At 42.5% G+C, this 71665-nt stretch overlaps 1 protein-coding gene and 1 long non-coding RNA gene across 5 annotated transcripts; both read left to right on the top strand.

The window, feature by feature from the left end:
• Positions 1–14878: 14878 nt before the first annotated feature.
• Positions 14879–34328, top strand: HERPUD2 (HERPUD family member 2). Of its 4 annotated transcripts, none has more exons than XM_042888768.1 (8): positions 14879–15081; positions 21526–21603; positions 24775–24885; positions 26907–27064; positions 31211–31333; positions 31653–31976; positions 32755–32869; positions 33325–34328. In XM_042888768.1, the coding sequence occupies exons 1-8, from the start codon at positions 14935–14937 to the stop codon at positions 33484–33486; spliced, it is 1218 nt and encodes a 405-aa protein (XP_042744702.1). In that variant the 5' UTR covers positions 14879–14934; the 3' UTR covers positions 33487–34328. The 4 variants fall into 4 exon arrangements, with proteins under 4 accessions (XP_042744702.1, XP_042744701.1, XP_042744704.1 ...); XM_042888767.1 differs by having other exon boundaries at positions 14880–15081; positions 24772–24885; XM_042888770.1 differs by lacking the exon at positions 21526–21603 and having other exon boundaries at positions 14880–15081.
• Positions 34329–48112: 13784 nt separating this feature from the next.
• Positions 48113–57848, top strand: LOC122189668. Its single transcript, XR_006181917.1, has 3 exons — positions 48113–48172; positions 48637–48882; positions 57262–57848. It is a non-coding gene; the product is annotated as an uncharacterized LOC122189668 (long non-coding RNA).
• The last annotated feature ends 13817 nt before the right edge of the window (positions 57849–71665 follow it).

Raw genomic sequence — 71665 nt, 5'->3', positions numbered from 1 at the left:
GGGATGGTGAATGTCAGAAGGAGAGAAAAAAATAACTCAAAATAAGTTTGAAAAAAAGATGAGTAGCACTGACAGATGGTACGGCCCTTTTAGGAAATCACGACTTTCCCCTCCTTCTATCAGTTGCTAAATTGAGATTACATATGAGAGGGTTATGAAGAATATCAGCAGTCAGGTAGTACTTCATGCTGACTGGTCTTGGGCACCCTTGAAGACACAACTTCCATCTTACCCAACCTGCTTCTTGGATGGTGGAATTCATCTCTTCAGTTCTTTATTTCTCAGTGGGAAGAGAGGAATACTGTACCTTTTAGACTGACCAGCAGGCTGCTCAGATGCATTACCCGGTCCACCGTGCAGCTGTGTGTCTCTTGAACTGCAAAGGCAAATGGGAACATGTCAGAATACATTTCCCTGCAGCCTAGAAACTGCACATGCAGTAGCTGCTCTCACCCAGAGCAGTTTTTCTCTTTGCTGCTTTCCATGGGATGGGGTTCAGCCCCATTAATGACTGAATAGCCTTCCCAAGCACTCCAGGGATACTGGCCAAGAGACAGTGATGTAATGATCACAGCAGAAATGAAACTCAGATGAGTTGAGGGGAATGAGTACGAAGGACATGCATTTGCTACAGAAATTCATCTGGCAAAGAAATAGAAAGAAAGAAAAAAGAAAAAAAAAAAGCAGTTCACTGCTTGCTTTGAAAAAAAAACATTGCAAAATGCATATTGTTTACTTCAGCCTTCCTTCAGCAGAAGCAGTGACATATTGTCTGCAAAATTACCACCCGCATCCCCGACTTTAACTGTATTATATCCAATCATTCTTCCAAAGAGAAAAGCTGTGGGTACCTTCCAGACATGCAGTTCTCAGACCCGGACAGAGCCACGTTTACAACAGGCTCCTCCCAGTGACACATAGAATGCTACAAAGGGGCAACAGGGGGGCCGTGGTCCCTCTGCTCTCTCATCTGGGATACAACTGGCCCTTGTTTCAGCAAAAGGATGGAGAAAATGTTGCCCTTCATTTGGTAGCCATACACAACAATGACAGTTATGATGGGAAGGGATAGGAATTAGTGATAAGCATTCTGGAGAACTCCCTTACTTAAGAACTGAGAGCTGCCAGCAGAGGTGTTTGCATGTGTAGGATGGAGTCCCTCATCATCACAGAGAGGGATGCAGATACATGCTGCAAACTAATAATTCAAGAAGGGCCTTCTGAGAGGCTAAAAAGGACCAGGCTTCTACATTTCTGTAGTGAAGAGCACAAAAGAGAGCCCAATACACCTCTTAGTGTTACTGGAAGAATCCATTTTGCAGTAGTATAAACAAAGTTTAGGTGATTGGCAGCCAAATGTGCTGCAGATTAACTATACGTCATTATGACACGTGAGATGGAAGGCACAGAAAAAAATGAAGACTGGGAGAGCTGGCAAGGAGGACAGGGCCAGTGATTGCAGCTGGAGAATATCCATAAATCTGATCCTACAGAGCAAGATAATGCAAAGCAAAGGTTCTAAAATGACCAATATGAATGAAGGCCAGTAGAGAGAAGGAGCAGGGTTGGCTGAATGCAGCAGCCACTGAAGACATGCTGTTGGTGCATGCAATAAGCATGTGGCAGACAAACATCACTTAGACTTGTTCCCCAGTCCTTCTTCAGGATGCATGGCCTCTCCTATTTCCTATAACAAAGACTTTCCCATCTAACATTCTCTTTTTTTTTGGCTTGACTCTGACTGTAACGACCTCACTTTCAGGCTGGCACAATATGGTTCTTGCTGTGTGGTCTGCAACTTTCTCAGCCAGGCTGTAAGCTCCATGCTATGCTTGCTGCTCCAGCTGAATTCCTATGCCTGGCCTTCCATACTGTGCTGTGCAAACTGTGATAGCGGTGAAGTATGAAGCCCAGACTCTGACAGTACCTACATGGTACCAAAAGCACACCAAGGGTGTTGTATGTATGGATAATAACCTACACAGCTGTAAAAATGAGATGTATGTGTACATTACAAAGGGGTGGGATTTACAGCTTGTACACACAGAACTATTCTTGCAACAGCATAGCAGTTGTTTAGGGAAAAAGCAGTGATAAAAGAAAGTTAATTTTAATTTTGAGAGGACTTCCTGTGCAAGAAGAACACCATGTTATGTGCATGCAGAAGTGAGTGGTGCCACCACAAGGATAAAATGACCCAGATGCACTTGAGGTCTGGTCAAATTCAGATGCAGTCAAGAATTTTAAGCATCAAAATACACTTTTTTTTTTCCCCTAAAACATTTGTAGCTCACAGAAAACTTCCACTTGGTGAGAAGCCATAATGTATTTCTAAAGCATGAAATATCTCAGGCAGAGCTGTCACCAGTGAAAAACAATTTGGACTCAAGTGAAAGAAATGGTAAAAAGAAGTGTAATAGGAAGCCATTATAGGCACTGGGGGAGGATGAGAAAGCAGAACAGGAAATGTTTGTGCAGATAAAGGAAGCCTGCAAAGCAACTACAAGAGGGATCATAGGAATTTCAATCTGCCTGTCACTGTGTGGAATTGAAATTAGGAAATATCAAATGTGCGTGAAAAACTGAAGATGAAGCTTAGCCCTGAATGACATTCAGACAGTTATTGAGTGTGCAGCTAGAGATACAGCTCAGAAAGCTCGAGCCTGGAGGTCCTTGCTGCTCCCTGAGCTCCAAACGAGTGCAGGTCGGGAAGCATCAGTTCACTGACCTCCTGGTTACAGCACCGCCTGTTTTCTCAGGCCTGCTGCAGATGGCTGGGGGCTGACATGTTCACAGAGGAGGTCGTTCGTTTAGCTTGTGGAAATTGACTCTTGTCGTGTTGGTGGAGTGAATGAAATACAGACTGTTGGGAAGATGGCTTGGTAAAGTGCAAGATGGTCGAGTCTTCGTTCTTCTGGAAGGTATCATGGTTAGGGGGCTTTTATCACTTGAGTTATTCTTAAGCAATGATGAAATATATGGTAAGCAATACCTATCATTTTTGGTAACTACAATATTCACTAAAAAGTTCCTTTTACAGTTAAAAAAAAAAAAAAATCAGATACAACAAAATATTTTGCTGCCACCAACACCATCTTGGCTTTTGTGAGGTGCAAATTCTCCTCTGCAAAAGTGCATTAATGGGTAAGAAGCTTTGGGAAAACTTATTTGTTGCAGTTATAAGAAAGTATTGCAAAGTGAAAATTACTGGATGTTACTCAGGTGATGTTAAAGCTTCAGGTCTGGCATCACTGGTTTTCTGTCTGTCCCCAGCCTCTGCTCAGGCTCTCCGTGTCCTCTGCACTGCTGCAGCTCTTCCTTTTCCCACCTGTTCCTTCCATTGACCACTCAATGCACTTGATGCGTACCTCATCCAAAAAAAGCGTGTTCTGCCACGAGGCCACCATAAATCAAGTGGAAGTCCCCTCTGATGCTGGACTTGAACAGACTGGAAGAACACCAGCCCATGCTAAGATGACTGTTGCCAGGAAATACAAAGTGTTGCAAGAGTAACCACCAAATATTTACGGGCAGCGGTTCAAAGCTCTTCTGAGAAGCTGAAGCTGTAAAATTCACAGTGCTAGGCTTCTTTTTGCAAAGATGCATCTGAACAAGCATCCACTGATTCATAGCACGGGCCTGCTAGTGGATAATTCTGCGCAACAGTAATCACTTCAAGATTTCTCCTGACTATATCCAAGGTTTCTGCTATCAATGCAGATTGTTCCTCAGCACCTGCTGATATGGATAACACCCTTTATTTCTAGCGTTTTACCTTTTCTGGTCTTCATTTGTCCTGGTGAAAGATGATCTAGTTTGATATTTCCCAAGACATAACTGTTGTGTCTGAAGTCGTGCTTGTTTGTGTAACAGGGACTGCACTCGAGAGCTTTGCAGGAATGAGAACGAGCACTGATTTCACAACGAGGCTGAGATTCACTCAGGTTTCAGTGAAACAGTGGGAGAAGAGTGCAGATAGTGAACTCCACTTCCCTCTGCTGCACCCATACATCGGTTTCCAAACGCTCTGCAGACAGGTTTTCAAGAACTAATTGGAGAATCAAACTTTTTCCTCGGAAACTCTCGTTAGCAGTGTGCAGAAATGCCTGTTCTAATTTAATGAGCCTTTCTAGTAGTATCACACAGCTGTTTTCATAATCTCAAAGCTCTTCTTTAAATAGCTGTGACAATCAAGCCAATTATGCTCCCATGGACCAATTCTTAGTTATCTTTGGTTTGCTTCCACTGGAAACATACTTGTGTCCCTTTGCTGTCATCTGAAATGTGTTTTTGGAATTCAGTATTATTTATCTCACTAATTACTCTTCAACTTGCTTTGCTTATTTTTACAAATTTCCTTTTTCCCCCTACTAGATTATTTATTTTTTTAAGGTTTACTCCTTATTTTCTACTGACCTGCGAGGCTCTGAGGCTCTGGGATATTTTTCCTATTTAAAAGTCAAAAGGAGACATTTCAATTTCCTTTTTTTTTCTTTTTTTTTTTTTTCCCCCCCAAATATTTTCTGCCAGCAATTCCCTTTGATTTGAATGCTTAATTTGGTTTCCCCGACTCACAGAAATTTATGTTAAAGTGGGAGTAGAAGAGATTCTTTTGGCAGCCTGCCTGCTGAACTCTAGAAATGCCACTTCACATAGTCCACGCTTTGGATGGTTGAATGAGTTCCAGGGAATAGAGCTGGGAAGACAAACCTGCCGACTGAAGCCTTCTAATCCGACGAGAGGGGAAGCCAACCTCCACAGTGCTTGATCCTAACCATCATGTCTGCTTTATTTTGACTGCTTCCTCTTGGCAAAGGAATTCATTCTCTTTGCCACTTAATTTGTTGGTCACTGTGATAACTCAGCCAGCAGGCACTAATGGTGCCAATGGATTTGGTGACACTGCCACCCGTATGCAAATAAACAGAGAAGATAATGCCATATGGACAACATGCAGTCACCAGGTATTAATGACTTTAGAGCTGTGCTTACCCAGATCTCTGAGACAGGAATCTGACAGAGAAAGCACGGCCCTGTTGTTACACCGTGGTCATATCCCAAACAAGATGATCCTCGTTAGATAGCCGAGAAGTCCTAGAAGCATTTCTGTCTTTCCTAAGGGAAAAATAAACCGCAGGTTAACACTCGATCTTTGCACGGAAAACGTTAAAACTCACAGCAGATTTCCAGACGTCTGCTTCCCAACTGTTTCTAAGATGTAGGTCATTATATATAGGTGGCATCAGATCAATCTCCACAGAAGTTTCAGAATGTTTTAAACAGAAAAATGAGTCAGATCCCTGTAAGGCTGGTAACTGTCTAACACAAGCTTTTCATGTGTACAGTCCGAGGAAGGTTAAATGTCTTTCTTGACCCCTCATTTTTAACTTGAACTCTGTGAATTTTTAACTTGCCATGTTCTCACAGCTGCGTAAGGTGGTATTTTGCAGGTAAGATTTCAGTCCGTTTGCATATTTTTGCCATCCAATGTGGTAAAATTAATCCTTCTGCCTTGTTCCAAACCTTTGCCATTCACTTCCACATGCAGTCACTCCTTGACTGAAGGCATCTTCCATGAGCCGAAATGTTTGATGTGCCCCATTTACTACGTTTCCTTTGATTTTGTTAGTGTTATTCTTTTCCACATTGGCCCGGTCTGGAACTAAAAAAGCATTTCCAAAATGTACTCCCCTCCCTGCATGCTCCTTTATGCAAATGACTTCTGCACTCACACGCATGCCTGCAAACAATTTTCAGATTGGCGAGCAGGACGCATTAGGGTGAGCCATGGCAGAGCAGTGGAGCAGCACGGTGATGTGCCAGAGGGCCTCCAGGCTGGGTGCTGCCAGGCACTGACAGAGGGACTGATGAGGGGCTATGGGTGCTGAGGCTGCCAGAACCATTGGCAGGGAAGCAGAGAGGCACTGGCCTCAAGTATGCAGGTGATTTCAGTCACTGTGTCAAGGCGGCAGTGGACGCTCTGAATCGTGCACTCTGTACAGGCAAAAAGCTACTTGACCTGTGAAGCAAAATGTTGGAGGGGATCCTGATGTAACTGTCTGCAGACATCGGCTTGGGAACCTTTATACAGGTTCCTTTGGCCTGGATCGGGTCCACTGCTTCTGGGCATAATGCATTACAGGCAGGACTGGATTCTCTTCCTGAAGAACAGAGCCACGGGGCCCCTCAGCCCCAGGCCAGCACTGCAAGCCAAAAGCCTGACGCATTTTCCCACCGCCTGAGTGTCTGAGAACTCAGCTGAGAGCCAGGCCAGCTGAGAAGGTCCCCGCTAGCCTCAGCAAAATGTGTGATATTTGGCAGCTCCATTGCTCTATGGGCTATTGAGACACATAACAATGCTACCAGTACCTCCAGAAGACCGTGGGTTCATCTCCCATGTTGCTTTCCATTGTGCCACGACAGCCCCCCAACAACTCCGATAATGCCACCGCCTTCTGAATGTAAATCCACCTGCATCTGCAACTGTTTGGTTCCTTTATTCGTAAGCTTTTTACGTCTGCTGTTGCTCACAAGTGCCAATGAATAAAGTTGTCTCTTTTTTCCTTTCTTTCAGTTGTGGCAAATCCGATCTCCTTGTGCCTGTTGCAAATTCTTCTACCACTGAGCTCTTCTGGCATCATGCTGGCTTACATTTTTTTGGGGCAGAGGGGAAACTTTTTTGTGTGGTCATTTAATGCATGAGAAAACTCATGAATAGACTTTCTTGGTAACTGAAATGCTGTTTTTATCTGCAGAATAGAGACAGCCTAACACTGCAAGCTTCCTCCTGCTGCCCTGGCAGTCTCCTGCAATTCCAATTTGGTGCGGCTGCTTTTTTTGGAAGGAAAGAAATAGCTGGAACTCTGTGCTATTCGCTCTCATTGCTGGGGCTAATCAATGAAACAATTGTACTTCTGGCGGTGTGAGCACCGGCTGTGCGTTTAAACTGCTAGGAAACCACTCGTATGTTGTATCAGTCAGCCAGCAGGTGAAAAGCAGTGCCTGTAAACACGGGCCAGATCTGAACCCACAGCATAGCTGAAGAACTGTGCAGACTATTTTCAAACAGTTGAAATATCCAGTTCCTCCATAAGGGCCAATTTGTGATTTCACAACCTGCTGCTGTGGAACGTCAAGAGCAGATCATAATTACTTCAGCTCGGGCGTACAGAACAGCAACACGTAGACTGCTCGATCAGAACATTAAAAAGGCTTTGTGCAACTAACGAGTAATTAGATAGAAGCAAATGGAGGAACAATATCCTGTGCAAGTTAAACCATTTTCAAACAACAGAGTGCTGTCAGTGGCTCCTCAAATCTCTGGGAAAAGGCCCTCTTTCCTGAAATTCCTGTGGAATTTCTTCCCTGAAGATGGCTAGAAGCAATACAGCCCTCTACTGACTGACACGGTTAACCACAGCATGTTTATGTGCTTGTCTTTTAACTCAGCCTCTTATTTTCATCTCAAAATTGTGGCCTGTGGAAAACTGGTTTTCAGCAGAAGCTAATTACTGAAGCACACAATTAATAGCTGATTAGTAACTTGCTGGCTCTCTTTATTACTCATTGCTTTGACATCTGGTCAGGTAGCTGCATGCATAGGCACCTCTGTTTAAGCCTAAGATGGCATCATCATGCAGCTGACATGCAAAGACATCCTTGCCACCATCCCCACTGCTCTGTAGTGCTAAGAGAAAATCACTACCTTCCATAGAAGAATGAGACACGACTCCTGATGTCTGTGGCTACCCTGTTCCCCTTTCGACACGGCAGGATGATTTTGATGAACGCTGATCCCACTGCAGATGTCAATAAATAGTGCAGATGCTGGTGACTGAGAAAGGCCAACTTCTCGTTGATGGAGCAGCTGGTAAGGTGGTGGGAGTGTTTGACTTGGGAATTACGCGTGACATTTAACTGCGTTTCTCTGATAGCTGGTCGTAGGCTGCCTGATGGTGCAAGTGTTTGAAAATGGAAACTGACGTGTAATATGGTACCTATGGACCCTGTATGGTACTTGTCCTGGGGCCTCTTGTGTCCTAAGACCCTGAAAACTTGCATGAAGTCCCTGTCTTGCCACAGACTCTCATTAAAACAAACAACAATTGCAAAGCATTTTGAGTTCGCACAGTAGTAATGAAAGACGCAAAAATGGAAACAATGTAAGTGGATAAAATACTCCTTTCAATGATGGTTTGTACTGCACCTAGATCCAGGATGGATGTCAGGAAGTTCTGCTTCACCAGAAGACTTTTCTAATCCTTAAAGTAAAATGAAGTGCTGGTTTACAGTCGTGTAACACTCAGCAGGAACAGTGTCTGTGTCAGCAAACTGAAAAAAATACCTGGCATACTTGGTGCATGAGTAGTTGGTTGAGCAGTCCAAGAGGCACTCCAGAAAACGTGGTAACACACTATGTGTAAATATGAAAGCAGTCTTACACTGCAGTGAAATGACTGTTGGCATCAGAACTGACCCAAGCCTGCAGAATGAAACTCACAGCAGTTTATAGGACATGGTTTTTACAAAGGGTGAATGAAGTCCCACAGTGCTCCCACATCCTCCTTACAGGAGGAGCCACGTAACCTGCAGTGCTGCTGTGCAAGCCCTAAGCACTCTGCAGGCAGAAAGGAGGCTGACTGCAACTGCTGGAGCTAGTTGACCTACATAGGCACATATGGCTCCTGCCCATACTGGAACTGCAGCATCCAGATTTATGCGACTAACACTCCTCTTTGAAGTGCCACTATAAGGAAATTGTAACTGTGTTTAATCCCTTGCACAACATACAGGCTGACATCCCCCATCGCAATTTCTCGAACAACCGAAAGCGAAGGCAGCAAGAACAGCCAAAATATCACTTCTAGGTTATTTTATTGTATCTTCCAATTGCAGATGACATGTGACTACAGACTCTCAGAACACACTGCAAAGCTCCATACATACAAATCGCAAGTATTTGAGACTTTAAACTGGAAGTTGAGACTTTCCCTATGATTCTGAAGAACTTGTGAAAACTTCCTTTAAATAAGGAATTGACAGAGATAAATATCATGCTATTATAAAATCTTACAGCTACAAGATTAGCATTTCAGGCTGAGGATATTGTACTTTCCAGAGGACAGATGTCAGGATGATGCCTAAAAAGACAAACAAGCAAAGAGAAGCATTTGGAAGCAAAGTATTCGGAAGCATTTAAAAGCAAAACCTAAAACAGCTTGTTTTCACTCAAAAACAATTGAGAATGTTATCACAACAGACAAGAGACAATGGCCCAGACAGAACAAACTATAAATATACAAATTGTATGAGTTTCCAGAACAAGTGGATCTTGATTTTGTAAATACTTAAGCACAAGTGGATGTACTGAGTTTCCTGGGATTGTTGTGTATAACATTACTTGATTGAGTCCGTAAGAGTGTAAGTCACGCACCATGACATCTGCAAACTTGTAGGACAGGAACCTCAAAAAGGATTAATTCCTCTGAAGAGCCACGGTCCTCTTCCTTTGGTCTAAATAGCACTCACAAACATTTGGTCATTTCTGCTATAAATAATGAGCCATGTATATAAATGATGAGCCATGTATACAAAAGCTGTTAAGCAGAGGCTGAGAAAAGATGAGGCATTTCATAATCATTGGACTGGCAGTTCTTAGAAGTTTGTCCTCATCCCCTCACTAAGGTACCCTCTCAGCTTTGCATGCTTTCTCAGCAATTTATGAATGTTTATGGGGCTGTTTTCAACCTGTAGAGCATTGCATAGAGTAGCACAGGGAAAAAAAAATGCAAAGGGCAGAGCTGGGAGGGATACTGTCATGCTGTGCATTGAGCACATGAGCAACGCTGCTCTGTTCTGCCTTTTCCATTTCCTCCATGCAACATCTCAGGAGATGGAGAGGCTCCTGGGGACAAGCAGTGCTGTAGCAGTTCATGGAAGAGCAATCCTGTCTGTAATAAAATGCTGAGTAGTCACTCGCATATCTTAATTCTATCCACGCGTGTCCTTTTTTGCTCTCACCCTCTAAATTTTGTTCAAACTGAAAAACAGGAATTTGGCCCCATGTCTGGGACCTCTGGGTAGCAAACAGTCTGACTGGATCTGCAGTAGTGCAGATCAAATGGTGCCTGTCTTGATAAACAGCCACTGCTCATACACTGATCAGCTGTGCTTACAGTGAATGTAAATCGGAGGTATCTGTAGCACATCACACTTAGTGCACAGATGCTAGTTATCTAAGCTTGTGCCAGCACCAACTTTATGCAAGATAAGATAAAATGCTTTTAGAACATATCACAGACACCTTGCAATGTACATCAGTGACTTGATGTACAAGTTGCAGAAGTTTTCCTTGGAGCATGAAAAGCACTGGCTACCATCAAGTCGCTTATTTTCCTTCCTTGAAACTGGCGCCTTTTCCACTGGGTTGTTCTTAGACAGGAGAGAAGCTGTTTCATTCCATGAAACAACAAGCTAGGCACCTAGCCTACACCTAGGCACTGTGCAGAGAGGTCTCTGCCCCAGAGGGCTCATAACTTCAGAAGAAAGTCAAGCAAATAACAGAAAACAAGGAATCATTCAGAGCTGGGAGTAGTATCCCAAGTTTCGGTACCACTTTATCATATATTACCCTATCAGAGTCTGTGTAGGAACTGACTGCAATTGCTTTCATGTGGGCAGCCTGCTAGGTTCCTCAGTGTTAATGGGGAATCACATGAATAAAGAAAGCTGAGGATGAAAGAAGACATTGGATCAGAGCAATGATCTCCTGAGAAGCCTCTTTTGGGCAATAGGGTCAAAGGCTTTTTTTTTTTTAAGTTAAAAATTAGTTATATTACTAGATTATTATTATTTTTTAATTCACCGCCCTGCAGAAGAAATCATCCTTTGTACCCATGCTGATCTGTCTCCAGTTTTTCTTGGGACTGGTTCAGAATATTTGGAATTTAAAAGGACAAATAATTTGTAAACAGAAACGGTGTTTTTTTCTTGCAAAGACAAATGCTCTTTTGAAACAATTTGTGGAAGTGCCTCATTTTCCTGCATAGCCATTTTAGCAATTTGTTTTCAATTAAATGTTTGAAATTGTGTTACTTTAGCATTCTATTAAGTAGATAACTTAATATCGCTTTGATAGTTCTCGTAACATTTACAGTGAGAAATTACTGAAAAATAGGTATCATTTGAACACATGCAGTAGGAAAAATCAGTAGGAAAAAAAAAAGCCAAAGAAAATTCTCTACTAGATCTGTAAGCAAAAAGCCATTCCATACCACAGTCGATGAAATCATAGAGCTGGTCTGAGAAGGCATAGCACAGCAGTCTAGCTCTTTCATTCCACAACAGTGGAGTATAAAGAAGGGGCCATTCAAGCTCTGTACCAGGAAGCTACTGCTCACTCAAATGTTTTCTAACCCTTATGCTTAACCCGCATCTTTGCTGTTCGGTTTTCATTGAAACAGTAAAACACCACGACACTTTCTTACCAGCATGTGTCTTCCGAAGCACTTAATGTAAGAGTGAGGGAAAGACTACAGATAACTGCTACTCTTCTTCAAATCTTTAGGCTATTACCAGGGCAGGAGTATCCACGGATGAATCACGTTTTTATTTCACCATTTCAAGAAGTTATTCCTTACACATTTGTTGCCATGTGAACCACCTGTGCTAGGACCACAGCACCCAGTAGTACGTGTTTTCAGGATTAGTCAATGAAAATCACTTCGTGCCTCTGCTGGAAACCAGATAATTGGTCTTGCAACATTTTCTTCCCTAAGCTAGTTGTTGAAACCATATTTTGGCTGAATTCATTGAAGTCCACATCCATGTTGCAGTCCATCCACACTTGCAAATTAGCGGGGCCTTAACCTGTCCTGTTTTCTACGGGTGATTTGCATGTGAAAGCGAGGGAAGCTCCCTATTTCCCTCTCAGCCTGCTCCACTTGAATTCTCTGATGGCTAGAAGAGAGAAAGCTCATTAACTTTCTCAACAACAGAGTTTGTAAGGTCTCTTATTCTCCTATTAGCCACTAAGTCCTCAAAACCTTCCGTATGGTACTAGCTTCTGCTGCTAACCCTCATGAAATCTAATGGAAATTGGTCACTGGGCTCAAAAGTCAGTGGGAGGATTGACTGGTGCATGTAGAGAGTCTGTAAGTCCTGACAAACAACCGAGAACCCATTATTATATTTAAATATATGTGCATTTCAGCTTGTTTACTTACAGAAGTATCAGGACTGACAGATCATATGCCCCTTGCTGAAAGACTCAGGCATGCAGTCAAACCTGTCTGTCAGTGCTGCTAATACAGCTACAGGACAGAGACATTTTTGCTCATGGAAATCCATTATGGAAATTCCTACAGTGCTGTTGGGAATTAGCAAAATTTCTCCTTCGGAGGAGGTGCCATTCACTTCCAGAGTGACAAAACCCATGTGAACGTGACCTTTCCCTTAGTGTTCTTTGGGAATAAACCTCTCTGGCTTCATGTATACAAGTGAAAAGAGCAAAACCAGGGCAAACCCACTCTTTCCTTCTTGTACCTCAGGTTTTCCACATGATTAAACAAATGTAAAATCTGTGATTTAGAACAGAAAGTCCTGGAAGGGTCTGAAATAATGATTTTCTCAAATCTGCTTGTGCTAAAGAGGGAAATGTGGGAATCCTTGTCATTTTTTCATGGTCAGGCAGACATTTTAAAAGTGTCTTGGAAGAAACTAATGTTTCTGAGCATTCAGATTCTCAAGTTCATTCTGGTTGTGATCCCGCCTGCAGGTCAGTAATTTCACATGACCCCAGCTATTAGTATAAATAGCAGAAGAGGCTGAATTTGTTAGTGACATTGCAGCCTGTAATTGCTATGGTGTTACAGCTCCTAGACTGAACCCTGCTGGTTTGTGCAAGGTAATGAAGGAAAAAAAGAGTTTTTAGACTGCATGCTCACAATCCTATCAGAATATATATATATATTCCGATTCAGACCATATTTTGGTGGGTTTTGACCTATTCCAACTTGACAAATGGATATCAACATAGATAATAAATACAGTCTAACTTCTACGGCTAGCTTAAATGTTTAGAGATACTTAGATGCTCGGAATTGCCATTTGTGTAGACTAATGGCTGTAGGAGAAGCCTAAACTCTCAAATCTATGTACCTGCATTAGGCACTTGCATTTAGAAGCTGATCCCCTCAGCCTCTCATAACCTTTCAACATATGAATTCCTTTATTAAGAACATTCACTGATAATACCATGCAATGTATATTCATAAAATGTTTTCTGGAATGTAAATTAATGTCAGATTTTATTATTTTTTTTATACTAATTCTAAAGTTTTATTCCTACAATGAGATCACAACTAGAGCACTTCTGACCTCGAGAGCCTGTGCACAGTAGAGGGATTTGCGCTGAGAGCTGGCATACCATGTAGTTTCTAAAATGACACCATGTAAATGAGGTCATGACTTAGGAGATTACTTGGTCATCCCGACTCTGGAATGTTTCATTGTAGCCTATGTGTGTTATAGGAACACTATGTGAATTGTCAGACAATGAAATTGCAACCATGCAAAGCGCAAGGTTTTAATCTTATAATTTGCCTTGATTCTTGTGTATTAACCCTTGCAATTGCTTCTCTAGCAGATCCATTTTGGCGCATCGCCGTGTGTTGGTTTGACCAACGCTTGGAAATTCTCAGGCGTTTAAGTTGCGTGCCCTGGTAATGACAGCACGTTCCGAATTCCAAGTGCAAAATAATTGTTCCTTAACAAGGGAGAGAACTGGGAAACCGATACGAGTATGTGAAACATTACGTTTGAAAATGTCAAGTACCAGTTGTCCACACGTAGGGTTTGATAAGCCCTCTCAAGGAGAACAGGTACTGTAGAAATGCAGCGGACGCGAGGTTTGCCAAGGAGCGCCTGTAGGGGCAGATAATTACATGTCAGTAAACATAAAATCCCAGAGTGTTTTCTCTGCCTTTGCAAGTTGCTACATTAGCACCCTGGGTTTATTCAAAAGAAAGAATTAGGCGCTGAGTGCTAATGGTTTTCCTGCAGAATCCTGTGTTCATCTTTCCCTTCGGACGCTGCAGTTCCTTGGGGTCCTCCTTTCATCAGCAACCTTTGCTGCGCCTTCTGCTCGTGCTGAGATTAACTATCACTCCGTTAGCGACAGTCAGACGCGTTTGAAACCACAGCGCCTTCCGCAGCTACACGTGAAGAAGCACAAGGACGTGAAGACTGAAAGAAGTACAGGGAAAGCGCTGTTTTCCGCCACCGTGGGTATTTTAAAGTGTTTTAACAAGCCATTAATTGCTCTGATCTAGATAGCGACAGTGCCCGTGACTGTAGAAAGAATTACACGCAGACGTCCCCGCCACACCACACTGACGCAGGCAATCACCCCGGCACGGCGGCTCTGCCCACACAGCTCCTCCCGCCCCCGCAGCCGCCACGTCACGTCACACCTCCCCCCCCCACTTCCCGTTCCCGCTGCCCGGCGGCGGGTCGCAGCGCGCATGCGTAATGCCAACCTGCCGAGCGGCCTGCGGGCGCCCCTCAGCGTCCGGCGCGGGAAGCGACGGGGGAGGAGGAGGTGGAGGAGAAGGAGGAGGCGGATGAGGAGGGAGGCCGCGCTTCCGGCCTCCATTTTATACAAACAGCAGCGGGCCGCAGGTCGAGGCTGCGCGGCTCAGCTCGGGCTTTCCTGTGGGTGCGGGAGGGCGGCTTTCTGAGGGTGGGCGCGTGTCTGTTGGCGCCGCGCCGCCCCCCGCCCTGCCGTGCTCCGCCCTGCCCTTCCCGCCGGCGCGGTGATGGGCGCCCCCCGCTGCCTGCGGAAGTTCCGCCCCGCTCGCTGAGCCCATCCGAGCGCCCGCGGCTCCGAGCGGCTCCGTGTGCCGGGCGGGGGGGGAGAGGGGCAGGCCCGGCGGCATGGAGCAGGGCGTGGTGGGCCATCCGGTGACCCTCATCATCAAGGCGCCCAACCAGAAGTATACCGACCAGACCGTCAGCTGCTTTCTGGACTGGACCGTGGGCAGGCTGAAGTCGCACCTCTCCGACGTTTACCCCAGCAAACCGGTGAGCTGTCGGGCGGCCCGTCTCGTTCGTCTCGCTATCGAGGTGGGGTCTTCGGAGTCGGGGAGGTGGCCGTGCACGGCTCAGGGCCTGCGCAGGGCGAAATAAACAAGGACGAGTCCCGCTTCCACAGCTGGATTGGCTCCCTGCTAACGGGGGAGTCCGAGCATAAACAGCTGCTCTTGTAGGGGCTTTAAGGAGATGGCAGTTCCGTGTGCTGCTGAAGGCTGCTAGTCTTGCTCCGCTGAACTTCCCTAGAGCAGCGTTTGTATCTATTAATCAAATCCAGGGCTAATCTCTGTAAAAGTGTGTGTTCTGTCTGCAGTGATCGAAGTACTCCTGGCGTAGCCAGGGTACTCAGGGGTGGGGCAGGTAGGTGAGCATTTGTAATGTCATCTGAAACGTGGGATTGAACAGCCTCTTGACAATTCTTTCTTCTTTTCTTTTGGGAGTGCCATTTTTTTTGAGGTGGGGCTGGAAGCTGCCATCAGCTGTTTTCATAGAATTATAGAACTGCTCAGGTTGGAAAAGACCTTAAAGATCATCAAGTCCAACCGCAGCCTGACCATGCTACCCTAACTGTTGTAGGCGGAGGCAATGCAACACCTAACTCTAACAACCCTCTGCTAAATCATGTCCCTGAGCACCACATCCAAATGGTTTTAAACACATCCAGGGATGGTGACTCAATCACCTCCCTGGGGAACCTATTCCAGTGCTTAACAACCCTTTCTATAAAGAAGTCTTTCCTGATATCTATCCTAAATCTCCACTGGCACAACTTGAAGCCTTTTCCCCTCATCCTGTCACCAGTGAGAAGAGACCAACCCCGCTCTGCTGCAATCACCTTTCAGATATTTGAAGAGAGCAATAAAGTCTCCCCTCAGTCTCCTTTTCCCCAGACTAAACAGCCCTGGTTCCTTCAGTCTCCTTGCAGACTTGTGTGACAGTAGTGGCTGTATTTTCAGCCATTAATGTGAAAATGTACAGACTTCTGTTCAACATGGGAAGTGCATTTCTTTCCCAAGTTAAGTTCTGAATTTGGCTAATGAAAGAGGTTACGAAAAACCATCCTGGTAATGGAAACATAACACCTGCTTAGAATGGCAGTCATGTAGAACAGTGTGTTTGATTCTTCTGAAAACCTGTTCCAGAAAAACTGGACAAAGACAGTGACTGACTTTGTCTCTGCATTACAGTGACATGTAGGGCCTGGACTTTGCTGTGCAAAACGCCTGACAAAGGTTGCCTTTATATTGTAAATGATTAGTGTTCACCTAAGTCAATAAAATAATTACTGACAGTTTAATTTTTTTGTTACTTTTGTGGGAGGGGAAAGAGGAAAACACGCCTAAAATAGTAGCATTGTGTCCGAAAGGGATTTCTTCTGAAGGAGAAACCAGGAGAAAAGCAGTTAGAAGTTGCATTACTGATGTGCTGTATTTGAGAACTTGTGGACTTAGTTACTGCTTTTATTTGCTCCCTTCTGAGAGGCTACCCACTGCAAAAAAGACAAAGACACTGCTTCAGTTGATTGCTGCCTCTTCCTTGCTAGAATGTCCTCTTGTGGGATGTTTGTATTCAAACACTCATTTTCTGATTCACCCTACGAGCTTGCTAAAGTGATCTTCTAGGAGGAATCCCTTATGAACAAGAGGTTTTTATGTTGAGTTGCATTAACCAATATTATGATGCTACATTTCAGTTGCCTGAAGTGTCTGTCTCCTGTTAAAAATTGATTCCTCAGTGCGTCTTACCTTGCTAAAATGCAGTTCAGAATTTACTGCTCAGTATTAAAATGAGCAGTTTAGAATCCCCAGAACTGTTCTGGGTTAGATAATAGCAGTTTCTTTAGTGAAAATTATCTCAATATTTCAATTTAATTTGGCTTTAATGTACTTACAATTTGTTTGTAATTAAACACAATATTGTTACTTCATAGAGCCTTTCAAATTAGTAACGTGGGAATGTAAGAAAAGGATCTCTGTGGTCAAATTGGAAAGCTTATCTTTTGTCTGGTTCTGATGTAGTCTTGCTGCTTTTATAGCTTTAATTTAACGTTTATTTACATGCTTGTGCTTTTAAGATGCTCTATTTTTTGTTTTTTAAACAGAGCAGCGTCAGAAACTTGTCAGTAAAATGCCTACATTCCATGGATGTGGTATGTCCTGGAAATAACTTCTCCACGCTATTTTAAAAGTGTGAGGGTACAGCAGCTGCTGCATGCAAGCATTGCAATGTTCTCAAAGCAAAGGATGCAAAATAAATCAGCTATTGCTGCAGAACAATCCTGCAAGTTTCCATGTGTGACTTGTACCTTATTCTCCTATGTGTGTCTAAATTTAGTTTCTTTTCTAATTGGTAAACGAATGGTGAAGTTGATAACAGCACTTCAAGTAACTGTTTATTGAGGGCATATCTTCAGAAAATGTGATTGTTGAAATAGGCGAGTGAGAGGCTGGGCTATGAGGCAGTGTCATTTGTAGCTACTAGATACAGTCGTGTGGATTACTTACACAAGTACGTATAAATTCCAAGTACAGGCAGATATAAATTGAGTTAGGTGGTGTTAAAGCTGGAATTTATACTTTACAGAATCACAGAAACACCAAGGTAGGAAAAAACCTTCAAGATCATTTGGTCCAACCATCCACCCATCAGCAATAGTTCTCACTAAACCATTTCTCAACACAAAATCCAACTGTTCCTTGAACACCTCCAGGGTTGGTGACTCCACCACCTCCCTGTGCAGCCCATTCCACTGCCTGACCACTCTTTCAGAGGAGTACTATTTCCTGACGTCCAGCTTGAATCTCCCTTGGCGCAGCTTGAAGCCATTTGCTCTAGTTCTGTCACCAGTTACACAAGAGAAGAGGCCGACCCCCAACTCACTGCAACCCCCCTTCAGGTCACCAACCAGCAGCCCAGGCTGCCCAGAGCCACATCCAGCCTGGCCTTGAATGCCTGCAGGGATGGGGCATCCACAGCCTCCTTGGGCAACCTGTGCCAGTGCCTCACCAGCCTCTGGGTGAAAAACATCCTCCCAATATCCAACCTAAACCTCTCCTGTCTCCATTTAAAACCATTCCCCCTTGTCCTATCACTGTTCACCCTTGTAAACAGCTGTTCCCCCTCCTATTTATAAGCTCCCTTCAAGTACTGGAAGGCCACAATGAGGTCTCCCCAGAGCCTTCTCTTCTCCGAGCTAAAGCAATCCCAATTTCCTCAACTTTTCCTCATAGGAGGTTGTAACTTCCCTAAAATAAATGTTTATTGAAGAAAAGAGCACTTGGAAAGTCATCTGTGCATCTCAAACCTGTTGGATCTTGCATTCTGAGTCTTAATCACTGTTATCAGTTATGCCCACAAACATTAATTTAAAACTCCTGCTTCTCATTTCCTGTAGTACCTGTCACCTGGCATGTATTTTCCTACAGTTCTAACCATATGTGGTTCTTTGGGTTTTTATTTCCTATGGAAGAGTGGCAGAGAGGTTGAACGACCTGAAAGCCAGATGTCTTGTAACTGTAGCTGGGGACAGGTCAGAGACTGTGTTCCTAAAAGGCCTTACTCCATTATCTTTACTAGAATGGTTTTGGAAGCTTTCTTGGCATATTTGCCTTGAATCAAGCACTGTAGGAGTCTTGCTTGAAAAATGTAAGAAGAAAAGCTGATAAATTGCTGATTTAAAATTCATAGCTTTTGGATTATGATCAGAAAATTGTCTTTTCCATCCCAAGATTGAGCTTTAGCTTTTGAGTCCTTGACTTGTTTTATCTCGTGTTTGGAATTTGCTTCTTGAACCGGGGCAGCAGTTGGTGTTTTGAAGTCCTTTTCCATCCCAGTTCAATGTTTGGTCCAGCAGCCAGCGTGTTGTTGTTTCAGGCAGGAGCTGGGCTGATGAATCCTCTCTGGCAGAGGATGAGTTCAACGCCTGTTTGGTTTGCTTTGGCATATATATGAATTGATAAAGATGAAAACACAGTGATTTCTTCCATCTCCAGGTATTAAAAAAATGAACAAACAAACAAAAAAAAGGATTCTAGGATGGGTTTAACCCTGAGAATTACAAGAGAAGATTCCTGCAGTGCACAGTTAGATATCTAAGCTATGTAGGGAGGAACATGGAGTTCAGGACTTCTTCCTGCATTAATGTCCCTGGCCTGATATGTTTAACAGCATTCAATTTTTGTTAAATTAAGCTGTAAGCATTTATTTTTTTTAACTGTTTTTTTTTTTTTTTTTTCATTTGGGGAGCTGAAACGCATTACTACTATAGTAGTCAGATCGGAGGGGTCATTTTAATCCACCTGTTCCTTATCTGTAAAGGGTTTATTTATTAAAGCACTTGTATCATGCTTGTAAAGGGTACTTTGTTAGATGGGGAAGTCTATATCTATGATATTGAAGGAAAGGATCTGAATTGGAGCATGTAGGATATGGTGTTGTGGGCCAAATGCTGTGCTCCTGAGCTGCTGTTGGATGGTGGTACAAAATTCTTGGCTTAGGGCTGCTGCTTGTTTTTGCTTTGTTTGAACTGAGCCTGTCCCAGGCCCTAGCAGTGGTGTCTGAGACTTCTTCCTGGCTCTGCTGTGATTTGAAAGCGACAGGTTTCTTACTTAGGAAGACACAGCTTTCTGCTATCTTGATGCTGTGCTGCAAAATGTAGATGTTCTGAGAACGCCTTCCCCAGATATAAAATGGAAGTCAACTTTTGTCCTGCTGGGAACCTGTTCCTGACTGAAACAAGCAGTCAATGAAACGGTGTGGTGCAAAGAATTTAGTTGGATTTGAGAGACTGGCTTCTTGTTGCTGTTTTAAAAGAATAAGTCAGTAGAAATAGCGCACTGCTGACTTTCAGTTCATGGCACTGTTTAGCCAGTGGAGATGGAACTTTATAGCTCTGTGTTGTCAGGCTTAGAAAAGTGGTTCTCTGTGTCACTAATTAAAAATGCAGGATGAAAAGGAGTATAGAAAATGCTTCTTCAGCATAAGTGACAGAAGAAGTTCTGAGCTATGTGTGAGCCACTCACAATTTAAAGCCATGAACTTAGTCATGTACAACTAGTATGACTTCGGATGACTATGAAGTTTGTAAAGCAGAAACTACTCAGATTTAATGCATACTTAAAATTCTTGGCTTGAAGTATTCCTAAATCTTGTGACTGGAATATCTGGGGGAAGAGTGAAGTTCCGTAACTCCTCTGTTTTCTCCTGGTCTCTGGATGTCACAAAAAGGTTATAGCTGAGGCTTCTGTGAGAGATTTACCTTGTTTGTGTGAATTTCAGCTGTTTGGGCCTTAGTGTTACTGTGCCTGCAGAGAAAGCAGCTGGGGAGGCTGGGGGAGGGCAGAAAGAAAGAGAGAAGTGGTGTAAGGCTGGCTGCTGGGATGGTGGGAAGATTCTTCAAATATTTCATGCTGATAATGCCTGTGAGTTCTGCTGGTGTTAGCCTAGATCTCTTCGTCTAGCATTTGGTTAGGTTAGCATTCTTTCCGGTGATAAAAGCTTGGATTAACTTACAGTACAAGCAGGTAGCTAAACTGAAGTTGGTAAGGGTTGGGTTCTGTTTTGAAAAACAAAGCACTTGTTTCTGTATGGGTGAACGTTTAGAAGCTTTTCTCAGGAAAGGAACTGTTTGTTCACAAAGTTACAGCAGCTTCAGTTACATGCTTTACTAGACAACTGTATCAACAGGGTACCACAAATACAATCACTATGCTCTCAGCTGACAGTATTTAAATGTTACTGCCTTACAATTAGAGCACAATGTGTTTTTAAATAAGTCTTTATTATTACACAGTTCTAAAGTGTGCAAGTACTAAGAACAGGCAAAGAAACTTAGTCAAGTTCGAGGGCTCCTTGTAATAAAGGAAACTCCTTTTGCTTCTAAATGTTCTTTGCTCCCTTCCTCTGTGTTTCTTCTTTCTGTTTTATGTTTTCTTTGGAGGGCTGGCGGGTGGTGGGAGATGGAGTTGGTAATGGACAGACTATTAACAGAAATTCCTTACAGAAAAAAAATTGAAACCTGTCCATCTCCTGTCTATTTTAATGACCGTTCCATCATTCCATTGTTCTACTAATTTTTTTTCCCCTTGCTCCAGCCACTTCTCTGTCTGCTTTCCCAGCAAGTGTGTGGGAATGGGAGCAGGGTAAAGAGTGACTCTTCTGGAAATGAATTTTGAAATGTACTTAATGGTTGTCTGGAGCAGCATTTACCAGTTAAGTGTTGTTGCATGTTAGGGCACTCTTGGTGAGTGCTTAACAGCAGAACTTCTTTTCAGAAGCAAATAGCCAGTTGGACTTGGAAGACCTGTGAAATGTTTTAAAGACTGTCCATTGGTGGTTGGAATGCTAAGGGTTTTTTCTCATCTGCAAATGTTATCACCAGCTGTATGTCTGTACAGCTGGAAAAAGCTAAATTCCTTTCTTTGTCCCATCTCCTAGTCCACAAAGGATCAGAGACTGGTGTATTCTGGCAGACTGCTTCCCGATCACCTGCAGCTGAAAGATGTTCTCAGAAAAGTAAGCTTCATATCAACACCGTATGATTGCTGAGCAAAAACACGTTTTAGGAAATAGGAATGTAGTTTGCATTGTTTAACTTCAAATTTTAATAATAAGGTACAACATGTGACCAACTGAATAATGTTGATATAATTTTGGAAAATGTGTTTTTTCAAGTATCCCTTGTTTGTATGATTGCAACGCTTGTGGATTGAGGGATGTTTCTGACTGATGAGAGAGTTAGCCTGCCTAAGTCCCAAACAAGTGTTATGTAATGGGGAGTGACTTCTTGGACATTTCCTGCTTTGACTCAAGCAGGATTATTTAACAGAACTCAGAGTTTTGGACATCATTTCATTTCCTGTAGTTACTGAAATCCAACAACTTATGCTTAAAACACAAAAAACAAAAGGGACTTGTGAGCAAGCTAAGGGTGATGTTTTACATGCAAGTAAAGACTTTCAAATTCATTGGTGGCTTTGCTGGGAAAGCTATCTGTAGTCCTGGCTTTATTCTTCAGGTATTAGCTATTCCTGGTGTTTAAAACAAAATGCAAGAACAAGAAATTTCTTTATTTTGCTGGCTTATCTGACTTTGTGTTCCTTAGGCAACATGTAGATTAAATCCAAATCCTGAACACTCGTGACATGTGATGTCTGACATCTTGAAATACACATGCTTGCTTCTAGGTTTGGATTTGTATAGCTGAAGTGGATGCTGTTGAGAAATAGAGACTTCATTATGTTAGTAAAGTTCCTAATGTATAGAAAAAGAAATACCCTGAAGGGGGCAGAGTATCAAGAGCTTTTTGTGTTCTGATGTTGATGCTAACAGATGGTCTAGTGCACCGTTAACTATTCTTCACACTTCCAGCAAGCAGACCTGGGTGCATCAATAGCTGTATGTAGGAAATGTTTTAAGTCACTAACAGTTGTTACATCTTGCAAGCATTAAATATGTAAGGTCAGCAGTACAGTTCACGAGTGTTGGTAGTGATGCTTTTTAGTAAAGCACTGATGTTAAACTCAGTGTAAAAACTGCCGAGTTGAGTTACTTTTCCATTTTGTGCAGAGTAAAGTCTCTTCCAAAGGAGAATAATTCCATAGTAGAAGTGAGCAATTGAAGTTGCGTGTCAAATATGGAGAAAGTGATGCAGTGCAGTCCTGAGCACTGCTTAAGTAGGCTGCTGCTGTTCCTTCACCATCTTGATTCTATGGGAAATCTTACGAAGTTGGATTTACCTGCTTACTAAAAATGGGATTGTATTTACTGTGTGTAAGTTTACTACAGAACTGAACTGAATGTAAAAATACTCACCTAATTTTGCTCAAAGCAAAGATTGTGATGGCAAAATCAAGTCTAAGCCCCTTAAATTCACTTGATCTGCCTACAGCAAGCTCTCTCACAGTAGATGCAAACGATGTCAAGCCTTGTTAACCTGATAAACAGTCTTCCTTCAGTATTCAAGGGATGTTTTTAAGAGTGTTTTAATTGATGCAGCCCTCAGGTTCAGTTATGGATACTTACTGAATTTAGAAAAATATCCATCAGCTGTAAGTACAAAGGCTTTAAAGGCAGGGGGGAGGTTGAGCTTTTGAAAGAAAGATATGATTACTCTTGATTTCAGTTTCAGTCTGTATTCTTCCTATTCATTTAACTATGAGTTCCTGTTAATCTGAGAGGATTTACTAAGTCTTCCAGATTAGCTCTGTGATCCTTGCTTTTTTGATACCGAACAATGTCCTTTTGCTGATAAGAAATACCTGGAGGCTGGATGGCTTCAAGCATAGTAATTTTCAACATGCTATATATAAATAACATGTTTTAATAAACAGTCACTTTCTGCCTTCCTTTACCTCTCTGAGTCACTTAAGTTCTTTTGTAGAAAGAAGGTAAGCAGTGGTTAGGTTCAAGGCCTTTGACTTGCTAGAATACTGATGGCTTGTGTTCAGTGCTATCTCATTATTGCTTGCTGTCACCAACTAGTAGGAAGTGAGAGTGTAACAGTGAGGCTGTGCTTGTGCCTAGGAACTGATTTATGCAGAGGAGTTGCAGAGAGCGTGCATAGAGAGAGGCTGTGCTAGCCAGAATGCACAGTGGTACAGAAAAAGCAGCTATGCAGGTTTTTTTATTCCTAAAGGTCAAAGCTGAAAAATGAGTAAATGCTTTTTACATTTTTTTATGCTTCAAAAGAAACAGTATTTCTAAATGTCATTGCATTATATGCTGTAGTCTGACTGCACTGCACTGATTTCAGTAGCTTTTTTTTTTCTAGTATATTTGCATATAAAATTTGATTACAGTGAAGCTGTGGTGTATAACTTAAGTATGCACAGCTATTTTTGTTGCTGTGGCCAGGTGTTTTCATTTGGTACAGTAGAACAGATTCATCTTCAAGTTTGCTATGACATCTGTGTTTTGTAGGGGAGCGTATTCACAAAGAACTGGTGTAAGCTGATAACCTGCATGGCTATGAGTGGTCCTGTTGGTTCACTTCCTCACTTACAAGTAGTTAGGAATGCTCAAATCTGGTTGGTGCTTTGCATAGCATTTTCAGATGTGGAGTATCTTAGCTGGGTGGTATCTGCAGGGTAGGCTTGAGTTCAGCTTAAACTGCAGTGGCTAGTACCTTTTTCTTATCTTGTCCTGCTCGTGGAATTCTACTCCATTCTTTGTTTTTCCTGTTACTGAATAACTCTCTTCATTGAATCTTAACACAAATGAAGACATTCTTACCGTTTGGGAAACTGAGCACTGTCAAGAGTGTGATTTTTATTTTTATTTTTATTTTTATTTTTATTTTTATTTTTATTTTTATTTTTATTTTTATTTTTATTTATTTATTTATTTATTTTCCCCTAAAATAAAAGTCAAAGCCTAACCTTGGCTTCCTTACATTTCCCTTGTGTGTTGTTTCGTTGGTTCTGCTAGACTTCAGCGTTAGGGGAAACTGTGGGTAAGTGAATGCTTAGCATGTGATTGTGGTCAGCTATGGAGAAAAAGTTAGTTCTGAAACAATAAGTATCTCTTGTTCTAGGCTTGGTTTTTGTTTCGTGTTCTCTATTTTGTGCAATGTATCTTTACTGATTAAAAAGGACATTTTGAAAGTGGCTTTTTAAACAGAGTTTTTGCATGTAAATTTTGCAAATATTGTTGCTTTAGCTCTTCCATCTCTTTGATTTTTAGCAGGATGAATATCATATGGTTCATCTGGTGTGTACTTCCCGGACACCCCCAAGTTCTCCAAAGCCAAGCACCAGTAGAGGTGGTCACGGAGCTTCAACCTCCAGCAGTAGCTCAGTGAGTTCTTTTTAATACCAGGACATGAATTTCTTCTACACCAAGGAAGCTTTCCAGCAGGCTATCTTCTCTTTTCTAAAATTTTACTGTAAAAGTACGTGGTGAAAGCAGAGTATATCTTATGGGTGTGTAGAATTACACTTGATTATTCAAATTTGCCACTTTATTCAATTAAACAAACTGTAACATGTCATGTTTTTTAGATGCACTGCTTCCTCTAACCTATTATTTCTTCCCCACTTTATGGAACAGTATTTCCTTCCTTTCCTTTCCTTCCATCTTCCCATATCCTTGTAGTTCTGATTAGTCTTGTGAATCCCTTCTGTTGAATAGAGACCAGTCAAATTAGTGCCTTCCTTTTGAGAATGGTGGAACTTGGCCACTGTTCATTCTGCCTGACAAGAACTGGCCTGGACTTTGTCAGTTTCGAAGCAGTCAGTAGTGTTGGTAGGCTGTAAGGAGATGAGGAATAGAAAGCATTTGTAATGTTGTGTTAGTAAGTTGTTCATAGGTTCTTTTTGTTTGGTACATTTTGAGTTCTGTTCTTCACCCTTCCCATCTCCTACACTGAAGTGATGTTCTTTAGTTGTACTCAGTTTAACAGAAAGGAAAGTAACGTTTCTGCTGCTGATGTGCTGGTTGTCACTGTAATCTTCTTGGCTTTTCCAGAGCTGATGGTATGAAGTGACCCACAAAGGTTAGTCAGAAAGGGGAGTTTACAGAACTGTTATTCATCTCTGGTGTGCTGCTTATCAACACGTAAAATACCCTTTCAGTAATAAGCTTTCTGTCTTGATTCTCTAATTGCTGGTGTTTCTGACTGCTGTGTGATGTAAAAATTGACAGTTCAGTGGGAGAAGAGTGGATAGTCAGTGCAACATCTGTCCAAAGACTGTTGTACTTCTGAACAGCAATATAAGTACAAAGGGGTCTTTTGTTTTATTGTGGCATAGATTAGTTAAACGTGATGTTAATAACTGCATTAATGAGTACTTAAAGCAGTCAGCGTGTGCATTGTTAAATTTATGATACTTGGAAGGAAGCAACCAAATTCCAAGGCTTGAATGGCCTTTGTTCTTCCATTTGTTATTTTTGTTTTCCCTGTCTAGTGATGATTTTTTCTTGTTTTCCTTTGTAGGGCAAATATGATGAAGATGTCTTAAATAGTTGCAGCTCCTCAGTTACTGAGTTGTCAGATTTGAAGAGAGTTGTTTTTTTTTTTTTTTTTACGAGTAAATATCACAATAATGCTTAGCAATAGGATTTGGGGACATAATAAAACTAAAATAATGCATCTTGTAACCAAATTGCAGTCTTGTGGTGGTGATAAATGATACAGGAGATCCACCTGTTGTCCTGCTTCCAGGATTAAGTATTTGTCTTGGAATGTGTTGAAGGCCTGAGACCCTGTGTAGGTGTGATCATGGGAGCCTGCAGAGTTCCTAGGTACTTTCTTGTTATTCCCTTCCTCTACCCTAGCAGCTGGCACAGTAACTTGGATTGGGTAACTGTCAGGTTGAATATGGTGATTAGAAGAGTAGAATGGGAAACTGAAGACAAAGGCAGAGAAGAGTATTTCCTTCTACAGCAGGCACCTCTTGTCTCTGAATGTGAAGCCACAACCTGAGCTCATAATGATACCTATTAAGAATATGTTATCAGCAGCCTCTAGAATTCGCTGCTGCTAAATATTTTTTTTAATTAAGCTTTTCTTTGTCTCAGCTTTTCAAAACCTTGTTTCCCAGTGATTTGTGGATTTCCCTTGGAGCTGTCAAATGTTGTGTGCTTCTGCAAACTTTATTTCATGTGCACCTGAGTGCAATTTTGATTTTTTTTTTTTCTGTTTTTAACTAAAACCTTGCCAGAGTAGATACAACCCCAGTAGTCTTGCTTGTTGCTTAAATACACAATAGAACAGTTATAAACAAAAACATTAAAGCAAATAATTGTTTTAGGACACGGTTGTAACTTTTGTTACTGTGGTAAAAATATCCCTAACCTCAGTTTTATTTATTATGAAGAGTTTGGACCATTCTGGATCAACTGCTGCCTCACCCACAAACCAAGAAGCTTCATCTCCATCTTTGAGCACTGGTGCAGATGGAGTGAGACATCGTAATCTCCCACAAGCACAGACTGATCCCATACCAAGCCACCAGTTTCCTTATTTAATGCAGGGGTAAGTGGGACTGGAAGAGCTAAGGATTGCTTTATACTCTTCAGAATACTCTTAAATGTTCCCTTACAATTATGCTTCTTTAGCAGTCTTCAAAATGACTCGGCTGTTTTGTCTCAAAGCATAAGTCACGTTTAGAAGCATTTTTTCATATGGGCATTGATGTTTAAGCCAGGAGTGCTTTCTGCTCTTGATGTTCTGCTGATGGGAGCAAATGTTTATCTAGTGGTTGTAGTTAATGGATGTAGCTGATCAAATTATTGTCTGCTTGCTCTTTCTTGGCCTTTATTGGAGTCAACAAGACTAACTTTTTACCAGAATATGATGATTCTTGACTTTTTGACACATACAAAATTCAAATCTTGTTCATACTGGACTCAATTTTAGACATGAGGTGCTTGAGTACGTGTTTCTGAACCTACAGTATCTTATTTTCCTGTGTGAAAAACGTCACCCATCTGTACACTTACTGATCTGTTAACTTTCAAAACCCTTTTTCTTTTTTGCACTTACAAAGTAGCTTTAGGAAATCTTATCCTGCATGATCTTTACAGCTTCTAATTATTAATGCTGGTTTAGTTTTCTTCCAATGGGAAGGCAGGAAGATAATGTATTCTTATATGTTAGCTCATCAGGGAATGCTTTCAAGAATTATTTTTTTTACAAGGTGTTCTCCAGTAGTGCTGTGTATAGCTTGCAGGTATTTTTACTGAATACTGGGAGGAGGCCCACAAAAACAACATGTGACTCTGCCAATGATAATGCTTATTTCCCTCACTGAGGAAAACAGGTGTCAAGAGCTGTTAAAAATGTATTTAGATTTGCTTCAGTTGGTTCCTGTTCTGTTGGAGTTAACCTCGACTGTTCTGTTTTCATCCTGAGTTCTTTCAGGTCCATTTTATTATTCATCTGAAATGTGATCTCTCCTGAGAAGAGATTGCTTTGTCATTCAGTGGAGCATTCATGTTATTCTGACCACATCAGAACCACCCTGTGGAAGTGGTTATGCTTGCCTTTATGACAAAGCTAGGTGACAGTAGGTTGACTGACAGGACTACGGCTCAGTGAGCTGTAAATTAATTCCAGGAGCAGTTCTTGCACATTATGTCACTCATCTGTAAGGTGTTTATTTTTCTTTTAAAATTAACTTTTCACATAAATGTACCCTGAACGTGGTTGGTTTTTTCTCCTGTCAGTATGCATGGTGAACTGAATAGCCTGCAGACTTCAAAACAGCAGAACTGTTTGTTATGGCAGGTGAAATAATTAAGATACACTTAGGAAGAGTTGGTTTAGAAGTCATTAGTGTTCAAAAAATGATTTTAAGTTATTCTAAGAATGTATCTGTGTTAGCAGTTCATGTGGATTGAGAGGAAGAGATTTGTAGACTGATAGAGGTGCTGAGGGCTTGGCATCAATACTCACGTATTTCAGGGCTTTCTGTCTGATTTGGATATACATCTACTGTGATCAGCTAGCATGTGTGCATACCAGGCTGGATGTGGCTCTGGTCAGCCTGGTCTGGTTGTTGGCAGCCCTGCACATAACAGAGGGCTTGAAAATAGATGATCACTGTGGTCCTTTTCAGCCCAGGCCATTCTGTGATTCAGTGATTTGTTGCTGAAGTGCATTAACAGTGCTTCTGAAGCACGTCTTTCAATTCAGTGAAACTCAGAAGAAATCCAGATGGTGACCCAAGAGCATTCTTTGATGCAGTTAAAAGAATAGTATGAAGAAATAAGTGGGATATTTGCTTCAAGAGTACAGTCCTGATCTGAACAGAGATGCCATAATAAATGCATTTTAAATAACCCCAAGTCTTCTTGTAAGACTGAATTAATGGAGCAATATGAAAAACTGAGATCTTTTTTCTTTGGGCTGCTAGGAACTGGCTTTGCTCTACTGTAATAGCTGGTCTGTGCCAGTGTCTGTACTCTGTTGTCTACTTGAAACACCTTTTTTAGTTCTGTTAGTAGTCTTCTCAATTAGTGTGCTGAAGCAAAAGCAGATGCATCTGCTGCCTCTGTTCCAGGAATATGAAAAACCTTCTGCTGCTTTAGATATTCTCTTAAACATCATGTGGGGCAATGAAATCTGGCATTAATGTAATTCTTATATAGACACTGACTTGTTACCAGCACTGGAATTTTGTAGCTGAAACTTATGTTGTTCTGTGAATTTTTCTTGTTGTTTCATGACCAAACACAGCTTTCTTCTAGCTGCATGATGAACTGTAGACTCTACTGATGAGCAAAGGTCTGCATTCATGAGGGTCCATTCACTTGAGCATTTTGCAGTAGAGTAATTAGTACAAATAAATAGCAGAAATACTTGGCAATGAAGTGTTGGTTTTTGGTGTTTTTTTCAGTTCCTGACACAAAACTTCAGTGTACAAATCAAATCCTGTTTGAGAAAACAGCCAAGTCAGATTTTTCAATTTTGTTCTCTGTAATATTTCAACATTTTTTCTTGCTTCAAATTTTTTTATAAATTGCATTGTCTAAAAATCTAGATTTGAGATGGGGCTGGACAAGCAGTCTGCTTGAGTACCAAGTCAGTCTTTCTCTGTGGAGAGCAAGAGCAGCATTGTCTGCTCCTATGGACTTAGTTGAGGGCCCCACTGTAGTGTGTGGGTACAACAAGCAGAACAGATGGGTTCAGTCCTGAAGTGGCTTGCATTTCAGATTGGAGACTACTTGGAAGCAGTGAACGGATGAGAAACATGAAGGTGGTGGGATTGTTTGTCAAGTGTGGGCAGCCCACCTAAAGGAATGTTTTTGCATTGTGTACATGCTAATATTTGTGACAGAATGACATACAGACAGCAAACAGAATGTTCCAGAGCACAAATACCAGCTTTGCTTGCTGCATTGTCTTAAAGTAGCAATCCTGAGGAGGATGTTGAAATAGCACTTGAAGTTGATATCCTAGTCTCATGTGAGATTACTAGTGAATGTCTTTGGCCAAGGGTGTTGAACAAATGCATTTCTTGTCAGTGGTGTGAGATGACAAAGACTTTTATCAAAAATAATGACTAAATCCAAAAACAAGCTGAGTTGTAGCAGAGTTGCTTGGCAGGCTCCCATCATGGCAGTGAAATACTTTCTCACGTATAAGATAGAAAAATGTTTGGATTCCTTCCTCCCAGCTTCCCTTCTGTGTGTGCCTGATATACTAAGGAAGTCTCTTGCTGATACCTTTGTGGGGAGTGCCTAACTTAGAGATCAGGTGTAATTAGTGGAACTATTAGAATCACAGAACCACAGAATTGCTCAGGTTGGAAAAGACCTTCAAGATCATCAAGTCCAACCACAACCTAACCATACTACCCTAACTAACAGCCCTCAGCTTGCTGCCTGCAGTCTGAATGAACTTCATGCCTTAAACTCTCACGCTATCCTGAAAGATATCCGTGTTTACTACAGTTCAGTTCATCCCAACCTTTGGGGGAAAGAGTTAGAAGTCTTGCCAAAATACACTGTGTGATCGAGGTAAGAGCGGCCAGAAGGTTTAAAAGCAGACAAACTTATGAAGTTCCTATACGTAAGTTTTTATTTCTTGCGTGTGAATCAGAGTGAAAAACCTGTAGTGAGGAAAATCCCTTATGCTGTTAAGTATGAAGTGGGAAGAATAATACATTTTCAGTGTTCTACCAGTTATGGTCCAGACTCTGTATCTGAAAGATGAGTTTTGATCTCTTTGCTTATGTTCAGTCCTTTGTCAGCAATCATAATGGTGTTATTTCTAAAAGAAAGCTGCAGAAACTTGTAAGTCTTACATTTCCCATAATGACCCTAAGGCATCAGAATTTAAAAGGAATTAAATGGATGAATTTCTGCAGTTACACACAATTTTAATGGATTGACAGCTTGTTCTTTTTGTCCCAGAGATGAGGCTAGTGACAGAAATCTTAAGTTCAGAAATACCAGTTTTCTTTATGTGGAAATAACTCACTAATTTATTGTAGGAAAGTGAAGAGCTCTTTTGCAATAGTGTGGATGATCTTGCCATGTTTCAGTGTTATTTAAGTGCATTGCTTCAGAAGGACAAATGAAATGAGAAGTGTTACTTCAGCTGTTGTTTAGTACTGGGGCATTTTATAAATGTGTCAATACAGAAATGAATATTTGTCTTTTAATCCTTCCACAGCAATATAGGCAACCAATTTCCAGGCCAGGCTATTCCTGCTGGATTTCCTGTGTATCCTGCATTCAGTCCCTTACAGATGATATGGTGGCAACAAATGTATGCACGTCAGTACTACATGCAATAGTAAGTTTACATTATATTAGGTGGTGCTGTGTTGCAGGAATGAAATGAAGATCTTAGATACTATTTGCAGCATCAGAATGTTTGTGCTTGCTTTGTCTGGATGTGCTGTTTTTACATGGACAAACTTTATCCAAAAAAAATTACAAAATCTAGCTTTGGATTGGAATTAAATTATTAATAAGTAAAGATTTAAGGGAAAAAATGTTTTGACCTGTGTTATATCTGAAATTGTGTGTTCGGCAGTGCAGGGAAGAAGACAAGAGTAGCCTTTGAAACTCTTTCATGCTTTTTGACTGAAGTTTTGTATTTGAATCTTCAGCCAAGCTGCTGTTTCAGCCCAAGTGACATCCAGCACTGAACCAGTGAGATCTGCGGTCGCTCAGGCTGTAAATTCCCAACGTGCTCCTGCAAATGAGCCTGCAGCAGTGCCGAATGTAGCCATCCAGGAGAACAGGCCTGTGAACCCCAATGTCCAGATGAACGCCCAGGGAGGCCCTGTGGTGAATGAGGAGGACTTCAACCGGGATTGGCTGGACTGGATGTACACATTCTCTAGAGCAGCCATTCTTCTGAGCATTGTATACTTCTATTCTTCCTTCAGTCGGTTTGTCATGGTAATGGGAGCCATGCTACTGGTTTACTTGTGAGTACAACACTTCAGTGTAACCACAGATCAGATACAGGGAATATAGTGCTAGTGTGCAGTCTTTAAACTGTGAGTAATGCTTCAAATACAAAAGTTTAGTTACTGTTCCTTCATTCTAAGGTGTGTGTTCAAATCTAAATTTCAAATGAGTAGAGCCAGTTTGAAGGAAGGGGGGAACGCATTCATGAAATGTTTTTACAGTAACTTGGATACAGCTTAACACTTGAAACACAGTGCTTTTAAATGTCAGTGATATTGACAGAGTGGTATTGTAGAAATGTAGAGTTTGGGGATGGAAATTAAGAAAGCAGGTGTTGGGGAGGGAAGTTTGTGTAATAACTCAGGAGTGTTCTTGTGTAAATCTAAAAACTTTACTGCTTGTATTTGAAGACAGAACTGCGGAGCTAAGCTCATTTGTACATCAAGAATGCGTGAAATCTACGGAGCAAATTGTCAGGCAGAAATAAGGGCTTGACACTTTTGCTTTCATTATGTATCATACAGACCTACTCTCTGCCCCATTTGTTAGGATGTATCAGTACTGTTGTTGTCAGTTCCCTTACTGAGAGAAAGTGCATCTTCTGGCTCAGGAACCTAGCAAGACTTTTCTTAACCCAGAATTCAAGGAATAGCCATTCTATCTTGAAATAAGACTTCTGGAAAAGTGGATACAACTTGTTCATTTGAAAGCAGTTGTACAAATTAATGCAATGGCAAAGGAAAAATTATCTTTCCTTTTAAAAGAGATTCTCAGCTGCTCCATTTTCTTACATAGACACCAGGCTGGATGGTTCCCCTTTAGGCAAGAGGGTGGCCAGCAACAAGCAGCCAATAATGTGGAAGGGAACCGTGATGGGCAAAATGCAAATAATCCTGATCTTGAAGAGATGGTGAGTAGTAGCATACATACTTTACAATATAATGCCTAGAAGCCTTACAAGGTATATGCAACTACCTGTTGATAATAGAAAAAACGATTTTGAATTGAGAACATGTAAGATGGAAGTGCTGTGGGAGGTGCTTAAATCTATTCAGCCTGTTCACACTGGAGCAGGTTGCCCAAGGAGGCTGTGGATGCCCCATCCCTGCAGGCATTCAAGGCCAGGCTGGATGTGGCTCTGGGCAGCCTGGGCTGCTGGTTGGCGACCTGCACATAGCAGGGGGTTGGAACTGGATGAGCATTGTGGTCCTTTTCAACCCAGGCCATTCCGTGATTCTATCTTTTCAGCCTGTTTGTCTCTACTTCAGTTGCATACCTTCACTTAAAGCAGTACAATACTGCTGTTAGCTTTTGTTGGAGCTCTGAAAGGAAGTGGCTGAATTGCTTTAATTTCTGCTTTCAAAGGAACGACTTATGGATGACGGGATTGATGAAGACAGTGGAGAAGATGCTGGTGAAGATGCCAATATAGAGCAGCAGCCTGGATTCATGGCTTCTGCTTGGTCCTTTATCACAACCTTCTTCACATCACTCATCCCTGAAGGGCCTCCACAGGTTGGCAATTAAAACAAAAGAGGAACTGCATCAGACAGTCTCAGTAGCCATACGTAGAAGTGGAGCAGATTCTAGAGGGTGTTTTAAACGCAGTGCAATTTCATAAAATTTATAATGTTATCTTTTTGATCACGGTGTACAAAAATGTGTAATTTTTTTCTTTTTGCTTTCTCATGCATTATGTATTTTAAGCACAAGTGGACTACTAAATGCTTTCCTTAAGATTCTTCTTTTTCTGAAGAATGAAATGTAAAGATACTGGTCTTCCATGTCTTATTTTAATTTCAGATGTGTATTACACTGAGGCAAAAAGCTTGTACTTAATCTGCACCATTACCTCTTTAAAGAGCTGTTACAAATCATGAACGTTGACAGATTTTCCTAAATGCTGACTGAATAACTTCAGTGTATCTTGATTTAGTTCCATGCAGGTATGAATTGAGATTTGGAGTTTGCATCATTCCCACAAGAATGGTGTTAACACAAGGTTTACTTGTTAAAGGCATGTTGTCTTCATGCTGCAGAATACCGAGCCTCTTCTTGTATCTTTAGGAAGCTGAAAGCTTTTTATTGAGGCTCAGTGAAGTTCATTAAATTTAGAGATGGCTGACAGCTCTTCAAAGAGAATCAAAAGTGATGGGACAAACCTTAAATGTTTGATACATACAGTACTTTTTAAAAAACATAGCTGTACTGGGGGGAAAACATGTAAATTAGTTTTTTTAATAAAAACTACTATGGCAACTCTTTTTGGATGTTTATGTGCATATTTGAATGCAGACAACTAAACAGTGCATTGTTAAGGAGGAGGATATGATTGAGAGTGGAATAAAGTTAATCACGGTGGCATTACTGATACTGTCTACAGTGATATGTTTGTAGCAGTGCCATACCACTACAGATAGGAGCTCAGCATCATGGTATCTGTATTCTCTTTGTATTCTTTCTAAAATAAAGCTGAAACAAAGAAAATTTTACATAAGAGAATGACAGCGCTGCTGTCGGTTTTCAGTTTACTTCAGATTTTACACTGTTTGCTTCTATTTGTCCTTAATTTTGAAATTATCATGTTTTACCTAACTTCAGAATGGCTGCTGGGATCCTGTTAATCTGTGACCAAAATTAAACCACATTTCTATTTTTCATTTACAGAGCAAGACTCTTAAATAGGTCTGAACAATGAAGGTTTTGTTTTCAGCCTGCTCGTGACAAACTACCGAAGTTGTGCAGTGAAAATTTAAGCTTGCATCTTGTTTGGTTTGATCTTCTTAAAACATTTGTCAGGTTTTCTAGGCCTTGTGGAGAGTTGAATTTCAATCTGGGGGAAAAATAAATGTGAACTATGATTTTTAATTTAAACAGCTTTAGAGTTTTTTGTAGCTCATAAAACGTTCTCTATAACAAATCCTTCAGTAAAGGAGAAGTAGATGTGTCTTTAAAGCATCAATCGTTTTTTGGATAGATAGCAGTGATGAATAAATCATATTTAATATGATGTTTTACTCCCCCGTTACTGTGGACAGCTGCTTTCAGTTGAGAAGAACTGTTATGAAGACTTCTTTTTAAGGAGTGACATGCAGTGGGGCAGTCTTGGCTGCCATTGGACTTGCTTGATCAAAAATTGGTAAGTTCAGAAACTTGCTTATGGGGTTTTGAGTAATGTAGCCATAGAATTGAGCAGCGTGACATACGTGGTGATAAAGAAGAAAAGCCTAGGAAACACTTCTCTGTATCTTTGTAGGAATTGTCTTACAGAATAAAACAAAAATTATGTAGTGTGTGGCTGAATGCAGAGCTAGATTCTGAATGGCAGCAAATCTTTAGCATGAGAAGCAATGAGAAGCATAAGAATTAAGGCAGCATAGGATGTGCTTTGGTATTTATGTTCTGTAATGTGCCTGTGCATCACCTGCCATTTTTTAATAAGAAGAAGTGGTTGAAGTTTATCTTTCTTTCACCTTACAGGAGGGCATGAAATGGCAGGTACTTGATACTGAGAGGAAGTCTGTGCACCAGCTAGCAGATCTATGCCAGCATGTTCAGGAGCTTCGTAGTGTGGTAAGGTAGAGATGGGGAATGCTTCATCCATCCATAACACTTGGTGTGAAGAGGCAGATGAGATCCACAGTACTGATGTGGGAGGTATATGAAAGGAGCGTATGCAGGACTGAGGAAATAGAGCAAGAAGGGTATCATGTTTTCTCCAACAACGCTTTAGAACTGAGATGTGTCTCTATGGACTTACAGTGGCTTTTTGATCACAGTTTACGCTGTATTTAGCAACACCACTGTTTTACAAACAAATGTGGTATATACCCAAGCTTTTTCTAGTTTAAAATAATGAGTGGTTAAAGGGATTGTTTTTCTCCTGTTGATTTAAGAGCTTACAAGCTCTTCCTGGTGTTACTTCTTGCTGTAGAGACCTTGATGGACAGCCTTTATGTTCTGCTGCTTCCTGTTGCTCTAACGTTCACATAAGCCACAGTGCAACTTTAGGAAAAGGCAGCTTCTGCCTCACATGTACTTTGCTGTTGTCTTACTGCAGTAGAGGGAAAATACTTCATGAAGTGAAGTTCATAATAGTAATAGGTGATATAAAAGCACTTTGTTGGGACATACGATGTGAATAATCATGTTTCTGCTGCTTGTTTCCCATGCAATCCGAAAGCTTTCTAGCATACACTTCTCATCAGCAACTTTTGCTATTGCGAGGAAGTCCAGAATTTATGCCAGCATCATGACTATGGACATACTTGAATTTTTTGGGCATGTCCAGATAGACAGTGGCAGGTAGGATTGCAGCCAAACTAGATGTGCTTGTGGATCTGCACCAGGTTGTAGGAATGCATTTACTTTTGCACAGACTAGCTGCCAAAGTATCCAGGCTGATACTGTATTGCTTGTAATTGGAAAGCTTTGATGCATTAAGTATTGGAGTTAATTTAAGTGATGTCGCCGTGGTCGTACACGTGGATGATTTCTTTCAGATTGCAGTAGAAGTGCAGGCAGGACAACGTGGAGTGGGATGTGAGTTACCATACCTCAACTCTTGTTTGTTTCAAAGCCACTGCTCATCCCAGTAATAAGATAATGTGAGGTAATAAAAATCTCAAGATTTTCATTCCAAAAAAGAAGAAAAAGAAATTGCAGTGTTCTGTGTGGCAGTGGTTCTGTGTCAGTGCGGGGCTCTAGAGTGCCTGTAATGTGGGAAGCAGCCTCATGCTGTCAGCTGGTTTTATTCACTGGCTGCTGTTTACTGAAGGCCTTGCTTTTGAAAGAGGAGAAGGAGACTAATTGGAATGCTTAGCAGTTCAAGTGTACTTGAAAGACAGTTTGCTCAGTAGTGCTTGTTGGAGTAGAGGGAAGTGCAAACCTGGACCTGGAAGAACTATCCATAAAAAATAAAAGATTAAGCTGGTTTTTAATCCCCCTTAAAAGTTAAAGAAGCAAGCAGTGTGCCATGGCAGAATGGGCAGAATGTGCAATATTCTTTTATTTCTTTAATGTAAAGAAACCATATTTGTGATGCTGATATACTGATGTGATTTTATTAGAATTATTTTTAGGATATGGGCTGAGGAAGCTGAAGTCATTCTGCTCATCTTTGTTTAAGCTTATGTTTAGCGTTCTGGCCTGTGAACCTTCCTGTAATAAATTTTTTTCGTGGCTACAGGAGGAGCAGAAGGGAAGGAGGAGTTATAATCCCAGGCATTCTTTTCAACTGCTTGTTCATAAATTATCATTTCATGACATTAACTGTTAACTGTTGTTCTTACCCTAACTTAGTTTTAGCTGTCCTTGGAGGAAAAAATGCAGAAGCAGAAGTCATTTTTGGAGCAGAGAGCTTTCCTGAAATGCTTTGGTTAGTAACTGGGTGCAGGGTTAAATTGTAGTGATAAAGTAACCACATTAATGTGAAAATATGTTGCTGTGAAATAAATGAGCAATTTGCCTAGCCAGCACAAGAGCTTGGTGCTCTAATTAATCCAAGATAATTAGGGAAATGAGTAACAGACAAACTAAGAAAACGCATTGTGTGTGATGGTGTAATTCTTGTGAGCCTTTCCTGAGCAAGGTGCTGAAGTCACCCCACTCATTTCTGGTTTGGTGCAACAAAACCTTGCAGCAGAAATCTGTGTGAGGTGGAAGTGAACTGATTGAAGACAGCAGCACTTCTAAAATTCCCCACTAGGTGGTGGCACAACACAGCCCCTGCTACCAAAGTGGCCTGGTCCCACACCAGTGTGGTCCTTGGAAAGCTTGTTATCGTTTTTCGATCTTGTCTCTTAAGGAAGAAGACCTCAGCCTGTGCAAGTGGTGCTCTTGGTAACAGGAAGGAAGAGCATGGCAACCCGAGTCTGGCCTTGGGTGGCAGTCAGCTATTCAGGAGTGGTTGTAATATGGGTAGAGGGAGCAGTGTTTTGGAGCAAAGTGGTGCAGGGCCCTACTGGCCTAATGTTTCACCTTGCAAAAGGTGAAACTTGCCTAGGGAGAAGTTCTTTTTGAATACTGAGGGCTTAGGTAGTTTGTGCTGGAAGCATATGCTCTGTGTACTCATCCATGTCCCAGCTTCAGTGTACCTACATATTATTTTAGAAGAAAACCCTGGTAAGTGATTAATTTCATTTCAAGATTGACAGTGACTTTTGGGAATTAATTTAAACAGGATTTTAGGAACTAGTGGCTGTTTTATTTGCATGTAAGTTCTGCAGACACTTGCAGCTGTTCCTTTCTGTAATCATCCAATATTACAAGTCTTATCTCAAGAGTAAAATCTGAGAAACGGCAATGTATTCTTTGCAGTTAAAGCTCAATCATAAATTATTAGCAAGCATTTGTGTTCCTCTTGCATCAGGGAGTCACACATGGTAGTAAATATACTGGGTGGACTTTGTACATTTAAAATACCTTCCCGTGCATGGCAGTCATCTTCTGAGATAGCTGGTGCTTGGAGAGAAGGCCAGGAAGTTTTCCCTTGACAAAAGAACCACCAGCTAAACCCTTCTTGGTCTCAACTCCTACTAGAAATAAGAGCATGAGGTATGGTGAGGGAGCCGTAGAATTGCTCCCATTGCTGTATCTCCTTTCTGGCTTGAGGGCTTCACAGTCAATCTTCTTTGAACAGTCCTATTTGTAGCAGTTAGACTTTCCCATTCAGAAGCATGTGGTAATGCTCCTGCTTAGTGAAGTATTGCTGCAACAAGTTAGGCACCCCGCTGTCTTCATCTGGCTGAAAAAGAAAAACAGCTCCCAGATTGTGACACAGAGCTGGCTCTGGGAAATGTGGAATCCTTGTTTTTTTGACTTGTATGCTGTTGATAATACTGTTTGCTTTTTTTTCTTCTTGCTACAGGGGTAGGTGGAACACAAATTGCAGCATGAATGTCATTAATTAGGATGATTATGTCTGACTTGGTCTTGATTTGTCTTAACTTACACTTCCTACATCTTAATTATAATGCAAAGGATGGCATGTATCTTCCTAGCAACCAGCTATGATGATATATGACACTTCAGAGCAACTAATGTTTTTAATTGCTGAAGCAAACATTTGTCTCAAGTCATCCAAATAACTTCCCTCTAAATAAACTGCAGCTGGTGGAGGGCAACTGCCACCTTTGTGATGTTGTTTTGCCAATTGCATTTATTTGGTGAGGGATGAAATTCAGTCAGAGCACTTGAGGTCCATTGCAGGGCGAGATGACCGCATTTAAGAGATCCATTTCTGTACCGTGTGATACTGGTGACGTATGCGGCATTACAACGTGGCACTGGTCTGTAGAGGTTGGCATTCTTATGATGCTTAAAAAGGCTGAGTCAGTTACCTGGTCCAGTTCCCAGTGGGGACACAGCAGATCTTTTAGTCTAATGGAGTGGGTGGTGCTGCATGGCATGGCATGACACGAGCACCACTCAGTGGCAGAAATATCTTCAGGTATTGTTGCTATGAAATATACTGTCTCATGAGACCAAAGCTGCTGTTCTGAAGCACTAAAGGAACTAAAGCACTGAGCTGATCTGGACAACATCTTGGTTTTGTATTTCAAACAAAACGCAGATGAGTGAACTAGGCAGAACCCTGAAACTGTTGGCCTTACTCCTCATCTGCTGTCTGTGCATCATATGGCACTGGCTAAATAAGCTGTGTGGGTTTGGGCCTGCTTGCTCTGTACAAAAATCTGGCCCCAAGGCTATTTGAGCTAATACTCTTTAAGCATCACATGACTTTGCATGTACATGAAATATATAATGCTTTAGTTTCTTTCTACCTTGGCGTGTTTGTATGTCTAGAGTTGGTCTTCTGTCCTCTTATAGATGACTAAAACCACTTGAAAGAATGTTGATGGGGAATAGGTCTCAATTTTCTTCTGTCTCCCTCTATATTGGCTTCATCTTCCTCTTTGTGACTGCAACTCAGGGACGTTTCCGTATGTGAATGCAAGGCAGATTATAGTGACAACTGTATGATTAAGGTTTATTTTCCTTGTTTTTGGACCGCTCTCTTGGTTAGAACTGGTGCAGCATGAAATTGGCAGCTGTGAAAAACAGATTCAGATGGCTGAGCTGAGGGACTGTGTTGTGAGGAGGAACCTTTTCTGGAGGGGGTCACTTTTTGCTATGTGTTTGTAGGCGTTCTGATGCCTATTCAAGAAGTAAAAGTATAATATCTATTCAAGCAGAATAATATCTTTTTTTTTTTTTTTTTTTTTTTTTTGAGAACCAAGCTGAGAAACTTATGCAAGAAACTGTTATCATAGAATCGTTGTAGAGCCACAGAATGGCTTGAATTGGAAATGGCCTTAAAGCCCATCCAGTTCCAACCTCGTGCTATGAGCAGGGTTGCCACCCACTGGATCTGGTTGCTCAGGGCAATCAAATAGTGATTTTTGTCATGATAAATAAGAAATTATCAATGGCTGTCTTTTTTCATTGTTTGTCTGCTCTATTGCACGTATCTAGGATGATTTCTCTTTGGGTAGTGCAATTCTTTATGCTGCTGTTGAGGTCTCTTTTAATGTAGACAAAGATCCTGGCCTCGTTTGTGCATTCGGAGCTGCTGTTGAAAATTTGGGAGTTGGCTCTTGTGATGTATGAAGGCACTGAATGATCTCTTGGGAAAGTCTGTGCTTCTCCCTCTGCCCTTCTCTCCTAGCAATTCTGTGTCAGCTGAAGATCTGGGCTTACAAATGACTTTAAATTGTATCGTGGCTATTATGGAGAATTTGGCAATATGAAATACCACTGATTGAGATGGAGATTGGGAAAGCACTTCCCATAAGATATCAGGTCAAACTCCCTATCTGTGGTTCTTGGGGAGGATATTTCAGTTTCCATGGTATAATTACCCATTGCTGAGGGCCTGTAGTGTCCCAACAGTCCAAAGAGCTGCAAGATCATAGACAGAAGTATGTCTTTTAAATCTAGTGTTTGAGGGCAAGAAGTAGCATTGCTGAAATAAGTTTTGGAGAGCTGTTGACTCCCCTAGTGCTGGGAAATTTTACTTTGTCCTTAATCTGAGAGCCTGTTTCCTTGGTACCCACATCACAGATGATAATACTTAACATTATCTGGCTTTTTTGATGTTAAAAGACAAAGAAATTAGGTCAAGGAACATTAAGGGTGAATTATCTTGGTTTTTTTGTTACTTATTTTTTTTAAGTTCAACAGAAAAACTCCAGTTTATTTCACTACATCTGCCTGTGAAGAATTTTTCCATTTTTAAGAGGAAAAATTGTAATTGCAGATGTGGGTAACGATCATTTCTAAAATCAATTTGATTTTGATTTTAATGGCTACATTAATGTTTCTCCCTGTTGTAATTTAATAGCTGCAGTGACCTTCCTTGTGAGGATAACAGACTGACTCACTCTGTATAGTCACATAGGCACACATGCACTCACTCACAGTCAGTTACACGTGTATCTAAGGAGTTGGTGTTCCCATCAGTATACTGTACTCACATACATGAGCAGGATCTGCTCAGACACGTTTCTGTTGTTGTTTTGTATAGAAGAGGATGAGAGATTTTCGGCCTTAATTGCAGTAAATGAACTGTCAGTTGTTGGGTTTCCATGAAGATACGGGGCTGACCTCAGCCCCTTAGGTGTAGTTTAGTCATGGATTGGATAAGGTAGCAAGCACTCAGAGTTTGCTGATAGCGTTTGATATCCATTGATATCCATTCCTCAGTGGGATGAACCAAAGTGACTGACAAGCCATAAGTTGTAGCACTGGTGGTCTGCAGTGTGAGGGATGGGCAAAGCAAGCTGATGTTGTTGCTGGTGGCCCAGTGGTGTACGTGTGTTGAGAGTACCTGACCATGGCAGAGATTTCATAGGCTCTGTGAGTGATGGCCACCACTGCAGATCTGCATCTGGGGCGCTGCTTGGAGGAACAGTGCAGCTAGATGAGGGAGATTCTGGTGAGCAGCAGAACTGAACTAGTGATTGCAGCCTTTGGGAGGCTGGGTGGTGTCTGAGCTCAGAAGAATCTGAGATATAGTGGATACAGTAGTAGGTACAGGAATACTGGGGCTGACAGTATTCAAGTGCTGTTTTTTTAGGGTTTTTTTGAGAACCAGAGTCAGGGAAGTGACCGACCATTAAAAAGGAATAATCTCAGTTAAAGAACGTGGCATTTGTACAATTACAGAAACATTTCAGTTCCTAACAGATATCCAGCCGAGGCTGGATGGTATTAACACAAATATGTAATTGGTGTTATTGCAATACAGGCATATGAATTAGTAGTGAATAATCTCAGTGGTACTGAAAATACATTTTGGGAACAGTTCATAAAAGAAAGTGGGGTATTAGGGGCAATGTTCAGGAAAGATTAGTAAAGCTAAAGGTATCAGTATTTGTGGTATGACGTGATAAAGAAACAAGTAAGGGTAACAGTGGTCAAGAAGACCCATTTTGCAATAAATTTTTATGACAAGGATGGTTAAAGTAGAAACTCACTGGTGTAGTGTTGGGAATCTGATAGATCCCCCGACTTAAATTAAGAATGGGTAGATTTCTACAATTAAATTTGAGCTGAAAAGTCTAGGTGGGGGAATATAGTAGCTAGAATTACTAAGATCTAGGTATTCCTGTGTCCTTTAACTGGCAGATTTCTTCCACAAGGAGGCATTGGCCTAATAGGAGGCCGTGGAATTGCGAGCTCATTCATGTTCAGCAGCAAGGATGTTGCCAAAGAACAGATCATCAAAACTGAACCAAAGTCCTTGAATTGACTGAATGCCATACAAATCCCTTTAAACCAAATGGCAGGTAAAGAGAAGGAAAAACTTGGGAGATGATGGGTAATAATGAGTGAAGTAAGGGGACTACTGGGCCCAAGGGCTGGGCTGCAGAGGAGTTTTGAAACTGTCGACAGCAAAAGTGCCGACTTTGAACGAAGGCAAAAGTTTTATAGGGAAGTGCTGTAGAGACAACAGGAACATGAAATGTCATGTCTAAAAGAGGGGATTTTGTCGTGCTTCAAGAGAATTTATTAGTTTAGATAGATAAGATAGGGAGGGATGCACAAGCTAGATACAGAAGAGGAAGCAGGAAGTTCTGTTGATGGGGATTTCAGGGCTGGAGGCGTGTTTTTGTATTGAATAGTTCAGTTCATGATCTTACAGAAGAATCAGCGTCTTTAAGGACAGATTAGCATGGGTAGTCAAAGGATGATGGGGGTAACAACCATTTCCCTTTGTCTTTTCTACTGCTAGGTTATATATTGCAGTTACAGTTCTCACCAGAACATGGCCATGCTCTGGAGCACCAAAGAAATTTGCTGCTAAGATGATGTTATGATCATCAGCAACATCAGAAAATCGGTGTTGTCCTTCAGTGAGAACTGAGCTAATGAAAATGGGATGAAACACAGCAATGCAGAGAGTGGAATGAGAAAATCCATGGTTGATTTCAGGAATTAGTCTTATAAGCCAAAAACGTATCTCTTGGAAACAGCGAAGTATGCTGAATTTATTAGATGATCAAAGGTTCACAAGCAGTTACAGGTGTGAAGTAACAATGAAGAAACGTATTTGTGATCTTAGGACACTTGAGATGAGGTACTGGCAGAAGGGAAGCCTCTGTTCAGGCTGTTAATGTGCAGTGACACGTACAATCTCACCCATTTTCACCATATTTGTCTCAAAGCTGGAATGAGCACAGAGGAAAAGACACTTGAATGATTAGGAGAATTTTGAGAACTATTCATGGGAGACTTAAGAAGCTAAGCTTAAGAGGCAGTAAATAGAAAAAAATACTAGGTCCCATCAGTTTAAGTTGGACTGTGTGTGGATGGATCTGTGTGTGTGTGTGCACCTGATGAAGCCTATTATTAACAATACTGTGACTGACTCATATTATATTTTTAAACAGTTTATTTTGTTTATAGATAAATGTAGCTCTGACTGCCTTGGAAGTTTCTTCCTACTAAAATGGTGGTAGACAAATCAGTTCCTGTATGCAGTAGATGTGACTTTAACTCACCTGCTATGTACAGAGCTGGATAAAAATACCTGATACATAGTTACTAGTATCAGTATGGCAATATTCTTTAGCTCACTATCACTTAAAGCACTGAAAATCCTTTTGACAAAATTTTTGCACAAAACCTGAAATATGGTTCCTAAACTATGCAGAGTTAGAGCTCTTAGCAGAGGGTAAAACCTCTTAAAATGAGTTTTTACTCTGGAAACAGGGGTGTCCAGTGAATTGCTTACACAGTTAGGCTGCTCATCAGCTGCAGACACAATTGCTGTTACAATCCTGCCTGCTGTGGTTGTACAGGAGACCTCTTCTGTAGCTGTTGGCACGTTGGCTTTGGAGGCTACCGAGGTGATGGAGTCCTATATCTCAGATGCAAATAAGAAAAGACACAAATAAGGAAAGACAAAGAAATGCAGAAGACAAGAAGGATGTAAAAATGCTATAATGAACTCGTGTGTCTTGAGAAAACCTCTAATCTAATGAGAATGGATTTTGTTTGAGAGATAGTAGTAGTACAATTAATTATTCATGGCAGCGACATCATTAGGATTTCATTTTATTTAAAGGCCTCTAAGTGACTTGGAAAATTTTGTTAAGCTGAAGAGGCGCTTTAGGAGAGAGACACAGGAAAGCTTTTCATTTTATTGGCTTTGTCTAGTATTTTCTAGAGAGTTATTAGATGTATAAACAGAAATTGCAGCTGAGGCCCAAAATTTCTGCATTGAGTGTAGGCATAGATTTGAACCCATAAATACAAAATCTAGGCCAAATGAAAATCTGGATGGCTTTTTGTGAAATCAGCTAGACACCATTTAAGTGACCACTTAGGTGAAGAGTTGCAGTACTTCAGCAATGCATATTAAGACCAACCAGTGATCGGTGGCTCCTTGTCTGCAGTTCCAAGCCTGGAATCCTAATGTCTCCTGGAGAGAGGAATACGGGACTATATAGCTTTTCTTCTTGGCCTGCAGTAGTGTAAGTATAGGCACAACCTGAGAACCATGGGGTTGTTCCCCTAAAACCAGAAAAGCTTCAGCTGAGGTACATCCAGGATAAAGTTAGCTGCAGTATAAAGGAAGGACAGAAATGTTCCCAGACACCAGCAGCAGATAAACCTCTCTTTTACGTGCAGTAGCTCAAGCTCCTTGCAATTGACCAGACTCCTATGTGTACTGCCCATAGTGACAGAAAACCTGGAAAATACAACCTGTGTCTAACAGGAGGGGTTGTGTGCCCACAAGGAACAGTGTCCTGGCACCTGAAACTGTACCTTGCAAGGTACAGACGACAGCAACATGGCAAGGATTAGCCTTCTGTGCCCCCACAGTAAATCTATATCTGATTCACAGACGGACAGACTGTACAGCTAACACTTAAGTGCTGTTGAGTTTACACACACATATATATATATGTATATATATATGTAACACATGGATTCTAGCCTGGGAACTGTCCAGGACTCTGAGTGTTTAAAAGTCTGGTTCTCTTTTTCTTTTTGTAATGTTTATTTGTTCCTTTCCTTGTCATTCTCCCTTTTAACTCATGGACATCATTCAGGGACAGATTTAAATTGAAGCAGACAGACTCCAGTTCTGCTCTGTCCCCTGAACAGTGGAGATTTGTTTTAAAGCACTGTCGGGAGAGCAGTTGGTATGACTGGAATGCTCATGGCTTTATTTTTCATTTCATATCACGTGCAGAGTAACCCAGCTAACTCAAGATGGCTGTTCACATGGCCATGGTGGTACCATCTCTGCTGTGGCTGAGAGCTATGTAGATTATTTACAACAGCTTGCTGGAGATGTGCACAAACAATGGATTGGCCACCAGGAGGAAAATGGGAGATGAAGCTCGTATGAACCTAGACTTGAGGCCCTGAGAATTACATTGGGCAATGGCTCTTAAAAATGAAAGAAAATGTGTCTAAGTACTGATCTGGATCCAGTTTCAGGCTTGGCCTGAAACTGAGAAACAATTGCTCTCACTTTGATGTTTGGAAGGGTTTGTTTCACAATGTTTATATGTAGCTGACACTGGGAGGGAAAATTCCTATTGAAATTTTCTAATTAAGAAGACATTTCAATAAGGCAATTGCCATTTGTCCTACAATCCCCAAGCCCTGTCTTGCATAAAAATCAATAGCAGTTCCAAGTTGCCACGTCCTTTCTCACCTGGAAACTATGCTGGGCCACTGCAAGGTTTTGCTGGCGTGATGGGTATCATCTGGTTGAATCCTGAATCAGAAGGAAGAAAATGCAGTTGTATCTGATTTGCTAAAGGTGTGACTAGCCAGGGGCATCTCCTGGGTGGTATCGTGGGCATCTTGCTGTAGTTGCAGCCCAGCCATGTATTTTTTTATGGTGCACATGGAATAAGGGCAAGAGGTGGATGTGTCTGTTCCTTCTGGTCATGGACACAACTGGTTATTCTTCTCCAGCTGCAGCCGGAGATGACTGGAAATACGTCTTCCCACAGTGTCTCATCTCAATCAGACCAAATAGATAATTGGGGCTGAGGAGTCTCTCCCTTGCTTCTCTGTGGCCCTTCTCATAGTGCTCACCTAGGAGAACTATTGGGCTTACAGTTTCCCCAGACTTCTACTAGGTGGAATGTGCCTGCAGTCTTACTGTTTATTTAGGTTTCAAGAAGAAGGAAAAAAAAAATCACTACAAATAATAAAACCTTTTTCTCCTGATGACTTTTTGATGACATTATTTTGGTGGCTAGACACTTGAATTTACAGTATGTAAATATTCATTTGTTTTCCCATGTGAGGAAAAAATGCAAGTCAAATAAATTTGAGTCAATTCACTACATCCATTTATCGTCGTTTTCAAAAATCCTTATTATTTTTGCAGCTAAGTAATGTGTTTGACTAACCATGCTTTTTTCTCTGTGCATGACCTTGGATAAACACAATTATTAAAAAAACATAGGTGAAAACTAACTTTGCAGTACAGCGATCCTAGCACAACACAGTTCTTTGATCATTCACGGTTTGTCATAGCAAATGTAAAGCTTAATCCTGTACGTGAAAGGTAACTGAATGAGTCTTAATTTGGGAAAATGGTTTTCCTTTAGTACTGGCTCACACAAACGTGATTGACTCTTCCTGGGACTGTAATGGCACTGTTTTAGCTGTTGAAGAGCTGTGTTGTTTTTCTAATCATCCATTATTAAATCTCAATCATCCAGGCCCTTTCTGAGAGACCCTTCTGAGGATTTTCCTTTAGCTCTGACCCTATTTTGACCCAAGTATATTTGTTGCTTTACACAAATCCAAATTCTTCCACTGGGTATGCAAAGTTCTGTGCTTATGGACTCAACAGTCTGCTCTAGTGAAACTTGCATGCTTTGATCCTGTTGACTTCAGTGCGAAAGAGCATCTCCTTTGGTGCAGGCTTATCAGTTCCCTCGTTTGGGATGGATTTTGATATGTCCCCCCTTAGAGTATTTCACAAAATTGTAGGGGTTGGAAGGGGCCTCTGGACATCATTGAATCCAACTCCCTGCTAAAGCGGGTTCCCTACAGTAGGTCACACAGCAGGCAGGCATCTAGACAGGTCTTAATATCTCCAGAGAAGGAGACTCCACAGCCTCTCTGGGCAGCCTGTCCCAGTGCTCTGTTACTCTGGCAGTGAAGTTCTTTCTCGTGTTCTGTGAAACTTCCTGTATTCTGGTTCCTGCCCATTTGTTTAACAAGTCAAAACTGTTCTTTTGGGAAGAGGCTTTCCTTTCTGTTCCTTGTAACATACTCCTACGATAGGAATTAGTGCTTGCTGTGGTTCCTTTAACCCAAGGAACTCAGACTTTGGTTCCCTGTCTAAAAATCTGCAGTGCCAGGTAGCTATTAGTAAACCAGGGAAAATCTTCAACAAGGCTGACACCTTATGTTGTGCCTTGTTGGAAGAAACATCCTAGTTGAAAGTACTAACAGTATCTACTAAGCTCCCTTATCTCTGGACAAGATGACTTGAAAAAGCACCATGTGGGAGAAAGCTGGGTCCCTGCTACAGCTGGTACAAATTAGCAGGCCTGGCAGGAGCTTGGGGGAAGTCCAGAAGCTGTGATTTTGGACAGCTGGCAGCAAGGGATTTAATACAGCTGGGTCTGTGGGGGGTTGTGGCAGTTGGGGTTAGCGAGGTAGTTGGGCCAGCTTGGCTTGAGGTAGAACTGTGAGCAGCTAGGAGGTCCCTTGTCCTTGAAGAGTAAGTTGTTCCATTCCACTTGCAAGGGCTTGGGGTTGGCTGCAGGTGTCAGCTGAGGCTGTGAGGTGTGTGGGAAACTGATCGGTTCTGATGGAGGCTGCTGAGAGAGGGGGCAAATGTCTTCCTGAAACAGAAAGGTGTAAAAGCTGCGTGCGGCTGCAACTTGGAGGTTGGGCAGGGAACTGCACAGCGCAGAGAACTAAGGCAGCAATCCTAAGCTTGAACTTGCCTTGTTAAGGCCTCTCTCAGCACCTGGGCATCTAGCTCCCATCACACCAGAATGCCTTGTGTAGCTAGAAAATGCTATAAGCATTCAGTCTAAACAGAACCAAAGGGGAAAGAGAGCGGATAAAGCCATGTTTTAGGTTGTTCCATTTGGTTCAGCAGAACTGGCTGCTAAAGTTTGCCTTGGGCTGCTCCTTCCCCTGAGAGCTGCGTGATGCTCCGTTGCTCCTTCCTCTCAGGTCTTGCAGGCACGGACTTTCCTCCTGGGTTGACTGGTGTTAGTTTGACATCACACCTTGGCAGTGATGAGCGCGTGCCTGCTTGAGCTGGAAGCTGTTTAACTACATCCGTGAGACACTGTGTGCTGGGAAGCAAGAATAATAAACTTCTGGAAGCTGTAGGCTCCTGGCTGGTGCCAGGAGAATGAGTGATGAAGGATTTTGCCTGCAGATCCCAGCGCGAGCAGCGCCTCTCACTTTGATCCGGTGAGTCTGTGTGGATGGGTGGTGGGATGGTGGGAGCTTTTCATGTATTATATGGAACAACTTGTTCTGCTTCTCCCATCACGTGTCTCTGGACACTGGGAGCAGAAATCTTCATTATCTGAAGAAGAAAAAAAGTGTACGTGTGTAGATTTAATGAAATTACAAGTTCTGCTGTTCTTCCTTCAGCCCATGCTTTGTTTGCTTGGCTTTGTTAACACAAGGGAAAACTAAGAACCATGCAGCTGGGTGACTGATTCTCAGAAACTTTTAATGTAGACCTCCCTAATGTGTATTGTTTATAGTCCTTCTAATGCTTTGTTAAACAGATAGGTACTGACGTTGTATGGTACATCCTGATGGTGTTCTCCTGGTTTAGCATGGACAGCTGGCTGGATTGCTGTAGAGTTCATATTATTAGCAGCTAAATGCATAGTGCAGAGAATTGTCCCTGTAGGAGCTACCTCAACTCCCACTTGAATCTCCAAGCTGGGCCTCTAAAATCCATAGAAATTGGAAGTTGAGACCAGTGTTCTCATAACTGCTGCTGGATTTCAAGTACTCTATAGCTGTACTTGGACTGTAAACTGCCTACCCAGGCACGTGCAGAAATTAGGTCTGATCTCTAATGTCTGAATGCTGAAATCCTGTTACTGAGCTGAATTTTGTATTAGAGTACTGTGCACTGAGCTGCAATTACAGTAGTGGCTGCAGTTTGGGTGTGACACAATTAGATATAACTGAATATCCCGTTAGGCACCTAACGCTACGCAAATTCTGCATTTAAGCCATCTGGGTGCTTTCTGTGTTACAGCTGTGGTGCTCTGAATTCCTCTCCCCAAAGCCTTCCAAGGCTCTAAGTCTTCAAACTCAGTGTGTGCTCTGCTTCTAACTAGAAAAAGCAGTAAATCACAAAATGGCTGAGATGGGGAGGGCCTTCTTGGTCCATCCATCTGGATCAACCCCTACTCAAGCAGGGCTACCCACTGCAGAACACTAAGGGCCATGTCCAGGCTCTTTTGGAGATCTCCAAGGATGAGGCCTCACAGTCTCTGGGCAGCCTGTGGCCGGGCTCCAGTACCTACACAGCACAGTTCTTCCCAGTGTTCAGAGGGAACCTCCAGTGCTCGTCTGTGCCACTGCCTCTTGTCTTGCACTGGGCACCACATCCTCTTCTCATTGCAGAGGTGCATCAGGCCCTGATCATCCTGGTGGCCTTTGGGGCTCTCTTCAGTATTGTCCGTATCTCTCTTGGACGGGGGGGCCCGGAACTGGACCTGGGAGTCCATATGTGGCCTTGGTGATGCTGAGGAGAAGGATCACCTCTGTCGATCTGCTGGTGGTACTTTGCCTAATGCAGCCATGAGCCTTCTTGGTAGAAGGGCATTCTGCTGACTGATGTTCCGCTGGCTGTTCACTAGGACTGCTAGGTCCTCTTCATCAGAGCTGCTTTGCTGGTGGTTGGCCCTCAATATAGGAGGGTTTGGTATTTTGGGGTGCCTTCTGCATTTCAAGAACTTTTTTCCCCAGTAATTGGGAGCTTACACAAAAAAAATCTGTACGTGAAGGAAAAACATCAAATGCTCATCTCGCTTCTCTAGCTTTGTGTTAGTGATCATGCAGTGAGTGAGAATATCTGGCTGTGGCTGCACGACACCAAGGACGTATGTGTCTCTGCATGGCAGTGCCATGGAGGTCCCCCATGATGGGTAATCTGACCTGGGAACTGTCTTTGGTTTTGAAGTAAGGGCATGAACCAGATCTCTCTGAGTATGGTTTATATCTGGCCAAAATTTGGTGCCTGTTTTGTAAATTCGGGATGAACTTGTGTTGGTGTGCTAGGCAGCAGAACTCCTATCCAGACGGATAGCTGCTTAGACGGATTTGAGTTTTGTACCCATACAGAAGTAAATAAATGCATATACACTTCATCAGATCTGCATTTCTCTGTTAAAATACAGGGCTTTCTTTCTTTCTTCTTCTTTTTTTCTTTTTTTCTGAAATGCCACTAAATTACTCCTCTTCTTTAACTTCTGTTAACAGAAGCAATTAAAATCTACTCAGTGAATTTATGTGTTATTCCTCTAGTTTAATAACTACTTCTGGCTAAGTTCCTCTACGCAGTTTATACCCTAAACAGCTAGAAGTTTAGTTCTTAAAAATAATCCTCCCTCTTGGAGCCAAATGCTTTCCTTTCAACACTGTTTCCTTCATACCAAGGCGAGGGTGGGATTCCCAGCCTCAGGCCGATCTGCAGCTCTAGACTGAAACTAAATACAAAGGCCTGGGACCAAGTCCCATCATCTGCAGGAGTTGGGCAAGAGGAAATGTTTCTTGTGTTAGCTCAGCTTGTGGCCACACTGGGAGAATTTGTTTTCACACCAAACAGTTGGCTGCTTGGGGAGAGGAGAATGGGGGACTGACCTCAGAGAAAAGATCTTACCTTAGGAGCAACTCTTTCCAGAGACACGCTGTTATTTTTCAATGCTGTATGTAGCACATACATGAAATGTATGCAGCATAAAAGCTTCACTAATGGTGCACTTCTGCACAGCGGCGTTGGAGTTGAGGAGCCTTACTTACATTTGCTTCTCATTGTCTTTAAGCCAGCAGACAAGTGAGGCAGGGCTTGTGCTGCACGATTCTTGCCTGGCTCTTATTCCCACAGCTTAAATTTTGATGGTTTGGTGACAAGGGTTGGGTGGCTTGCGTTACGAAGCCCAAAGCTATTTGCAGAGTGTTGCTCAGCTTGTACTTCTGTTTCAGGTTGACCTCGAGGTTCAAAGAACAACATATTTAAAATGTTAAACATTTAAAATGGTATATCAAATTTTTAACCTGTTTCCCCAGCGTGGCTCAGTGGTATCTTGCCAGAAACAGCCTTGGTTTGGTTTCTGACCTCCTGTTGTGCAGGGAACCGAGAGCCCTCTGGGGTGCTGCAGCTCGGTCTGGCACAAGCTGAAGCGCTGAGCCCATCTCCCTGTGTGGTAACGGGGCTGCTGCTCCGGGCTTGTAAATCACCAGCAGTCAGGGACAAAAGGTGAATGCTCTTGTCATCATTGTGGCAAAGATCGAGAGTGAGGTTTTCGCATCTCCCTCCTGAGTGATGAGAGAGGGCATCGCAGACATGCTTGGTTTATTTCTTTGTGTGTGTGTTTGCTGATTATGCGTGCCTGTGAATTTGCTGAGCATGTTCTTTAGCGTTTATTTCCTAAACAATGTTGCAGCTGTGCCAGATACACATCAATGATTTGCACATCTTCATACCCTTCATTTGAAACAGCGACAATTTCTGATGACTCATTTTCCAAGTGAAGCATTGGAGTAAGAGAAGTAGCATCTGCGGATGAACAGGGCACTTGATAATATATGGCTCTGCGTGACTAAATGAAACAGTCTGATTGGAAAAAGAGATAAAATGTTTTCATTACAGTGCTTAACACCTCCCTTAAACTCTTGCAGTTCTTTGTCTATGTTTGTTGTTGCTTTTGTTTTTCCCCAAACTCTTCACATGGTAAAAACATTAGTATTGCGTTAGAAGACAAGGTATACAGTGAGTAGAGACTGTTTTCAGACTATCTCAGAATCATCTCCTCCTTTTTAGTGGGAGATCAGAGAGGAGCTGCTGGGTCTAATTCTGGCAAACAATTTTCAGTATCTACTTCCACTGTTTAGTGACAATTTTAGATGTCTGATGGGCAGCACAACCACTGCCATGCTCTAGACAGCATCCATAAAGAAGAAAAGAGTGCTGCCTTATAAAAACTGCTCTAACTCAAACATTGCTCTTGAGTTCTGCAATACTGAACCACAGCCCAAGCCCAGGGTTCTCGCCTTTGGGAAAATGACGTGAAAGAAAAATGTACATAGTCAGTTGTAACCAGGAGCAGGGCGTATGAAGGCTGGCAAATAGCTTCTTCCACGCTACTTCATGCACACAGGTAAAATATTCTGCAGCCTTTGTTTGGGGAACGCATTGCACTGAAAAGTAAAGCAAAGGGCCACTCAAGGAAACGTGTGCCAAGTGATTTTTAACTAAACTTTTACCATCAGTAAACTTTGTTAGGGGTTCCCATAGTAATTATATAATTAGATAATATAGAAGCAGCACAACAAACTAAGCACCCATTGCAAATATGCTGGAATGCTTGCAGCTTCGTACGGAAAGTAACTCTTGACTGTCTCGGTGTAAGTACACGTGTTGCACCAAGCAGTGGGTATTTGTGGAGCAGTTCAGAGCCCCTTGCTGTTACAGCAAGATAGGTTAGTAAGATGCCTGGGAGCCTGCTGTATCTTCTGTGCTGCCCACTCTCAGTATCCATTGTGAAATGAGAACTGTGGCACTGCTGAACAGCATAAGGATGGTCTAATCCTGGGAAGAACTCTGTCTTCTGCTGCTTCTGAATAGCTGGAGATGAGAGACTTGTAAAAATAGAAGACCTTGTCCCGGTGCATTCTGCTAACATCAAGTATGAAGGGTAAAATAGCTCCACATAGCTGGGTGAAGACAGGCATCTCTAGCATAAGCCATTCCAGGCGGTGACTAGCTCATGTTCTTTTCATCATGTGGGCAGACACTTGCTGAGACAAACCTCCTGTCATGAGAAGAAATAACAGTGTGTCCAACTCGCAGGAAAGTCAGTTAAGACTAGATCCTCTTTTCCTTAGGGATTCAAGTTGCTACCAGGTCAACTGCATAGTCAATAACTGATCCACCTTCATTAACTCTTAGTGAATGCAGTGCTCAAAAGCATGTTCAGTTGAAACAACTCATACTTCCTCTGACCCTTTCTTCCAAACGTATGGTTTTGACATGCAACTGTAAATGAATACCAGGTGGATGCTAGCTAAAAAATGGACATTGGACATGGAGATTTGGGTTAATCTCACGGTAAGCTTCCAAAGATATTGGTGAAATTGAGTTAAATTTTGCTTTTTGCTGGGCCACCTAGAAATGAGCTGAAAGTTTGTTATAGCTAAGCAGCATGAACACCGAATACTGAATAAATCTCTAGTTAAATCTTCAGGGAAAGGCTGTATTATAGTAATAGAACGGGGTGCTTGTATTAGCCATGAAACAGTCCAGCTGTTTAGGGTGAAATATCTGATTTGATGTCAGCAATCTTGACTTGGGCTGGATGATGATCTTTGTGGAGCCTTTATAGGAGTTGATTTTCTCCCAAGGAAAATGCAGCATAGGAGCATAGGCTTAAATCTTGCTGCAGCATAACACTGCAGCTCCCTGAGAGAATGGGTGCTTTTGTAAAAGCACAGCAGCCCTCTTAGGGATGTGTACAAAGAGTCTATATTTAAACCAGCGTTTAACTGGAGTAGCCCTTCCTTAGGCTTGTGGGGTATCTAAGTGCCTGCTGCATCCTGAAGGCTAGGTAGCTTTGGAATCTAGGCTACAGCATCCTGGCAAATGCCTGAGGTAAGAGAAGCCAATGGTGGCACTGCAATGTTCATTTTCTGTGCATTTCTAAACTTAACCAAATAAACTCCAACCTAGATAGACCATCAGTTCAGTGGCCTACAGCAAAATGTAATAAACTGAATAACTGTAGGCTTGAATAGAATCTCACACAATTGTGTTACCGCTGAATTACTTTTTTGACCTCTTTAAAGCTATGCTTCTCTTAAAAATGCTCATGGTCTGCACATGGACTGTCCTCTCAGCATCTTCTGTGCTGAGCAGATTGATAGAAGAACGCAAGTATTGCATTGTCCTTCTGGCTCCTGTCTTTAGGAGCCTGGCAATGTGCAAGGCACGGTGTGTGCTAGAGGAAGAGTCCCTCTAACTGATGCCTGCAAGTGCTTGCTCACATCCTAGAGAACTGCAGACAGCTATTTATTTTCCTGAAATCAGTAAGCAAATAAGATAATTACCCTACTGTCAGTGGCCAAGCTTCCTGAAATCAGTAAGCTATTCCTCTTGACAAATAATGGCTACGAGTCTTGTCACCTCATTCAAGAGCAAATCTGCTCAACAGCTGTGCAGGTACCTTCACTGACTTTAAATAAGTGTGAAGGGATGTCATCTGGCTCGGATTTAGGAAATGACTTCAGCACCTTCCTAGTTGTCTTCTTCCATGAAAATGTTTTGCATGAGTTGATGCTTGGAAGAGAAAGACTTTAAGACAGCAGCTGATACTGGAGAATCTGGAAAAGGCATTGAAGACATGGATTTTAGTCACTAACTGGTATGAAATATGTTGAAGGGTTTTTGTTAGCCTACATAATATGCATCACCCTCTCTTTTTAAAGTCCTTGTATGCTACTGCTTGAAATACAGGTCTGTATTTTGTGCAATTGAGCAAGGGATCATTAAGAGCAAATGCAGGTATTTTATATGGACTAAAGAAATCCCAGGCTTTAACATCCCAAAGGTTTCTCTGTCTATGAAGGGAGAGATGATGATGGATTTGATTCTTCTAGCTTAGTGTTGCTGTGATTAAGGTTCTGAAGACAAGAGTGAGGCAAGAGAGCTGCAAATATCCCTTTCCAGGTTCAGTGCTTTCCCTAAGGAATAGTAACAGAAGGGGAAAGATTTGGAGTCTAAATGCTTTGTGCCTTTGAAGACGATTTGCCCCCAAACTTGCTCATTTTTCCCAGCTATGAGAGTTAGTCTCTTACAATATAGTGGAGAAAGAAAGGGATTTAAAAAGAAAACAGCAGGGATGATTGCAGTGAAAAAGAAATATTGAATGTAGTTTGGAACTGGGGGAATCTTTGTTTTGCAGATTATTTTCTGGCTTCCAGCCTGATCCAAGAAACCACTTCTATCAAAGGAATGAAAGATTAAAGCCAGAAATTTAATTGCTTCAGAAAAAAGATTTACTGCCCATGAAGTTCATTGGAATCCAAAATAAGATCTGTTCTGTAATGTATGCTACATCTCAACCACGTTGAAAACTGTTGCAGGGAAAAAGAAATCCTTGCATCTCCAAGAGCAGGGTTCTAGTTGCACCACAAGAAAGTGATTTCTCAATACCACTGGAATGTGGTTTCTAGTGCAGAATTTCTGCTTACAGTATTCTCCTGTCATCTGTTGAATTTAAAGAATGAAATTAGAGGAGGAAATATTTTGTTATTATAGATCAAATAAATTAAGTCCCAGTTAAATTAATAGCTTGTTGAGTTATCCATAAGACATTCTGTTTTTCTTTGTGTCTCATTCATACAAAGTAGTATAAATGTTGCTCTTCTGGCTATTAGCATGTGATGCAACACATGCTATGTTTTTGTAGGGCAGTGCCAAAAAGATAGTTATTCTAGAGCAAAATTATGCGGCCAAGAGACTTTAGAAATACCAGTTCAGTGTTTTCCAAGCTGTGTTCTTATTACTGTGACTGTTATGAAAAAGAAAGGAGGGGGGGGGGAAAAAGAGAGGGAAACAAAACCACATAAGTGGTGTGGTTTTAGCATTTGGAGATAAAGCAAACTAACAAAAATAAACGAAACAAACTGAAAACCCACCTCACTGTGTAGCAATTGTGTGTGTTAAGACTTTGTGCTTGGAGGGAAAAGTTACCTTGCTATGCAATACCAACCTAACAGAGTGAAGACTTTCCTTCCCCAAAGCCCAGCAACAAAGGCAATGGAGTAAAAATCCCGATCTGTTCTGTGGGTTACTAATAGATCTTTGTGTTACCAAAGAAAATAGAGCCTCTGACAGAAACTATAATCTGTCAAAAGCTTTCTGGAGGAATAGAAAGCTCAGATGGAAGCTGGGAAGGAAATCTGGGGAAATAGAGAAGCAGTGTGGGCATCTCTGGTGCTCAGTAGCTTGAAGGTCAATTCTGCACTGTAAAGCAAGGCTCTGGACTTGCAGTCCTCAGCTTGACTGCATCTTCCTGAAGGAATGGGGAAAGAGTCCACGCTTGGAGGTATTCCTGCCCCCATGCTGATGGTTTGATCCTACCAGAGAAACAGGTCAAAAGCAGTGCTGAGGGAAAGCACCACCCAGCTTTGATCAGCGGCGAGCATCACACTGAGGGAATTGCTGCACTTCAGAGTGAAGTCTACTTCTCTTCTGACAGTACGCTCACAAACATCCGTTTGGTTACAGCTCTTACTGGAAGTGGGCAAATTGGCAGAAAAACCTTAAGGCGGTGCCAAGCCAAGGCATCTGGTTTGCTTCCAAATGTCCAAACGCCAGTAATACCTATAAAGCTATCTACAGACATGTAAGATAGAAAAATATATGGAGTGGTATACATGTTAAAGTTGTTGCCGAGAAATAATGACAGTAATTATTTTCACTGGCTCTTTCTTTTCTTTGGCGTGCCCACATCTGTGAGCCTGGAGACAAGTCAGATGTGGAAAATGTGTTGGAGTTTGGATTTCAGATTAACCACCTTCTCTGCGGTCCTTTGGCAACAGGTTGGATCCAATAACTGATGTATACTGTGGTTTTGGTATGGACCTCACGAGTCGGGAGCTGCAGAAGTTACCTTCCTCAAATTAACTTCAGAGCAAGTCTTCCCTGGATGGGATGATGGAGAATTATGGTTCTATTTCAAATCAAGAATGGAAGATTAATACTGACAAATACAACTACCAGCTGGATCTGTTTCAGTGTTCGTTGGCATGAGTGGCTGCTCTCTGTCCTTTTCCAACTCAGCCAGACAAACTCATTTGTAATTAACAGATTGGTGGCTGAAAAAAATCCACTCATCTCACCAGTTTTGATGTTTTAGAAAGGCTTACACTGAAAAGAGGATAATATCTGGGTTGCGTTCCATGGGTACCCTCACATATCCTGAGCACAGAAGAGCAGTGGTATGCAGTAAAAACTGGTGTCTGAAAGTTTAAAGACTTCTCTTAGTGCTTTCTAAGCCGTTACTTAGCATTTTGTGGCAACTTTCCTTTTTTGTTTTTAGGATGTTGTTGTGATTTAACGAGAGAACTTGTCTCATTTTAGAATAATAGTAAGTTCTTATCACTTGACTGTATGTCTACATGTAGATTTTGGGCACCTAAATTAAAGGATCAGAGTGCTGATGTGATTTCCTGCATCCTGTTAGCTCCTTTATCAAGGATAAGGTAATAGCTGAGGGATCCTTCTAAAGTTGGGATGAAAACCAGTACAACTGCAAGGTTTTGTCTTCTGTACCTTCTAAATCACTTAGCTTCTTACATAGCAGAGAAGTAGAAGGGGTCCCTTGCTGTGCATGGCATGTGTGTGGTGATGCTGATCTCAGCAGCATCCATGGTAAAACGTGAGAGGGGGATATGATTTTAAGAACAGTAGCAAAGAGCAGATCAAAATGCCTCTGTGCAAGGCACGTGCAAAGCTGTCCTGCGTGCGGTAACAAGGTCTCCACTTGGAGCACGCTGCTCCTTGCTGCCCTGCAGCCTATCTGTGCCTGGAAAAACGTGGCTTCTTGACTTGTGCAAGAAAAGCTGTTTCCTGGCCCCTCCTCCCTGCCTATAAACATTTATTCCCCAGTGAGCATAACTTTGGCCTTTGCGCTGTTGAGTGAAAGCGTTCTTGTGCTCTTGAAAGCAGTTGGCATTCTCTAATGAAGTGCCATGGGATCCGTAGGCACTGCAGGGGTAGTACACTCTGCTTGTAGTAATGCACCTTTCCTGGCCAAAGGAAAACATCAGTGCAGAGCAGGTTGTGAGCCAGGACGAAGGCTGTGCCAAGTGTGCTGATGCTGTAGTCACCATCACCGTGACTGATGACAGAGCTGTAAGGATCAGCGATGGGCTGGGGATGAGGCTCCTCTGTGAGATGCTGCTCTGCAATGGGGTAACCTCTTTTAAATCATCTGTCTTGTTTAATAACAAAAAGACAACTTGACAATGAGATAAATGCAGTGTTTGGTCTGGGAAGACTTCTACCTACCACGTACCTGGCATACTTTCATTAAGAAAAAGCTTTTCAGTTAGTCAGTTATTTGTTTTTTTCCATTGACTGACACATGGAGATCTGGGATGCTTGGTGCTGTGTTTGGGAAATGGGACACATGGTCTGTGCCTCAGCTAACGAGAGTACTTGATAAGTACTGGTACTTCATCTCTGTCCTGCCACTGGTGTCACCAAGTTTTCCACTGTCCATCAGGCTGCTGAAATAAGTGAAAAAAACCAAAAACCAACAAATCAGGGTCTTCCTTTGAGCACAGCATATCAAAATGGTAAATTTTTATGCAGGAGGAAGTCAACACTATTGAAATGTCAGAACGTACAGGGAATGGAAATGCTGAGTGATCTGTGGCAGATTCTTGGGGTGCAGCAATACCACAGAGGCCCTAAAACAGGCAGGGGCCAGCTACATGCTCACACTTCCCTTTGGAGAGACCAACACTTTCTGAAACCTGTGCAGACAGAGGGTTGTAAGACTTTCCCACAGACTGCAGACCTTCTTTTACTTGAGGCTGGGGGATGCAAAGGGGACTATGCTAGTTCTTGGACACCTTTAAAATCATGATTTTCAATTATCAGCAATCTCCTCTGGAAAGGTTTGGGAGCAGTGCTGACCTCTGCTGTGGAAAATGCCTGTGATGACTGTTCAGCTGTCATGCAGCACCTGCAGAATGCACAGATGGGAGAGACTGGGGAACAGTTTGGACAGTCTGATGCATGAAGAAAAAATATTCTAAGAGCAGATAAAACTGCAGGGTGTGACTTTCCAGCCCTGAATATTTTTACTTCTACCTGTGCAGTATGTGTATGTTAAAAAAAAAACAACACACAAAAACAAAATAGTGTGGTATACCTTACTTTGCAGAGATTTAGTGGATGAAACAGTGCTCAAAGCAAAAAGGAAATGGGTCTTGCATAGAAAATAAAGCAAAGCAAAGGAAACTGCTTGTAGTTACATGTTTATAAAATCTAGCCATAGCAACTTCCACCCTTTCAGTGAGGAACAACGGTGGGAGGACAACTAAAACAAGAAGTCTTTCTGCTCTTTGAGTACGTGATCCCTGGCAGTGACCACCCCAAAATGGATGTCATCTCCACTATCGGTGGTGGCACCTGGGAAGCTGTCACAAATCTGAAAGCAACAAGGAAAACTGGAGCAGCCTCTGCTTTGCAGAAGGAATGCTTTTGTGCACAAAAGTCAGCGCTGACTTAAGAGTGAACTAAAGGCTGCTACCCTTTGGTCTGTGCTGTGTTACTCTCTTCGATTCATAGAATTATAAATCATAGATTCACAGAATCATAGAATGGCTTGGGTTGGAAGGGACCCCAAGGACAATCAAGTTCTAACCCTCCTGCCATAGGCAGGGCTGCCAACTGCTATATCAAGTACTAGATCAGGCTGCCCAGGGTCCCATCCTACCTGGTCTTGAACACCTCTAGGGACAGGGCATCTACAACCTCTCTGGGCAGCCTGTTCCACCACCTCACCATCCTCTCAATGAAAAGCTTCCCCTGACATCTAATACAAATCTTACCTCTCTCAGTTTAAAAGTATTCCCCTTGTCCTATCACTGTCTACCCATGTGAAAAGTTGATTTTCTTCCTGTTTGCAATCTCCCTTTAAATACTGGAAGGCTGTAATGAGGTTACATGCCCTTGTTTCCACTGCCTATACACGCCTTTCTTTCCCATCAGTTTGACCAGCAGGTCCTTGCCAGGCCATGCCAAGCCTGCTTTCTTATTCTGAGAGGTGGAGAACTCTTGTGCTCTCAGAAAGGCATCCTTAAAGAACAGCCAGCTTTGCTTCACTCCTATGTCTCTAAGGACAGATTCCCAGGAGATCTTGTCCAATGATTCCTCAAATAGCTGAAGTTCACTCTCTTGAAGTTCAGTGTCCTGACCCCACTCTTTGCCAGGCCCACATTCCTCAAGGTTCTGAACTCAACCAGAGCTGCAGCCCAGGCTGCCTCCAATATTGATGTCTTTAATGATCTCCTCTGCACTGGTGAGCACCAGGTCCAGCAACACTTCACCCCTGCTCAGTCTCTCCAATACCTGAACTAGATGTTATCATCGATGGAGTCCAGAAGCCTCTTATGTTGCTTGCAGCTTGCCGTGATGCTTTCCCAGTGGATATCCAGGTGGTTGAAATCCCCCATCAGGATGAGAACCTGTGAGTGCAATGCTTCTTGGAACTGAAGCAAGGAAACCTCGGCAACAGGCTCCCCACCACCAGCTGTCCTTTATTGAGGCTTTGCTTGTAGACTCTAAGCTGATGTTACCAGCAAAGGGCCCACTGAGCTTAAGTGGAGCAAGACTGCTCCCAAGAGACAGATCGATCACGAGAAAGCTTTCCTATGTGAAGCTCTGGATATCAATGCCTTACAGATGCTGCGAAAGAATTATGTAAGCACAGGGCTGTCAATGGAAAAGCAAGATCATGATGTAAATATTGCTGGAGTGAGAAACCTCACCTATAACAGAGCAAAAATAAAAATGCACAGTCAGTGTTGCCAACCTAAACTAGACGGTTCTTGGAATGCAGGGGAGCTGTGAAACGAGCACCTGGCTGGAAGAAAAGCCTCAGATGAGATGGCTGTTGGCTGAGCTTCAGCATGGGAACAAAGGCCATAAATCAGAAACGTTTCTCACTAGTATCAGAGCCTGCGATGGGCCTCAGCAGTGTTTGTCTCCCTGGAACACGCAAGGGTAGCTGATCTCAGAGTAGGTGGTCTGAAACTCTCATTGTTCCTCTGTCTCTAGTTGCCTTCCTCCTCCTGACAAGTGAGGCATGGATTTATGTTGGGAGAATGGCCCAAAAGCTCTATTAAAGCAGTAGGGAAGCTTTCCTCAGGGTGTAATCATCCGAGCAACAAAGCAGATATTTGGTGCTGAGGAACTCTGGCTGCAGCTTTAGAAGCAGCTGTTTCCCACCCCATGCCCAAAACCATGTGACAGGACCTGGCTTGCTCTTCCTAGTCTCAGTGGCAGCATCCAGCAGAGCTACCCTCTTGTGGCACCCTTCAAAGTCAGTTAGAGTGCTGAGGAAGAGGGGAGGTGCTGTGGCAGTGATACCTCCACTTCCAATCCCCTTTTAAGGGTTTAGGCTGGTGTCTGCTGTATTCTTACCCTGATGCATAGAGGGGCAAGGATAAAATCTCCATGTCCATAGATGTCCTATGGTGGCTGCTGTCTCAGCAGCACCTGTTCATCGTAGTGTCTGAAATGACAAAGATGTGAGAGGAATGCACAGTGATGACCTGAAGTGCAAATGGGCAAAGGGTGAGTAGAGTTGAGCTGACCATGGGTCCGGGCCTGCAGTGGAGTGTGGGCTCAAAGGTCAGCACCCTGGTGTGGAGCCTCTTCTTAGATTGTGCAAAAATCTTTCATCTGTGTGTATATATGTTGTAAACACAAGTATGCAGTCAGAAAAGTAGGAAAGTGTGTTCCAAGATCAAAATGAACTTTAGGTTGATGCATCATACCAGCTCTTATTGGTTTATATATTTATACGTATCTATATTTTTTCATCTGTGCTCATTTCAGGATGAATAGATTTATGCAAGATTTGCCACATTTCCATTTTGGATGATTGGTGTGTTGTTTCTTATGAAGACAATGATTGATCTCCAATAAAGCAGGAGGGTCCTTGTGCTTCAGAGCTGGCACCTGAAGCAAAGGAGAAACAAAGTGCAAATCAATTCACTTCCGCTGATGAAAGACAAATATGTGCAGAGGAAGAGCTAAGCAAATCCTTTTGTTCCCACTGAGTCTTATGGAAATTTTACCAGGTCCAATAGGACCAGGACCAAACAAAGTTTTACAGTGGAAACTTTCTACCTTTAAAACTGCGCTTAATATTATTGTTTTACATCTCTTCATCTCCTAGGCTTATCACCTTCACTTCACCCTCACTTCAGAGGGATTTATTGGATTTGCTGTCTATATGACAAAAGACAGTGCAAGTTTGCAACTTCGGTTTTCACAGTCACTTTGAATTCCAACAAAGGTAGTTAAAAAGGCTGCATTGAAATACTAAGTTTTCAAGTATGGTAAAGGCAAATGGGCATTTACCCTTCTTTCTCCTATGTAGAAATGAGGTACAAAGTTTATAGAGGTAACATCTGGGAATCTGGGAAGATTTCTTGAACAGCACAATTCCCACCAACAGGCAAACAAAAGAGAAGCCATAATGATTAATCTGCAAACAGGGTACAAGCAATCTGCATTGTTTCCATGTGTTAGTTGGCTAAAATACTCCTGGCAAATCCTGTCCCTTTATCACCCTAATCCTCTGAGTCTGGAAGGAAAACACAGAAGCATGCTTCAGATGGAGAAGCAACCTCAGCCCCTCTCTTTGTTAACAACTTGCTTTTCAACATTGCATCATCTGGGGGCATGATTTGACTTAACATTTGAGTTCCCATTAGTATATGTGAAACAGACAATTTACCATCTCTAGGGCCTTGGCTGACAATTATTCCCCTGATGCAAAACATGGATTTGCTTTGTGTATGTGTGCAAGATTCTTCCTACCACTGCACTTTCTCCTGGGATGTCACTCAGCTGCTCTTTGTTCAGGAAATATTGCCTTTTGAATCTGGGAAATCAAACCACCAAGGCAGCGCATTGTCTCAAGTCACGGTCTGTACATCTGAAACAGAGAACTTTGCTAGAGAAAGCAGTAGTGTAAGCTGTATTCTTGCTTACTTGTTTGCTTTATTAGCTGCATGCATCTGGTGCTCTTCTCTAAAAGAGAAGGAAAAAAAAAGCACAAGAATCAAAATAATGGATGTTGTTTGCTAGCAAGCATCTCGTTATGCTTCCACCCCAGAACACAAAACTCTTCAACAACATCCAGCACTGCATGCAGCCCAGGGCTTGGTGTGTTATCACACCCCACGTCTGCTGGACAGGCACGAAGCTGGTGAGAGGAACAGGAGGCTAAGTAGAGGCTCCTTCACACAGCCTGGGCCTGGGTTCCTGCGGGGGGATAAGGGAAAGGAAGCCAGACCTGGTGCACCGAGTGGGGGTTTTGCAGAGGGACTTATCAGTCAACAGCTGCGAGCCCAGGCTCCTTGCAGCTGATAACAGATCTGCTCATTCAGCCTGGCCACTCATGCATGGAAAATCAAAGAAGATTAGGATCTGTTTAGAGACAGAGAAAGGATTAAAAAAGCCTCAGTAAACTCCAGGCTACCAGAAAACTCTCCTCAACGCAACATGTGTAGTAGAGGAAGATTATGATCTGCTAATGTTCTGTGATACAGAAAGTCTGCTCAGCCCTTTCAGCCTGAAATTAGGAACATTTATATCTGAGTTTCACGATTTGAGTTCTAAGTGAGTAATGGTCTATAGAAATACTGATGGTTGTTGATCTATAGTTACTGGTGACCACAGGACCCCTTCAAAGTGGGGAAGGGTGCAAATCAAACCCACCTTTTTCCAGCACTTTCAGTATTAATACTGACACATTAATAAGCTCCCAAGTCTATAAAACTACACACAGCATTACAACTGAGCACGTAAGACTTTATAGGATACAGTTGCCTTTTTTTCTTACTGAATTTCTGCACTTATGTGTTTAGCCTACCACTCTTGCATGCTTGGAGGTGCATAGCAGCTGCTGCCAGACTCTGAGGGTGCTACACAGGGCCCAAAAGGATTAGCACTTTCTGGGAGGAAGATCTGTTGCTGTGTCATATCCATGTAAGTCCTAAACACCAGATTACAGAGCATCCTGCACCCAGTTAACACCCTATTTAGAGAGGCCCCTCAGAAGCACCCTCATGCCAGAGCTTGACATCTCCTGGCCTGGGAGTTTATAAAGTCCAGAGAGCACTTTCTGTCTGAGAGACACTAACAATGCAAATACAACCAGAGTCATTATCATTATGGTCCTTTCATGTTCTTACTGAAATCACTGATGCACCTTCTGTGTCCAGCTGACCCAGCAGTATTTCTTGCATTATAGGATTCTGATTCCGCTTCCATTGTTAATGTTCATTACTTTCTTGGAGAGCTGCAATTTCATTATTAATACATCAGCGCAAGAGAGCACAGATTACATAAAAGCATTTCTGAGCATTAGTTAAATATCAGTTTTAAGAACAAAACAGGCTTTCTCTGCCAATGGTGTGCTGCTTCTTGTACAGATACAAGCAAATACCCTCTTGAAAGGTACTGGTCTGAGCAGGGCAGTAGCTGTGCTCTGCTGCAGGCTTGGGGGCACCAGTTGTGCAGCCAAAGCTGATGTTGTTCCTCTTGCCTTCCCACAGCCTGCTGTACCAGCGCACTGCTGTCACACGTGGGTTCCTGGTGTCCTTTTGGTCCGTTCTCCTAATGAAATGAGACAGTCTCCCCCAGAGATCCAAGGTCTCACCTCTTAAAACGCAGCAGAAGGTCTGCTTTAGAAGAAAAGCTCCCGAGCTCCAATGCTCACGCCTTGCTTTCATGTTTTTGCCTTAAAACTAAACTCTGGGGTTATTCAGAGATCCTTGGCACAGGAACCCTCTCAATCCATGCAGGAAAGCCCCGGTGCTTGCACTGCTGTGCTCCCTAGTTTTAACTCGTTGTCTGGGGACCTCTTTAAAATGCAAGCTAGTTATGCTACCTCCTTCATAGATATTTGTGAGGCTGATGCTCTGGATTAAATTATTTTATGTGCTGTAAACATTAGCTGAAGTGCTGAGGTTCTTTTTTAATCAGAGGCACCAGATTAACTCGCTGTTAGTCTTTCAGAAACTCACTTACTCTTAACAAGTTTACCATTATGTAGGTCCACAAATTTCCTGTCTAGCTTCTTTTGGCACTCTCAGATAAAAATGCCATCTGGGAAGGAGATTTATTGGTTTTGAGATGATGTCCCTTCCTTATCACCTTGTTTTGCTGGCCCTGAGCTCATCCCAAGATAGTGGTACTTACCTAGACAGCATCAGTTTCTGTCAGACACAAATTGTGGAAAAATTAGTTTAAAATACCTTGACCTTTCTACCCCAGTAAGATAAGATTTCTTTTCCATATTAAAACCTCTTGCTAACGTAAAATGTTTATATATACGCATTTATATATATATAAAAAATAAATAAAATGCATACAAATACAAATAAAACTCATGTCTTTCTTGCAAAACTCCGCTGTGCCTTTACAGTAAATTCTGTCTCAGTTTTGTTGTGCAAGGATTTATGTGTTGTATCTGCATTTCTTTTTGCAGAAATTAATTTGGGGCTTTGAACAGCATCTGTTGCTGTGCACTAGGATGCCAATGCCAGCCAGCGGGGATTCTGTGGTCTTTTATTTGTAGACCTTGAGCTCAGCTCACTCTTAAATATTAAACTCCCTGCATATGGCTTTTCCAGATGGTGCTCTTACGGGGCAGAACCTGGGCTTTCCCTTGGAACGAGACTACTGGCTTTGGGAAAGGAGGCAGGTACTGTGGGTTTTGGTGTAAACTGGAGAAAGGGGATCACTCTGTCAAGGTGCTGTTATGCTTTGGTCTGGGGCTTTATTAATATCAGTATTTGGGAATTCTGCTTCGTTTCTTCCAACCAATTTACCCGAGCAACAGCTGGATTGGCCCTTGCCCTTTCCACTTCCCTTTGTGTCCACTTGTCTTGTGGCTGCAGTCTCCTCACCCTGCACGCCTTCTGCAGGCCAGCAAGGAGCTCCAGCTCAAATGTGGATGGAGAGACAGGACTGCAGGTTTACAGATGAGAGGAGCCTGAGGGCTGCTGGGCTGCTGAGCTGTGCTGCCAGCCCACCTCAGCCTTGCAAAGGGAAACTCTTCTAGTCCCTATTGGGACTGGAGGAGAAACAGACTTGGTGAGGCTCAGGAGGAGGTGAGTCCAGTCACCTCACCTCATAAACAATGAAGATCCTTGGCTGAGCTGAGGGGTAAACGTTCTCTGGTTTTAGTTTTGTGAGCTGTGTTCCTGTGTGGATTGTGGCTGCAGAGGTGTCTTTCCTTTAGTGAGTAAAGAGACACTGTAGGAATAAATGGGTCCAAATTTCCTGAAACATGCAGAGAAATGCTTGTGCATGGATCAGAGGATGTCGTCTTTCGCAGTGGGGCTCATAGCATTATTTCTTAATTGCAGTAATGGTAAATTGTGACAAGACCTTTCTCCTCTACCATAGGACACTTCCTTTCCTGGGGGAGTATTTCTGGATACAACTCACTGAAGCTGGTGGGGTACACAGGGCTGGGACAGGAGGATTCCTTATCCCACCCATGATGGAGCTGGGACTGGCCCATTGCTTTCAGTAGATGCCTTTATGATAACTTTTTTTTTCCTCTGACACTTCATAGCTAGAGGGAAGGAAGTTAACATACAAGCAAAGTTCATTTTTGCTTTAGCTTCCTGTAAAGTCTGCACTCGCTAACAATCTCTTATTTTGGTGTTTCTACCACCACTATCCTAACTGAAGCAGTGACCCTGCTTTCACATAGTGCCCCAGCTGTGATGAGCCGTCGGTGCTTCATGCTGGCCCCATACACTCCTTAGCTTCCCATTTAAGAGCATTTGACTCTATTGGTGGCTCTAGACATTGGCTGGAGACATAGGGTGATTTTTACAGGACTCTTTGATGAGTATTCTGTATTTGTTGCCCTGCTAATGGAAGATGTGAGAGCCACATTGCCCCTGCCCCAGCCTTCACAAGGGGAATTATCGTCATGTCAAATTACAGCTGCTGACTCCTGCCAGACAATCCCTTCTGCCTTATCTTATCTATCTACATTTTTTAATGCCATGCTCATCATCGTGGCATCTAAGTGCCTTGAAAGTTTTCCATTGCTTCAGAGGAAAAAATACATTTATGGGTGTGTTAGTGGAAAACTTGCCCTGGTTCTGGTTATTCAGTCTGTCCGTGTGAACGCAGATGATAAAGGTTAAAGTGAAACAGCACTGAAAAAGCGACCTTCTGTGCAACAACCTTTTAATGGACAAACCTGATCCTTGTTGATAGTTTGTCCAAAATGCAGGGTTATGTTTAGGGATTAGCTGGATCCTGCAACGCTTCTGGCACCCGCAGTGCAACCAGATAGCGAGCACTGACAAGAACCCACGCTCTGCCCCAGTTTGTGCTCTCTCAGTATTAATCTGTTGTCTTCAGCTGACAGCGATCTGGGGTCTGATTTGAAGCATCTGAGGGTTTTTGATTTCCAAGCAGATGGCACACGCATTGGGAATACAGGAGTTTGGCTTCTGCCTTCAAGTTTCACTTAGCAGTACGTACTGTAAGAAATCTGAAAGCACAGGCTGGTGCATGCTAAATAAGGCAATTGGAACTGGGGATTGCTGAGATGGCAAGAAGCCCACAGAGGATTTCTTCTTCATTAATCATATTTCTGAGCGAGGCCATCATTTATGTCTCATAAATGTTCTGGGACATCAGCTGTACCTGACTACTGCCTATTTTTCAACCTGTACCAAAAAGCATGAGAATTTAATATAAGGGCAGACAGGTATGTGTGTACGTAAGCACGCATTTCTATTTGTGTGTGTAGTGCCAGCAAGCTTTCCAGAGCAGATGTGTGTTGCTAGCTGTTGCACTGCCCTCAGCTGACTCCCAGCCAGTCCTCAGTTTGGTCCTGTCCAGGGCGATGCCTCTGTCCTTGTGACATCTCACAGCTTCCAGGTTCCTTATATGGCTCCTGGGAGATCACCTCTTGGCTGTGAGCTGGCTGTAGCTGTTTGCCTGCCTCTCCTAGAGGTACCTCGTGGTGAGCTGTACTGTGTGTATTTGCTGCCCAGCCCAGAGGTATGGAGCAGGCTGTGAGCGCTTTGATCCTCTCCCCAAGTCGCAGCTGATCCACTGAGAACCCAACAGGATCTGACAGCTCTACATGTTTTCACCCCTTGACCTAGAGCTGTGTTTGCAAATTGAGCAAGCCAAAAGCAAGCTTTTGTTACTTGCAGCCTCCATCCAAGCCCATTTTCACGTGACAGTGACATTGTTTGAGCTCCTCTATGAGCTACTGCGAGAGTGGTGCTCGCAGCCTTTGCTTTAGTGATAATTTGGATGGGGGCAGGTCAGAAGGGGGAGATATTTCAAAGGTGTTTTGCTATTCTGTTCTCCTGCTGTAGAGATTTCAAAGCAAACAGTAGTAAATGTAGACTCTCAAGTCAAAAGGAATTGCTGTCTGGCAGTTTGTACTTTCATCTTTCTAAACATCAGGCTGGGGGACCATAGGTGTCTTAGTGCCAGTGAAAACATTATTCTAACTCTCTTAACATCTCACTTAGCCTTATTGCAGATTGCCTTTTCAGTATTTTAGTGCTGTAGCAACTTGCAAACTATTCCAGCATTTCATTTGCACATCTTTGCACCGTCAAAAGTCAGCTTCTTCTGCTGACATGCTCAACAACAACAAAAGGAAATAAATACAGAAGAACACAAGAGGGAGAGAGCTTAATTTGGCTTGCAGATTGGACTTCATCCTACTCAAACGTAGTCAGTGTAAAGCAAATAGTGTGCAGCCGTGTGGATTCGGCTGTAGGAGCTAGCATGCTGCCTTTGATCTTGAAGAAAGTATGAATCTTCTGGATGTGACTCAGCAAGGTTCTCACTCACATGCCTAATAAAAAGTACGCAAGCCATCCTGTTGAAGCCATTAAGATCACCCATGAGCCTAAATTGAAGAGTGTGCTCGAGCATCCTGCTGAACTGTTAATGAGGAAGGCTCCTATTTATCTTAGACAACGTTGCTTAGACTTCCACTGAGCTGAGCAACAGCAGAAGTTGAGAGAGGAAGGGAGATTTTTAACCCACATATTTCTGATGCAGACAGTTTTCTTTCCAGAGACACAATTGCTAAGGACTGCATGGTTGGGTTTGCTGCATGCTGAAAGATTGCTTCCTCTGAGCTCGTGCTCTAATTTCCTGTCTTCTAATTAGCTCTTCCACATGGTTGCCTCAATGTGCACAGCATGCAGTCATATGGTAAGCTTATGCCACGGGGCATCCTCACCGGGCAGAATCACAAGGCAGGATCTGTCGAGCCATAACATGGGTTGACAGCAGTGGGGGGGCTCCCTGTGAAGAAACAACTCCTGAGCCACACTGCTGTGTTGAGGGGTCTGCTCTGCAGCAGTCTGTGCTTCTCAGCGTGGAGGAGAAAGGGAAAAGAGATGGACCCTGTGCTCAGAAGTGGAATCTGAGCAACCCAAGTCCCCTGTGGTGGTTTGGTGTCTGAAGAAAGGTGATGCTGGTTCCCCAAAGATAGCTTCTGGCTGGGGAAAAGCCCTGGGCAGTGCTTGCTTTTATCTGCCCTCAGCTGAGTTTCAAGGGTCTGGTCTTCTTGCAGTACCAACTGGTATCTCTCTGTTAATTTCCACAGATGACACCTGAGATCAGCAGAATAAAACCCAGACTTGGTCTGCGTTGTCCAGGTTTCTCCGCACTGAGGGACACTGGACTGAAGCAGAACAACTTTGACTCCAGCATTCCCAAAGCCAGATTTTCCATTTGAGTAACTAAGGTTCCCAATTAAAATATGAACCTGAGGTAAAGTTTCAGTGCAATCTCTTCCTTCAGACAGCAAGGATTACCTTTTGTGCTATTTGCTCTTCTGTAGGATTTCAGCTTCTTTTTCTCAAAGCAGCCCTCGGTGTCTTGTTGCTTTTGTGTCAGAACAACCGGGAGCGAGGTGACCTGAGCACTTCCAGAACCATGGTGACAGCAGAGCTGATAAAGCAGAAACAAGGTTAATTCCAAACTTGTGAATGATGCCAGATCAGCCTCTTGATGAGAAAAAAGATGAGGTGAGAGAGGAGGGAGAGTCCACTTGAATGCACTAACCTGGATATGGTAAAACGTCTTGTACACTGATTTAAAGCTATTTTAAATGCTTCCAATGTGTTCTATAAAACATTGCTTGATGGCTAGATATTTGAGGATATTTATGGAGATCTTCATCTCTTCCTGAGGATGGCCTGTGTCCTTGGGTGACTTTTAGCCAATAGGAGTAAGTCTTAGAGACACACTGTGTTGCAGGATGGGTGCAGCTCCTTGCTAGCAAGCAGCAGCAATCTTTCCCTTCCTGTGCTTTTCCCCCGTCATGTGAACTCAAACTCGGGTGGATGGATTGCTGCATCCTTACCTGCACTTCCAGTCCTTTTCACCTAGCTCTGCACACAGTGATGTTTCTCTGAACGCAACCCAATAGGTGACAGTGCAGCAAAGAGCACACCATCACATGCTGCTCTTGTTGTGTCACATGCAAGGGAGTTTTGTTTGTGGAGAGCTTACCCTAACACTCTGTACTGCCTTAGACTAAGCAGACTAATAGATTCTTTCGACACCTCTGTAGCATTGCCTGCTGGGGTAATCATTCAGCGGTTGTGGCTCTCTGCAAACAGCAGCGCTGAACTCGCCTTTCAATTACCAGTTTATTAGCCTAAGATATCTGGGGATTGGAGTGGTGATAGCCGTATGCCAATAGGGCTGTGGGCGGCTTGTGAAGTTCCTCGTGGGGCACCAGAAGCAAAGCCAGGGGTCCGAGCAGTTGTGTGAGGCTGGTGACTGACAGCATCTGACACAGGCTTAAAATAACCCACCTCAGAAAAGAAAACACGTCCGCCTACCCGTGAAGGAGCCCTGGTAAGGGACAGCTAAGCATGAAGGTCAGTGCTTGTGTTCCCCCTTTGGCTGGGAGTCAAGGCCGAGGTCCTAACCTACCAGCAAACCGTGCGTTTGATGCTGCAAGTCCAGCACTGGGCTTGTGGGAACGTCCACACGCTGTTTAGGGATGGATAGGTGGCCTCAGCACTTTTGTGAAGTGACTGTAAAACCTTTTTTCTTTTTTTTTTTTTCCCTGAAATTCTGAACCCGCGTGAGAACCACTCCTCACCTGGGGCTGATGAAAGCTGGTGATGACATGGCCGCATCTGGCTCTCACGCTGCAGCTCTCGT

This window comes from Lagopus leucura, unplaced genomic scaffold, assembly GCF_019238085.1.
Source record: "Lagopus leucura isolate 7727_CA_CO unplaced genomic scaffold, USGS_WTPT01 Super-Scaffold_100157, whole genome shotgun sequence".
Classification (NCBI taxonomy): domain Eukaryota; kingdom Metazoa; phylum Chordata; class Aves; order Galliformes; family Phasianidae; genus Lagopus; species Lagopus leucura.
The sequence above is the reverse complement of the archived record's forward strand: the minus strand, read 5'-3'. Positions and strand labels throughout refer to the sequence as shown.

Bases quoted from the DNA above. Each gene is read 5' to 3' on its own strand.
- HERPUD2 (XM_042888767.1), top strand. From the start codon at position 14,935: ATGGAGCAGGGCGTGGTGGGCCATCCGGTGACCCTCATCATCAAGGCG. The intron at 24,886-26,906 runs GTGAGTTCTTTT...TTTATTATGAAG, and splicing joins CAACCTCCAGCAGTAGCTCA to AGTTTGGACCATTCTGGATC. The intron at 31,977-32,754 runs GTGAGTACAACA...TTTCTTACATAG, and splicing joins GCCATGCTACTGGTTTACTT to ACACCAGGCTGGATGGTTCC.